Genomic DNA, 68,864 nt, shown 5'->3' with positions numbered 1-68,864 from the left:
ATGCCAAATAGAATTTTACTGGGTAATTTTCATTGTATTACTTCCTTGAAATATATACATATACAATCCTTGTTCTACAAGGAAACATTAATCAATAAAGGACACAGCAATAAATCCTTCCTAATAAAGGACTCCTAGTATTCACAATATATTTACATACTTATTTAAATAACTCACGTTTACAAAATGTACATTTTTTGACCTACAATATTACTAGAAAGAAACAGAGGGAGGTTTTTCTCCCTTGACAGGCAGGTTTTTTTTTGGGTCTGGATGACAGGCAGGGTTTTAGACATTTGGACAAGAACAGGTGTTTAGACATTTGGACAAGAACAAGTGTTTAGACTTCGACGACCAATAGGATAAAAGCAGAGATCCCACTTAGTTAACCCTATTGCTGCTCCTGCTTCCCTCCCTTTGCAAATCTCAACTCCATTCCTACCAATAGGATAAAAGCAGAGATCCCACCTAGTTAATCCTATTGTTTCAAATGTTCTTCTTCCTCAATTCTCTCATGGGTCGGGTACAACGGTGTGCTCAACTTCTACTGCCGTTCCACCATGCAGACATGGAACCCAATGCAAATATCGCTAAAAAAAAAAATATCGTGCTCGTGGCAGTGACCTTGTTCTTCGCCACTCTATATGCGGCCGGGCTTAAACCTCCCGGATTCCAACATTGTAAGTGCCATACCTCTGCTTGGTCCTTCAAGAATTGCGGTTGTGAGATCCTGATTTCCTTGTCAATATTATTTATTTCATTTACGCTGATGATGTCCGGAATCATCCTTGTAATTCTGTTGGGCCGCAACCGTTTTGGATCCTTTGTTTCTATTCTCCTAATGGGATCGATGCTTCCATACTGGTTGACGCTTGCGACATTCCTCCACCCATTGCAATGGTTTGCTTTCATGGGTGTGTGCTGGGTGCCTTCCTGCTATGCTATCTTTCTGTTCCGGAGATATGTTACTGGTGCTGCTGCTGTTCCTACTGCTGCTACTGGTGGAGGAGAGATAGTGGCCGATGGAGGAGAGATCCTGTGAAGACAGACAGAAGGTTAAATAATGACTTTAAAAAAAATGTTTATATTGTCTAAGGTTGTCCTTTCGATTAAATTTCTGGTTCTGCGACTGTTTGTTATTGACTTGAAAAAAGGATGTTTCATTAACCAAAAAAACAGAAATGATATGGAAACTTCTATCAGGCCACAGGTGACAACTGCCACAGTTCCTTTAACATAGTTTTTAGTTTACCCCAACAAGGTTCAACGAGATCGGATATTTACTTGTGTTGAAAGAAGGTTTCTTTTCTTCCTTTGGGTTTCCAAAGTTTCTGTTTTCTGTAACAACGTTAATTGTTCACCATTAATATAAGTATCACATTCGCGTTAATTGTTAAACCATCCTTGATTCATTTCGAAGATGCATAGGGCATTAGAATTCTAAGAGCAAACATTCGCGTTCATTCCCAAATAAACAAAACAGAACAAAATGGCATGGCTTAGGATTTTAAATAAGTTGATTTAATAGATGTTGAAGTGAGTCTCCTAATTAATCAAGGAGATTTATTTCCTTGATTAATTAAGGGATTTACTTTCCTATTTTATAGATTTATTTCCTTGGTTAATTAAGAGATTTACTTTCCTATTTTTATATAGTTGTCAAATCATTGTATAATTAGGAGATACTTTCCTAATCCTTTACTATATCTAATTCCTTGTAAAACACTCATGTAAACTCTTATATATACCTCCTTATGGAGAAGAATAAAAGAAGAACCTAACATATTCAAAACCCATATTCATATTTTAGCATGGTATCAGAGCAATCGATCTTCGGTTGTCTCTAAATTCTCATATCAAATTTTCTCCTCCCCTCCTCTTCAAGGGGGGGAGGGGGAGTGAAAAATGATCTGTTTCTCTTTATCATGGAGATTTTGCCTCTTTCTTGACTCCGACATCCCTTCTCTTTAGGGGGAGAAGAGAATTGAAGAGAAGTTTCTATGTTCTTAAGCCGTGTTCACAGGGTTTCTGTGTCCTTTAGCCGTGTTCACAGGATTTCTGTGTCCTTAGCCGTGTTCATAGGGTTTCTGTGTTCTTTAGCCGTGTTCACAGGGTTTCTGTGTCCTTTAGCCGTGTTCACAGGGTTTCTGTGTCCTTTAACCGAATTCACAGGGTTTCTGTGTTCTTAGCCGTGTTCACAGGGTTTCTGTGTTCTTTAAATTCCTCATATCCTCGTATCGTATCCTCGTATCATAAATCAAATTCCTTGTTCAGATTCAGATCTTCATACCGACGTCCTCATATCCTCTTATCCTGAAACCCTAAACACATCTTTTTTCTTTTATTCTTCAATCATTCCGCTGCCATGGATATCGTTTCCAAATTCTCCCAAATCCAAATCCCTCAAATCTAAAGTCCTCAAATGCCTTATCTCAAATTTCTCATAATCAAATCAAATCAAATCAAATCAAATCACATCAAATCATATCATATCAAATCATATCATATCATATCATACTCAAATCTTATACACATACCTCTCAAATCCAATTCCTACATCAAATTCCTCAAATCAAATTCCTCCAATCAAAATCCCTCACATTCTCATATCACATCTTACTTCCGCTGCGATGTCAGGAATCCGTACGATTCTCCCTCTTATTGCAGACTCAAAATGACCGGTCGCCTGAAGCAAACGACTGGATGCCCGAAGCAAACGACCGGTCGCCCGAAGCAAACTACTGGTCGCCCGAAGCAAACGACCGGTCGCCAAAGACTCTGCCTGAATTGCATGGATTATCGACTTGGGTGCTACGAATTTCATGACTCACTTACCAAGTTGGGCATTTGTGACGTATATGCACCAACTTGAGGAGGAGTGTTGAAGTGAGTCTCCTAATTAATCAAGGAGATTTATTTCCTTGATTAATTATGGGATTTACTTTCCTATTTTATAGATTTATTTTATTGGTTAATTAAGAGATTTACTTTCCTATTTTTATATAGTTGTCAAATCATTGTATAATTAGGAGATACTTTCCTAATCCTTTACTATATCTAATTCCTTGTAAAACACTCATGTAAACTCTTATATATACCTCATTATGGAGAAGAATAAAAGAAGAACCTAACATATTCAAAACCCATATTCATATTTTAGCAATAGACACCAAAAGTAAAATGAAAAACCTCAAGTAACGCATAATTACCTCTGTCCCCAGCCGCTTGTTGACAGCTTCATTCCACATGTTTGCAGCATAAGCAGGCTGCATCCTCGTCCACATAGACATGACAGAAACAACCTGAAAACAGGAGCTTCCATTTAGGATATAGAGAACTTAATTGACCAAAACCAAGCTTGCTCCATCTGGAAAAATATATATAAGTACATACATATATACATGCATGTGTGGGGATGAAACGCAGGATGAAGTACGTGCGTGCCATGCCTGTGAAATAACAATATAAACTAACAACCGAAACAATGATAATCTGCCTCATCTCCATCTATAATGTTTATTGTACTAGGCCAGGCAAAAGTTTCAAGCAGTAAATGCATACCGAGTGAGTATCAAGAGGGGGAGGATAGTTGTCAGCCATGGTGTCAATCCAGCTAAATATCAGATTTCAGCTCATTTGGGTCTCCACTGGATCAAAGGGAAGAGCAAGACAAGCCGAAAGCAGTAGCAGCAGGGCGGAAAAGCCATCATAGGTGCTGCATATTGCACCTCTCCCCAGCCTTGGAGTTGCACAGCAGGTGTTCGACGAAAAGCCTAGAAGAAGTCTGGTTGCGCGCGCTGTCTTTTTTTTTTATATAAAAAAATCCTGGATAAAACGACGTCGTTTTGGCGCAAGCTTAAAAAAATACAAAAACCTTTCATGGGCTTTAATTGGGCTTGCGTAATTCCTTATTTAAGCAGGATTGAGAGTTCTCTTTATCTAATTGGGCTTTAATAGGGCTTACACAATTCCTTATTTAAGTGGAATTTGGAGTTCTATTTATAAATGACCAATTTAACATCATCCAATTTTATCAAGTGTGTGCATCACAAGAATTCTCCTTTTTTTTTTCTTTCTTGAGTACGCCATTCCAAAGTAAGTCGGATGCATATTTTTTTTCTTCTTGAGCAAATACCAATTTTGTTTATTCATTTTTTTCTTGTTTTAATAAGCTTTTTTTTAATTTTTATTTGGCTCTCTCTGTATTGCATCTCTACTAGAAAATTCATGAGTCCGCCTTGTCTTTAATCTTTCATTTTGAGTAGAAAAAAAAAAAGAAAAAGAAATTACCACATTTATAAATTGTCCTTAAACCTTTTTATGACCTTTTACATTTGTTTGTAATTATTATAGTCGGCTGATTTGTTGTGAAACCATGCTTTGATTCATTTTGCTGTTCAAAATTTGAATGGGAATTACAATTAGTTGAGGCCAACAAACCCTCTTTCTTGGGTCTTAACAAAAACAAAAAGCGAAAAAAAGAAGAAAAAGAACAGTGTTTATGGGGGTGAAATATACAGTGTACAATTACAACCACTTCAAATAACAAACTTCGTAAACATAATTCGTTGTTCCATCCACAACTATATACAACATTTTTATTTAGCTCAAGTGAAACAGAGAAAAAAGTGGTATTCTTGTGTGCACAGAACAGATGCTGCTGCAGGTGCGTCTTAGTTTTTAAATATATAATTAGATTGAAGACCAACAAGCTTCAGCTTGATAATCCGTTTGCAGCCCTTCATTAAACTAAAATTAAATTTGGAATTTGGCAACAACATGATATTTAATTCACCAGCACAAATGCATGCAATCCTGAATCCTGATAAGAAAGCACGCGTATTATATAGAAGGGCGGAATCAGTAATTTTTCAACGAGTGGGCTAACTAAAGTTATTAGCTTAAAATTTAATGATTATTTTTTTTGGCACTTACAATTTCTATATTCTTTCTAGAAATAAAAGTAAACATTAAATCATATAAACCACGCTAGTTCATAGCTCCATAAACTAATTTTCAATAAGTTTTAACATAAACCAAATAGGGTTTAACACCATAGTGGATTGAACATCTAAGGCTTTTTACCTAAATTGACCTTAGTTCCTTCATGCATTCATATCATATATGAAAAAAAAAAAAAAATTATGTAAAAATACTAACTAATTATGAAAAATGGGTTTTCAGAATAATCATTTTCTCAATATAATTTTTGGCGGCTTTTATTCCTCACACATCAAAGAAGAAAACTTGATTTTATGGGATTTTAGTATGAAGTATATATTGACTTAATGAGCCATCATTTTTAGCATAAATCGTATTTTGCACTAAAACCGATTTTTCATATTTTGATTTGGTGGGAATTTGATTTTCTAGTCTTTTTATTTGAATCCAAATGGGGGGTACTTCCTTATTTACATTGTAAACTTAAGTAAATAGAGTAATATAAAAATAAATAAAAGTAAAATGACAAAGACATTTACTTAAATGTTGAAAATGGAAATAAGGTAATCTGTACACCGACACTGGTTAGGCTAATATTGAAAATAAGTTAAATATACAAGTTATATATATATTTTTTAATTAAAAAAACCACACTGGACTACAGCCCACTGTAGCCCTTAGTGTGGTTCCGCCCACACCACCAAATGCCTAGCATATGTATATGTACTTGATTAGTGGTGGTAAAAGAAATTAAGGCACCTAATTATTATTATTTTTAGGGTTAATGACCTAAATGGTCCCCAAACTGTTGCCCCAATATCATTTTGGTTGATAGTCTTGAACCGAGAAGCAATGGCTTGGTATATTCGTCGCTCGGGTCTACTAATACCCGGATCATTTTCCAAAAACTTTTGATATACACACTTCCAAAATGTGTCGCTTGCTTGATTGGTGCCAATAGCCCCATCTTCACTGAAGGAAACCCACCATTTGCACAATGCCTAATCTTCAGGCCTCCAATTCACACCTCTTTGAGATTTTGTGGACATCTTCAACAAGAATGAAAGGAGATTGATGAAATTGGCAGAGGTAAAAAAAATTGAGAAATAGAAAAAATAATTTTGGTTGATTATTTGAGAAATGGGCGGGTATTTATAGAGTTTGGAGTGAGTTTTGGAGTTGGATATGATTTAGATTAATTTAAAATATTATTTTGACTATTAGATTTAAATTTCAGCTGTTGGATCTTTTTTTTACTGTTAAAATAGCTTGGATTTAATATGGATCGTTGATTTAAGTTACTATTGAAATTATTTTTAAGAAAAAAGAGAGAGAGAGATGTTTGAATTGTTGTTGCCATTGGATTCCAATGGCAACATCAACAGCTACTGCCACGTGGCGAGACGACAGATATAGCACGACAGCAGCACGGGGCCCATAGAATCTTCCTTGCACATGGGTTCCGTCAGCCTTCAGTGGGCTACACCAAATAATTTTCCAGTCCAGGCATTTGGCCCAAAGTTTAAGTTTTTCTAAATTTTGACCCTTCAATTTTCTTTGGTTGGAAAAGAAAATGGGCTAAAATTTGGGATATTTTAAGTTTGGCCTCATAGATTGAAGATGGCCTTATGATTAGAGATAGTCTAAGCTTATATAAGTTTTAGTCGCTATTAATATGAATTCTCACATCAAATTCCACCACGCATTTGCAAGGGGCAAAAATTTATTGTACTTTTACTTCTGTCTCATGTCCTTATTACATTGATTATTCCTTGCCTTGGTGGCACCTTGATCAATAAACGTTGATGCCTTTGTTGAGACCAAAAGCCTAACCAGTCACAACCACTAGTCTAGACCCACATCTTCTTTTTCCTTTGATTCACAATAATAATAATAATAATAAGATTCAAAAAAAAATTCTACAACTCTACACTACATGTCTCTCCCTGCTATCCACTCTCTCATGTGGGTCCAATGATATTTCCTCAAAGATTGGCCTAATATCACAAAACGTCCATAAGGTTTACGAAACTATCAGATTGCATCCTTAATGTTTTTTTTGTGTCATTCATGGTCCTCAAGGTTAGTATGTGTGATCACAAATGGTCTTTGCCGTTAGGTTCCTTCAAAAACTCCATTAATTTGCTGACGTGACATATATATATATATATATATTACAAAACATCCCTGAGGTTCACGCACCTATCACAAATGGTCCTTGCAAAAATTTTTAATTTAAAATTCATAAAATTTTGGTTTTCTTTTTTAAATTTTATGAATTTTAAATTATTTAAAAATATATTTTTTATTTTAAATACACATGACACTATATTATTGGATATGTGGGCTCCACATATATGCCACATCAACAAAGTAATGAGTTTTTAAAAAATAATTTAAAATTCATAAAACTTAAAAATTAAAAAAATCAAGGGTTTAGGGTTCGTAAATGGTCCTCAAGGTTAAAATCTTCTATAAATGGTTTTTTCATTTTTAAATTTTATGAATTTTAAATTATTTATAAAAAAAACTTCATTAGTTTGTTGATGTGGCATATATGTAGAGTCCGCATCTTCAAAAATATAGTGTCATGTGTATTTAAAATAAAATATATATTATTTAAAAAATTTAAAAAGAAAACCAAAATTTTATGAATTTCAAATTAAAAAATTAAAAAAAATTCACATGGACCATTTGTGATAGGTGCGTGAACCTCAAGAATGTTTTGTGATATATATATATGCCACATCAGCAAACTAACGGAGTTTTTGACAGAACCTAACGGCATAGCCCATTTGTGATCACACATGCTAACCTTGAGAACTATGAATGATACAAAAAAAACATTAAGGATGCAATCTGATAGTTTCGTAAACCTTAGGGACGTTTTGTGATATTAAGCCTCAAAGATTTGCCACACCTACAAGTATCATCAATCTCTTCAATTTTCCAAACCAATTCTAATTTTAAGTTTTATGGACAACGTGAATAAATGTGCATACACATTTTTCTTTTGTCACAAAAAACGTTGCACACATACATCGCTGCCATAATGCGTAGACAAAATTATCTAATATACATCAACGGTCTATCAATTGTTCACTAATTAGAGTTGAAAACATTTACACATGATATGTGGAGCATGAGTGGGTCTCATCTCAACTATGAAGATTTGAGAGGAGAGTATATGATAAGCATACTACCACCCCTAAAGAGACAATGAGACATGAAAAACTAGAGTTGAGGGTGTTGAGGGTGTTGAAGGCAAGGGGAAAAGGTCCCAACCTAACCAAGGTGTCCTAGTCCCTCCCAAAGGGAGCATTTTGGAACATGTCCAATTCACAATCTCATTCCAATATTCTCTCTACCAGACAAGATCTTGCAAGCTTATCTCTCCAACTCAACCAAATCAAATTCAATCCCGATTCAACACTCTGTATGTGTACAGCACGATACAGCTCCTTTTTTTCTCTCTCTTTTTCTTTTTCTTTACTTAATTATAAATTTTATTTGTTTCAAGCGAATCCACTAACCCATTTCAACCCATTTATTTTTCTTATAACATTTAAACATCCTAACCATGGATAATGGTATTTTTACATGATTTTTTGTGAAAAATAATGTGTTATAAGTTTGTATTGCAAATTGTTTGTCAAAAGAAGATTTTAATCATATGCGAATCTTATGAATACTCAAAGTGAATTATAAAGATGCAAACAAAGTCAAAGTCAAAGAACTGGAATTGATTGTTTAATTGAAGATTTTAGAAAAGTAATCAGTTAATCAGTAGTATTAATGTGTAAATCACAGTCATATATAAACAAACAAAAGAAATCAAAGGCAAACAAAAACAAAACGAAAAAAAGAGGAGGTAATTCAACAAAAACCGGTTAAACGGGTAATTGCAGTTTGGCTCCGATGAATACAAAGTGATTGCTTCGGGTTCTGTTGATCTAATCAGTGTTGGTCATTTTGAGCCGTCGGATTGGGGAATCAAGCGACGTCGGCGACGAGGGAGCCGAGAACGACGATGACAGAGGAGGCGACGGAGATTTAGACGGTGACGATGAGGAGGACGAGGGTGACGACGGTAGAATGGACGGGGGTGAGGAAGGCAGATCACAGGGCTCGCGTAGCTTTCTCTTGTTCATCCCACTCTCTTCCAGTCCAGCCTCTCTCGTCATGTAGTCCTTGAGCCTCTTCACGTCCGATAACTTCACCGGTTTCACTATGAAGTCTTCTGCGCCTTCTTCCAAACACCTGGCGAACACCAAAATTCGAGTTTAAAATCAAAAATCAAAATCATGCACAAGAATTGATTAATTTCAATGAAAATAATTGCATTGACGAAGAAATTTACCTGTCTATGCGCGCCAAAACGTTCTCAGATGACATAATCACAACGGGAATCTCTTTGAGAGCTGAAGATTCCTTGATTTTCTTGAGCAATTCGTACCCGGTCATGCCAGGCATACAGTAGTCAGTGATAATCAGATCCACCTTCAAGCCCTATAATTTAATCACAACGAAATTATTATTCGAAATTCGAAATTCAAAGTTTATTGATGAAATTTATTACGAATTTGGATTAAGATTTGTTAATCAAACAAGCTTACATCGAATCCGACGGAGGAGCTCTTGTCGTCGTCCAAGCCAAGGAATTGCAGAGCTCTCCTTCCACTATCCACAGCCGTCACTGCACATTCGAACCAAAAATAAAATTCAAAATCACATAGAGCTAAAAATCGAGGGTGTTTCTCAGAAATGAAGCTCTGTTTTCAGTGCTACCTTTGCAAGAAGAAATTCTAAGCAAACGCTCAATGACCTTGCGGTCGACGAGACTGTCATCGACGGCGAGAACGTGAGCTTCTTCGGAGTTCATCGGCGCCATATCGAAGCCGTCGAGCTTCTCCGACCTCCTCCGCCATGAAACGACGCCGCTCCTGGCCATCTTCCGAGTCAGAGTGAGACAAAACTGGATTGGTTCTTTATTTTCGCTTGGTTGAAGAACAAAGGCTTGCTCTGCGTCTGTGGCCAATGTTTTGTACAGAGGAGAGAAGAAATGAAAATCAGGTAAAATTGTCTGTCTCCGTCACCAGCGTGCTGCGTGTGTGTGTGTTTCTTCTCTCTGTAATATAGTATTGCTATGTATTGGTCTCTTTCGCAAAATCAAATCTTTTCTCTCTCTACCAAATCTCAAAAATCTACTTTTTTTTTTCGTTCATTTTTTTAATTTTAAGCCATAAAACGCTGAGATTCTGAAATCCACTTTGGTGCGATCTTCCAAATCAAACCCCGGTATCTCGGCCATCGCGAGATATTGGTCAATGTCGGGGTCTGTGCAGAGTAACGGGTCGGGGCGTTGACCGGTGGTCAGCGGTGGGCCGCGCCGTCAAATCGTTGGGTGTGGAATTGCGAATTGGGAAGTGACCAGCGCGAGTCCCGAAATGGGGGTATAAAAACGCGGGAAAATTGGTGGGAACCGGATTTTGCCGGTGGCATTGACTGTGGGTTTGGTACATACCTATACCGGGGGAGTTCCCCGAGTGGTGCAGTGTTTTGTTGGTTTGCAATAAAAAGACTTGGCATCAGTATCTCCTCGCGAATCTTGGCTTGCCCCACCACCGCCTCTCCTTCCACGTGCTACCTCGTGCTCCGTACCCCTTTTTCATTTTTCTTTAATGTATCATTCTTATTGTGGTAACCGTTTTTTATTTATTTATAATCTTAACATCAAAATAAAAATTACAATAAGTTCACACTTTGTATTTTTTTTTGGTGAAAACCAAGGTATCCCCCGCGTGATTGCGGGGACTAACCCTCGAGGTACTGTCGGGCGCAAAGCGGGGACCTCTCCCAATAAAGTCTGCTCTATTCGCAAGCGCCTGGGATCGAACCCAGGACCTCTTGTTTAAAGGATCCAAGCCCCTTCCACTTGGACCAACTCCTGTTGGTGTTCACACTTTGTATTTTAAAATTACGAACATCATACAAAATTTTACAAATAATTAAAAAGAAAAATTAGCAAACCAAATTAAAAATTGAGTTTGATCATGACCTAGCATCGCGGAAGCATATGCTACAAAGTTTACTTTCGATACTGTGGTTAAGGCTTTGAGGAACTTAACATTAGGAAAGTGAAAGGTGATTATTGCTTAAAACTCAAAATAAATGAAAAAGAGCATTTAGGTTTTGTTTGGTGTGTAAAGCTTATCCCTATGGCCATGGAATATGGACCATAGTTTATTAAAGAAAAATATTTTCTTTTTGGGTAATTGAAGAAAATAAAAGTTTGGCTAAGGTCCCAACATGGGTTTGTGTACGTGCTAAGACAACGAGACAAAAGATAGAATTGAGGAGATTTGGAAGTCCCAAAATAATCTGGAGTGGGACCAAAGATTGGCCTTTTTCATGGTTGGACTTTTGCTACCAAAATTCAAAATATATTATTCAGACACTGCAGATCAAATCTGGGAGATATCATCGCTCGCATTGTCTTTCCAAGATTGATTTTCCATCCTCCTACTCATATTTACAACCGATTTGATGGTTGTCATCACAATCTCTTTATATGGGGGTTTAATCTGATCTAAAGTGTGACACAATTTGTGCCCAACGTTTGGTACAGTTGTTCATTAGTTTACACCACTTATCAACTTAAAACCGATTGTTTTGTATGTGCGGCGATGCATTATAGAATTGATATTTACGAATGAGGTGAAGGATTATCATCGATAACATTATTTATTTTAATCTAACTTTTTCTTGTAAAGTTTAGGGTACATTCCAAGAACATGCATTTACACCCACCTTATGACTTATGGCTTATGGTATGGTGGCTTAAATTATGGGTTGAAGTCTTGTAATCAACTCCACAACACATTATACAAAGGTTTCAAATATTCGCCTTGAATTTGGAAGAGCTATTAAGAACTGGTTGACTTTGTAATCATGAAAAGCATTCATAAACCAACGCTTTTTTAACAATGAGATCCAATTAAACGTTTCACTTCGGTCAAACATAATCTCAAATTGGGGCATCAATCAGGTCCCACAAATTTATATTGCCCCGACACCTTTGCATGATTATCAAAAGACCATTGATAGTGCGGGGCCAACACTCCCCACTGTCCCCATATACCATCCATCGGCCCAGCTTTACACACATTCTACTTCATTATTTATTGTCAATTTATAAATAATATGGCGCTTCATATAGCCTAATGGGTACACGGCCTATTTCGTAACAAATGCATCTAAATGCATCATTTTTTAATTATGGCATGGCAGGCAGACCATCATAACTAGCTGTGTGGTCCCTCCAATTTATTGATGATCTCGAAATCTCTTTCAACATCAGGAAGAAAAATATTATCACACAAATTCTTTGTTAAATTCAACCTTTTGTTATTCATGCAAAAATTCAAACACGTCATGTTTAGTAAAATTAGTGTCATATTTCTCAACGATATCATCGAGTATATTAAATGTATTTCATTTATCGTACGTATCAATAGTCAAAGTCTAACGAGAAACATAGAGGTAAAAAAGATGGATTAATTTTTGGGACTTTGGAGGTAAAAGAGATGGAATCACCCTCTAATGTGTGTGAATGATCCTTCTTTCTCTTTGAAGATATGGCATCTTGCTTTTTGTAAACAGAGTGTGATTTGGGGCATCTTTTTCTTGTTGTTTCTTGTACTAACAAATTTAATTTATTGGAGTATTGGATCTCTCTTTACCAAACAGGCAATGAGAACACCTTCCATCTTTTCAACACAAAAACACAAGGACATTTTAGGTTTGAAGATATGAGAGAGACGATTGACTAAACTGAAGATGATGGGAAATTATGGGAATATAATATTTGATTGAAAGGAGTCTCATCACTCAGAAAATAATGGCATTCAAGGGAGATAAAAAATATGCTAGGAGGGCTCATGCTAGATGAATGGCGGTAAATTTTATTTTTTATTTTTTATTTTTGTTAAACAAGAGAGATACCATCAAGAATTCAACATTTTAATATATGCTTATAATACAAAGTGTTTTTTTTTTTTTGGGATTGAAAAGTTCGGTGTCCTCTTTGTGCATGCTTAAACTATTAAACTTAAGGAAAATGCTAGAGGCACCAACTTGCTCACCAAATCTCTAATAGAGCGTGGAACCCGTTGTATTGACGAGCTCCACCTCTATTAAAGAGTTGGTGAGCAAGTTGGTGCCCAAAGTTGGTGCCTCTAGCACCACCCTAAACTTAATCACTCAATCAGTTGTTGGGTTTGATTATTGAGAAAATGACAGAAAGCTGTATGGAAAGCACAGAATCTTGCAACAGCCAATCCAACCGACCCCATTTCCATTCATATGGAAAATGCAAGCTGAGAAAAAGGTGGATATGTTTTGCTTTTTTAAAAAAATTTGTTGGTAGTGTGTATTTTGCTTAATGAGTCATCTTCCTAATAAAAGGGAATGAAAATGACTTATATTTTAGCAGGAGCTTGTATAATGAGGGATTATGTTAAGGGGTACAACGAAGGTTTAGTTCAGCAGTCCAATAATAACTGTGTATAAAATCAAATGGTTATTAAGGACCCGACCCGTCTTTTAATGGGCTTCAAACTTCATCACGAGATGGGCTTTGTTGCCAATTTGGGTAGACTTGGAAGGGCCGCAGTCCGTTCGGTATAAACGTGCCCGAGTTCAAACGGAAATTGAGAGGAACTGAGGAAGAGCAAAAGCTTCCGCGAAACGATGGAGTGTGCCGGGAAGAGACAGGGGACTCGGTGCACAGGACCAGCCACGAGAAGATGTGCTCGCTGTGGAGCTGTTGCTTATTGCTCTGTTTCTCACCAGGTGCTTCTAATTTGCATGACTTTTTTTGTCGATTGGCTGTGCTTTGAAAGCAAATCAGAAATTCATAAGAATGCTGTAAAACATGGACAGCTTAGTTTTAAAAATAAAATACAAGTGTGGAAGCCTTATTCTTTATTTTTTTCATGGCTTCTGATATTTAGCTATGTTTTTAGCTTTCATTTAAGAGAGCAACAATTGGGTTAGTCTTAACTTGTGCAGAAATGGCGTGTGTGTGAGGAAGGGAGAAATTGATTAAAAAAGGTCTGTCGACTTGGGTCTAGGTTCTTGGTTTGCACCTTAGAATAGTATCTTCAGTGGTAGCTCATGCTCACTACAAAATAATATTGCAGTTGAGCTAATAAGACTAAAGTACCTCAAAGAACAAAGAAATTACTGATAATAGGTTACCTGATTATTTGGGTGTCAGCATTATAGTCCATGTGAATAGGTTCACCACATGTAGGCATGCGCCTGTATGTTTACATTGGTTGCTAAGTCTTCTCACTATGCTGATTCCCTCACTGCTCGATTTCATTATGGTTGAATGTTGTTTACTCGGTGGGTAACAATCTTTTTCTAACTTCCATTGACAATAAAATTTTATGGTTGTCATGATTTTCCTTGAATTTAAGTTATTGTCCAACTTGATAAATATTGTAGATTGTGCATTGGCCTGATCATAAAGAAGAGTGCGGAAGGTTGGAGCAACATATGAAGCATATGGATATCTTGAATGAGTTTCCTTTCACTTTTACTCAAGAAGCAACTGTTCAGGTAATCAACAATTTCTTTCTCTTTGTAACACAGGGAACCTTGAGTAGTGCTTTTCTATTCTGCCATCTGAGTGTTATCACTGATGTTATTCCGGGTATGATCTTTCAGGTATGTGAAAAGCTGGAGACCAGGTGTTCAGTCTTGAAAAAAAGAGGGGTCCATCAAATGGGAATGTGGTTGTATGAATGTTGTTGTGGGAATTCAGTTATTTCCTTCGATTGTTCAAGGTTTCTTTTGTTTTTAATTGATCTGCCTGGTACATCTAAAATTCTCTGTACTAGTTTGTTTTCCATGTTGATTCTATTTCTGTTCACGTATGTTTTTTTTTTTTTTTTTTCCATTGGCAGGTTAAATAATTCTTGGGATCTTTCAAATACCTTTTGCCCGTGTACTGGTATCATCTTGTTCATCTTGCTAAGATAATTCAATAAAAGTTGATATTTATTAATTTATGATACACACATGCAGAGCCTTTATCTATGATATCAAAGCATTTAACCAGTTGGAAGGAGTACTATGAATGGAGGTCCATCCCACTGCATTCACCTGTTTCTTTGCTACTCCACCGGGTATGATATATATGTCAGTTGAGAGTTGGAATTTGCGTGTAAAATATCAAATTCAAACAATTTGTATTACGTTTTGGCAATTAGTCTATACAAGAGAGTTGGGAGTATGCATGTTAAGGAAAGATACCTAATTGGCTTGAATATATGGGAGCCTAATTAAGTTTTTCTCCTTTCCAAATCCATGAATTCATTTTAATACTGTATATCTGCTGCTCCTTTTTGGATATGTTGATATGTTTCACAAATATTAACACCTGTTTCTTTGTTCTTTTCTTTTTTTCCAGCCTCTTACAATTTACTATGCCACTCAAGTAGCTGGTTTAGGAAGGTGGACTTCTGGAATCAGCCACAAATTGCACATACACTATCTTGGTATGTGTTTCAACTTTCTAACTGTGCTATTTTGCAGTATATAGTATGGAGCGTCTACTGAACTGTTTTTATTTATGGATGTAACTTTGGGAATTTCCTTTCTTGATTTATGAACCTTTTAACCGTCGTCATGTAAGTTATCTGGTTTGCATATCTATGGTTTACTGTCAGTGTCATTTTGAAAATTTAGTTTTGTTACATGAACTGAATTTTGACAGGCCCTGAGAAAGAGCTTCTTCAGCTTTCTGTCTTCTCAGAGTTGCATGCACTTTTTCCTAATGTGCACGTGCATATAGAGCTTGTTGGGCCAGCAATTCCACAACATAGGTCAGTTCTACACTTTGAAATGATGTTCTGCATGGGATTCATCTACATCTGGTGTTTTGAATTCGAATTTACCTCATGAAGATAAAACAAGGGTTGCTTGCTTGTGTTTGGTGTCTCTTGTGGAGAGCGCTTAAAGATTACTTCTCATTTGTAATTAATTCTCCTTTTCCTCTTTGAGATGGATAGAGATGGTGAGATGATCGAGCTATGCAATTATGCCCATTGCCTTGATAGAGATTGCATATGTAAATCCTCAAGTGAGACTGTCAGCTGGGATGCACATACTAGTAAACCTTCAACAGTTACATTGCAACTTAGAAGCGGCTTTTATCATGACCGTTACAAGGATATAGCTCAGGTTGTGTACTTTCTGTCTCTTTCAATGGACATAAACATTCATGCCAAGGATCGTATATTTTTTTTTCTCATTTAAGTCGTATATTCATTCTTTTGCCTTCTCGGTTTTCCTTTTTGCTGTTTCTGATGACTTCTCAGATGTGGGCAGGATTCATCTCCGCACTTAATTGTTGCTCCAAATGCAGGAATTTCTGCTTATTCAAGCTGGCTACCAACTATTGTCCGTTTTTAATATCTAAACATCTCTCTTTTCAGTTCCTCTTTTATTTAAATTTGTTTCTCTTAATTTTGCTGGTTGCCTGGATGTGTGTTTCAGGAGCTAATAAAGGATATGAATATCCCAGCAGTTTTTTCCGATTACTGCAAAGAAGCTTGTCATCTTGGAGCTAGTTGCTTGACTGGTGTAACCGGCTGTCCTCTCAATATCCCTGTGCGTTAAACCTTACTTGACTGTTGTTTTATAGCATGCATTGAACCATAAGCGCTTAATCTGATTTTATCCAAATTCATGCCTCTGTCTTGTAGATTCAATTAAATCCATTCAGGCAACCAATGGTGGTGGAAGACAGCGTTCTCTTGCTTCCTTGCTACTCGAATTGCTTCCTCTATGGGATGTCAAAGTGGTCTGTCTAAAATTATACCTTGTCTCGAAGACTCTCTGTCGGCTTCTTCAAATAAGTCGCTGCGTCTCTCAGATCGAAAGGAGGACAAGTTGTCAAGGTAGACAAGATTTGGTACGTGATAACATTCTCTCCAAATGTTGAAGTTCCAGTTGCAGTTTATATGACATCAAAGTGCCAGAGCAGTTCAAGAGATTTGACCAAATCGACACAATCTCTAACGCTGTTGTGAGATGTAATCAAATGTGATGAAATGCACGTAAATATTATGTAATCTGGCGTTTTAGAACATTTTCAATTATGCTGGGGGTGTTTTTGAATTTCTATTCTTTTTCAAATAACCTTTTTTTTTTTGTTTTTTTTGTTTTTTTTTTGTAGATGCATTGTTTCAATGTAATAACATGTTTACTTACATGGTATGAGAAAAGTCACGAATTAGTAGATCTATCAATAGATCGGATTTTGATCTGAATCCGGTGTAATTAATAGGAGATGAATTGGACTTCTCAATTCGATAATCTAATTACATTCCGAATCCTATAATCCAATTATAAATGGATTCTGATATAGACTATAGTTGATCCGATCCGACTTAGTATGCAATATAATTTAATTTTTCTATGCTTTATATTAATATTTTATATGTGTAAATGAGTAATTTTAGTTTTATATGCACTAAAAATACAATTAAAACTAATTTTTATGATAAAATATCAAAAATTGATCTAAAAAGTAGATAAATACAATAAAAGAACAAAGCTATTAATGAAATTTTGATTTTTTGTCCATCAAAAAATAAATTTGATAATAATTCGATTTGATTCAATTTGAATCCGAGGCGTAAGAGATATGGATTGATAGGTGCAATTCGATAGTCCGAATTCGATAATTCGATTATAAATGGATTTGAATTTAGATTGAGGTATATCTGATCTAAATTTGACCTGTTTACATGTCTACAAATTAGAGATGTTAGAGTGCAAGATCAAATGTTTTTCTTTATCAATATAATTCCTGGTTTTCAGGTATTAAATTACGTTTTAAATTTTAATGTTGGACACCTATAATTTTTTATTAGTTATGTGAAAATAATTTCATAATAAACATGAAATCAATTTCAATAATTTCAATAATAATTTAAGTTTTTATGCCAATATATTGAGGGCTAGTCATGTGGAGTTGAAATAAATTATAATGATCAATCAAACTCAAGTCTGACCCCAAAAAAAAAAAAAAAAAACTCAAGCACCGTTCCGTAACTCCGTTCTGAGAGGGTGGCGTTTCTATATGCGAAACGGGGCAGTGAAGCAGAGGGTGTCGTTTTCTTAAAAATTATCCAACGGACAGAAGCTAGCCAACATTCCCGCGACGTTGAACATAGAAAAGTACGAACGACCCAATCGCAAAGCAATAAGCAAAGTCAAAGAAAGACGAAGAATAATCCAAAATCCGAACATTTCCAACAAGACGAGACGACCATGGATAATCGTCACCTCCTCGCCCTCCTCCATTTTTGACACTCCTCCGTTTCCACGTCCCCAAAATTTAGGGTTCGGGTTTTCCCTCCCTGCAACCCAAATTTCTGATCAATTGGAGTTGCTCCAGGAAAAACTCATCCTATCCATCCATCAATGTCTCTCTTCTCTCGCACTCCATGGCTATTACTGCTGCTGTTGTGCTCTCTAGGGTTAGGATTAGGATTTGGGGACGCTCTCAAGGTCCCCCTCAGGATCAAGGATGTGCTTCCGGTTCTGCCACGTCAGATATCGTGGCCGGTGCTCAACAATTTCCACAGTGCTGTGGATTTGTTGCCTTCTTTTATCGGGTCGGTGACTCCCGACAATACATCAATTGAATGGGAAGGAGCTTGCTTTTCTGGTAACCAGGCTCGGCTCGAGTTCACCGAAGGCGATCGGGACAAACCCAATTTGGGAGGTGGCGTTCTCTATCTCAAGGTTCGGTCTTTATCTCCGTTTGAGCTATTGAATGCTTTTTCTGTGATTTTGATTGGTTTTGTCTTCAATTGAGTAAATTGTATTGGATGCTCAGCTTTAACATGAGCTGAAATTAGTTCATGGTAATCTTGGTTTGGACTTCCGAGTAGTGAATTATTGTAAATTGTGTAGTTTCTGGGGTTGATTTTGTCAAATTGGTTCTTTTACAGACTTCTGAGGCACACAGTTGGGCTTGTATGGATCTGTATGTTTTTGCAACACCCTATCGGATAACATGGGATTACTACTTCTCTGCTCGAGAACATACGTTGAAATTCGACTCGTGGGAAGAGCAGGCAGAGTTGGAATATGTATGTACATTTATCTGTAATCTGTTTGAACATTAAGCTTGACAACCTTAATTGCTTGGAGATGACACTGTGATGACTGTTGAGCAGGTAAAGCAGCATGGGGTCTCTGTGTTTCTCATGCCATCAGGGATGCTGGGGACCATGCTTTCTTTAATAGATGTTTTGCCTCTGTTTTCTAACACTGCTTGGGGTCAAAGTGCAAACATTGATTTTTTGAAGAAGCACATGGGTGCAACATTTGAAAAACGTTCTCAGCCTTGGCAGACAACTATAAATCCAGAAGATGTTCATTCTGGTGATTTTCTAGCAGTTTCAAAGATCCGTGGTCGATGGGGTGGATTCGAGACATTGGAAAAATGGGTAACTGGAGCATTTGCTGGCCATACAGCAGTGTGCTTGAAGGACGAGATGGGCAATCTATGGGTTGGCGAATCAGGACATGAAAATGAGAAGGTATCAAATTAAGGACATTTTATAGTTCATTAAGGTTGAAATATAAATAGTAGTATGAGAAACAATTGCACCTTGTGTGCATGCTTTAAATAGAAGTAACTCACTGATTTCATTGGTTTGGACTTTATGTGGAATATACATTAAGCTTTCTAAATGTTTTGGTTCTTGCAAAGAGTGGAAGTGATAGTTGAATTGGGCTTGAAGTGTCACTTAAACAGATTATGGGCATTTGTGTAGTGAAAAAAATTAAATAGATGACAATGTTGCATAGATTTTTAAGTTTCTTCAGCTTTGGTTAGTACTTTCTCTTTCTGTGGAGTTATTGTGATTGATCTGACTGAGTGTTGGATTGTTTTGACATTTTACATGTATTAATATTGCAGGGTGAAGAAATTATAGCGGTGGTTCCATGGGATGAGTGGTGGGAACTGGCACTCAAGGATAGTTCTAATCCACAAATAGCCTTGCTTCCCTTGCATCCAGAATTGCGTGCAAAATTCAATTCTACGGCAGCATGGGAATATGCTCGGAGTATGTCAGGGAAGCCATATGGTTATCACAATATGATATTTAGCTGGATTGACACTATGGCCGACAACTATCCTCCTCCTCTTGATACTCACTTGGTATGCATTTACTGCTTTAAACTTTTGTGTGTCCTAGTACAATTAAACATTACAGAGATGAGGCAGGATATCATTGTGTCGGTTGTTAGTTTATATTGTTATTTCACTGGCATGCATGCACGAATTTCATCTTGCGTTTCATCTCCCCACATGTGCATGTATATATGTATGTACGTATATGTTTTTTTAGATGGAGCATACTTGGTTTGGGTCAATTAAGTTTTCTATCCTAATTGGAAGCTCCTGTTTTCAGGTTGTTTCTGTCATGTCTATGTGGACCAGGATGCAGCCTGCTTATGCTGCAAATATGTGGAATGAAGCTCTCAACAAGCGGCTGGGGACGGAGGTAATTATGCTTTGCTTGAGGTTTTTCAATTTAGTTTTGGTGTCTATTAAATTAACTTACTTAAAATCCTAAGCCATGCCATTTTGTTCTGTTTTGTTTATTTGGGAATGAACACGTTTGTCTGCTCTTAGAATTCTAAATCCCCTAAGCATCTTCTAATTTTATTTTAGTATATTATCTGCTTGCTCCATATTGAATCTGATGTTAATTCTCACCTGTGTGCTTTTAGGGTTTGGACCTGTACGAGATTCTAACTGAGGTTGAGAATCGTGAAATAGCCTTTGATCATTTGCTTACAATTCCAGAACAAGATGAATGGGTATACAGTGATGGCAAATCTACAACATGTGTTGCTTTTATTCTTGCAATGTATAAAGAAGCTGGGATTTTTGGTCCTATTTCCAACTCTATCCAAGTTACTGAATTCACTGTAAGTCATTTTGCACTCACGTAGTTATCTTTTAACTTTCATAACCGTGACTATATATGACATGGCTTTATTAAATTTGGTCACAGATTCGTGATGCGTACATGCTTAAGATTTTTGAGGATAACCAAACCCGCTTGCCAAGTTGGTGTAATGGCAAGGACGAAAAGCTCCCATTCTGCCAGATCCTTGGTGAATATCGGATGGAACTGCCTGAATATAACACCATAGAGCCATACACTAACATGAATGAGCACTGCCCCTCCCTACCTCCTACTTACGACAGACCTCTACGATGCTAAATTCAAGTTCCACTAGATTTGTACCTCCCACTTAGGCATGTATTACATCATTTATCAAGTCGTAGTTGTCTATTGCAAATTCGTAAGACTTATGGGTAAGCAATCTGTTTCACTTGAGCTTAATAAAATTATTGAATATAGTTGTGGATGGAACAAGGAATTATGTTTACGAAGTTTGTTATTTGAAGTGGTTGTAATTGTACAGTATATATTTCACCCCCATAAACATTGTTATTTTTCTTCTTTTTTTGGCTTTTTGTTTTTGTTTAGACCCAAGAAAGAGAGGGTTTGTTGGCCTCAACTAATCGTAATTCCCATTCGAATTTTGAACAGCAAAATAAATCAAAGCATGGTTTCGAGCCTTCACAATTAATTAACCGACTATAATTACAAATAAATGTAAAAGGTCATAAAAAGAACAATTTATAAATGTGGTAATTTCTCTTTTTCGACTCAGATTAAAGAATGGCAATGGCCGTGCATGTATGTTGTACAAAGATTAAAGATAAGATGCTGCTACTGCTTTCGGCTTGTCTTGCTCTTGCTCTTGATCCAGTGGAGACCCAAATGGGCTGCGATCTTAACCCTATTCACACCATTTGATGCTGCGGCTTTAATTTTGTCAAAGCCTTCTTCCACTTTCCTAGTATAGTTACCCTTGGCACAATCAGCAGAACCAGAGCTCTTCCTGGTCTCAGAAGCAGAAGCAGGGTCTTGGTTGCTGTCATCCCTTTGATCTCCCCGTGGGGTGTCGTACGGCCTATTTGATCCCATTGACAAAACCCTTTTGCACTCGAATATGAAATATGAAGAAAACCAGAGTTTTCTTCAGAGAGAGAGAGAGAGAGAGAGAAATCAAATCACGGTTCTTCCTTGTGTTTTGAAAACTAAACACGATCTGTGATACTTATATTAATGGTGAAATACTTAACGCTGTACAGAAAACAGAAACTTTGACAGAGGAAGAAAAGAACCTTCTTTCAGCATAAGTAAATAACTGATCTCGTTGAACCTTATTTGGGTAAACTAAAAACTATGTCAAAGGAACCGTGGCTGTTGTCACCCATGGCCTGATGGAAGTTTCCATATAATTTCTGTTTTTTTGGTTAATGAAACATCCTTTTTTCAAGTCAACAAGAACGTGCGTAACTACTAACAAAGTCGCAGAACCAGAAATTTAATCGAAAGGACAACCTCATACAATATAAACATTTTTTAAAAGTGATTATACACACAAATTTTCAGTATCTTATTAATAAAACATATATATTCTCTACCTCTTGATCCTCATTTACTGCTTCAAAATTTTTTGAAGTTGTATTGATCTCCATGAAGGAAGCTCTGTTTTGTTTATTGAACCATGGACTCATTTTGGAAACAGAAAAATCAAATCAATATCCAGAATATAATGAATCAGATCAGATCAAATCAAATCCGTATACAAATACGAAATACAATAACAACAACAAAAAGTCATAAAAATTAAAGAATGATAAGATGGTAGCATATACATATATACATATGTAATATGTATAAATGTTCCATATAAGATGATAGAGGCAAAGCTGCATGCAGCTAGCTACTGCTTTCCGGTTGTCTTTTGGTACTTGTCTTTGATCCAGTGGAAACCCGATTGAGCTCCTGACTTCACTTTGTTCATGCCATTTGATGCCACTTCTTTTGTTTTTCCAAGCCCTTCTTCAACTTTCTTGGCATATTTCGCCTTTGCGCCGGAGCTGTTCTTGGTCTCAGAAACAGGCAAGGGATCTGGGTTGGTGTAGTCCCACTGATCAGCCCATGAGTTCTCGTGATTTGAGATACTTGATGCCATTGTTTCAAGCAAATTGAGAAGATGAATGATTTGTTTCTAATTTTTGTAAGTAAACTTTGATGCTTTTGGTTGTGATGGGTTCGGAGGTCTATATATATAACATTAACATGACTATTATATGGATATGATGGCAGTCTGATTTTGAAAGCGCGGGTCTTCCATGACATTTTTAAAAGCAAACACGTTTCATTGACGCACTTGATTACAACTTAAGGTTCCTTCTTGCAGCAGCAAAGACTGAAAGCCGCCAAAGAAACGAACCTTCTCTCTCTCTCCACGCAATTGATTAAATAAACTCAGCTCTCGTTGAACCTTCTGGGAATTGACAAATAAAATATCTGTCAATTAATTAAAAGGAACCCTGGTAGATGTTGTCACATGTGGGCCGTGGCTGTGGAAGGTTCCATTTTCAACCTGGTTAGCTAACTATCTCATTAAGCTAATGCATGATGTCAATTCTAGAAATGATGCGTGCGTTTTTCTTATAATATGTAAATCATTAGTAGAAAAAGAATTTTATGCATGAATGATACAAAAGACTATTGACATTTCTTCACATCATAATCAAAGGCAGTGGAACATATATGGGAGAGATCTTATTCCTTGGCGTGTTAGTGTTTCATATTGTTTTATCTGTTTTCTTAATGCTATTTTATGCATGTTCGGCGGCTGCGTTGCACTTAATCTGATTCTATAACCAAATATTTTCATTATGTTTCTTTAATTAAACTGGTGCTAATCCAATTAGATTAGAGATTATTTGGATATGTTACCTTGTTTCCTTAATTATGTGGTCTAGCTTGACTTATTCAACTTGGATGTAGCATGGCTTCTGATAGAGTGCTGCTATTTCCACCCACCTGTCCTATTTTCCCACCCACCTTATTTTTAAAATTTTAAAGACAAATTTATCCTTTTGTAAAATGACTTCTAAGGACTTAAGAAAAAAAAGGATATTTTAGAAATAATTAAAGGGTAGGGTATTTTAATTTTTTTTATTATCTCTTAATCACAAACAATTACCCATATTTTTTTTTCTATGTCCGACTTCTAATCCTGAACCCTGAACCCTCCATCTTCCTCCTCCTCCCCTCATCATCCTGTTCTCCTTGGAGATTCCATTATATATGCTATTCTCACTGGTGCCGCAAATCACATCAATACAGTCATCATTCTCTCTCTACATCAATTCAAGTACTGCTGGATAATTCAAAGGGCTAATCCTATAGAACCTTATATCCTCTTGAGACCATCTAAAAAATTCAACTAAACTCTTCCTACAAATATGAAGAAAAAAAAATCTTTTCTTTCATCGCCACAACAAATATCTCAATAACTTTCCTAGTTGAAGTCTTCAAACAAATCGGTTCATGATAGGTTTTACAATTATTAGTTATTGTATCCCAAACACCCAGAACAATGTAATCATCTAAACCAATTATCTTCATATATAGATCTAGAAAATATAAAAGTCGAGAGAGGCATTAATAATGATGCAACGGCAGTGAGAAATCCGATACAATTGCCATGGTGAAGAGAGGGAACTATCATGGGAGAATGAGTGAGCGAGATAGGTTTAGCGGCGCCGATGAGAAATCTGGCGATAATGGAAATTTTGTGGGAAGAGGGTGGGGGAGAAGAAGAAAGAGGCAGATGGAAAGACTTTTTTGGTAATTATTGCTTTAATTTGGATATAGTAATTATAAAAAAAAGAAAAAAAGAAATAGCTGTATTAGATGAGTTGGCATGCCACATAAGATGGTTTATAAAGGGTATTTTATGAATAATGGTGGGTGGAAAGATAGGATTGTGTTTTTTCAAATTTACATGGTGGGTGGGAAGATAAGGTAGGTGGGGAAATAGGACAAGTGAGTGGAAATAGCAGCACTCCTTCTAATACGGTGATACGACTGACATTGAATAAGGATATACAACACCCAATGGCAATGGCCCCAGTTATACATGTAGTTCAACTAACCAAAATACAAATAGCCACTTTACATATGCTTGAAGGTCTAAAATATTGATGGTTTTGGAAATATTAGTGGTTTAAAAATACGAAAACTTCAATGGAAATATTGGAAAATTGTCGATATTGATAAAAATTGAATAAAAATCAAGGAAATTGTAAGAAAAAATTGGAAATTTTTCATGAAACTTTGGAGGATGTTTATTTAGTCTATTATCCATTACTTTATCATAAAAAAAAATTGGAAGGAAATGTAATGCATGATGAGTTTAACTGATTTAAGTTAATTATATAGCGAGTTAACAAACACTGCGAGTGTAGAAACGATGTACTAATTAATGAAAGAAGATTAAACATACCATAATCATTTATGTATAATGATTTAGTACAACATTTTACACTTTATACATTGCATGTCAAGATACATAAATGACTTAGTACCACATGGAGTTCCTATAAGGTTCAAATTTGAGTTATTTACACTAACACTCCCTGAGGTTTTTGGCTTTTTCACAAAACTCCTTGAGGTTTTAGAAATTACATGACCACCCCATGAGGTTTTAAATTGTTTTCAAAAAACTCCTTTTCATTGATTTTTCATCCAAAGATTGATGTTTTTTACAAAAAATTCTCCAAATGACAAAGTTGGCCTTTGAGTACTTCATTGAGGTTAATTTTGTCATTTGCATAAATTTTTTTTTCAATGAAATCATCAATTTTTGGACAAACAATCAATGAAAATAGGTTTTGTGAAAACAAACTGAAACCTAAGGGGGTGTTTGTGTAATTTTTGAGACTTGAGGAGGTTTTGTGAAAACACAAGAAACCTCAGGGGGTGTTAGTGTAAATAACTCTTCAAATTTTTCAATGTCTTCGTCATCTCGATATTATCGATATTTTGGCCAAATGTTGTTGAAGTGTGAGATAAATTATTAACATCGATATTTTCCAATATTATCGATACTTATACGATATGTGTATGGATGTGTTCCAAAATATCATAGACCCAAAAAAACGATAATATCCTCGATATTTTGTCAATATTATCGATATTTTAATCCTTGGTTATAATATATCTAACTTGCATCCTTATATATATATAGTCCCCTTTTATTGAGGGATCCCTCAAATAATTTTATTTGAGGGACACCCTTTAAGGTTCCTTATGATTTTTTTTTTCAACGATCCAAACGATCTATTTTTTTAAGTCTACATTCATAGATTATCCTCTCAAAAAATTAGACAAATCGGAAATCGTTTCGACATCCAATTGTGTCCTACAAAATTAGTAAATATGGTGCTTCAAGAAAGTACTAAAATTTCAATAATTCAATTGAGTAGTCAAATGATATCGGATTCAAGTGATTTTTTTTAAAGACGATATTTGAATGAATATCTACAAAAGAGATAGATTGAATTAGTGAAATACAATACAGAGTGAGCCCTACAAGGATATTATCAAATAAATTTATTTAAAGAATCCCTTAACTGAAGCTCTCTATATATATATACATATAAAGTTTGCGAGGAAGAATTCTTATGTTAACATGGTATTAAGAACCAGGTTTGTGAAGAAGAAAATGCTGATGGAAAAATCCTCAATTTCAAATGATAAAGTCATTTGCAATAAAATTTAAGATTTTGGCATCCTAATAATTTGATTATTATTGATGTTATTAATAATTTGATATACTATTCAACCGCACTAGAACGGAATCCCTTTGCCTGTATAGAATAGCAAAAGGAACATGTATTTGAGTATAATAATACGTAGGACAAGTCCTAAGATACACCTTGGTGCCCTTATGTTATGTGTTGCCAAGTCAATTGACAATTATTGGCCTTACACAAACTCAACATATACAAATACACCAAATACGTAAATATATAAGATGCACATCACAAAGTAAGTGAAATTACCTATAGGATGACTAAAAATGTCTAGAGGGGGTCGAAAAGGCCAATTTAAGATTATAATCAATAAACAAAAAATGAACTTCGGTAGCAGGATTGATATTATCAATCCTGAAACGTGCTATGTATAAAATAAAAGAACACACAGAGAATTATTTTACATGGTAAAACCCCACCTCTGGGGAAAATCCACGGGACTCCTCAATCCAACACAAATCCAGGGGCGGAACTAGGTAGAGGGCTACCATGGGCTTTAGCCTAGGTAGCCTTTTTATAAAATTAAAATATATTACATGTATTTTAATGTTATTCATCTCATAAAAACTTAGTAGTCCACTCATATGTAGCCTTGTAACTTATTGTCCACTCAATTTTGTAGGCCTATAATCATCTTATATTTAATTTGTTTGCTCAATTAGGAAACATAATCTCTTAATAAACACTCATGATTTTAACTCTCAACCTTTTACTATTTTATCCCAATGTATACTTTTATTTCTAGAAAAACTAGAGAAACAGTAAGTACCCAAACAAAACTTGGTCCTTAGATTTTAAGCTAATAACTTTAGCTAGCCCACCCATTGAAAAATTTCTGGTTCCGCCCTTGCACAAATCCACTATAGAACGATGATTACAAGAAGTACTCACACACTTATCCTAGACATATTCTAGATAATGTTTACCAACTTCTTCGTAACTCAATTTCTGTCATGTGATGATCTTCGATACTCCTTATGTTGAACGCAATACTGGTTACGATTACTTCAAGCTCGCTGGAGGAAAACCGCCACCATGGTCTTGGTGCCCTCAATCGTATGAGTCACCGACATGCATATGAATGCAATATGAATTATTAAAGTGTTTGATGCACGCCTTGGCTTTATACAATCATGTTGTTATCTTGCAAGAGACAATTCATAAAACCAAGGTATCACAAACGTGCCTAATCAGATTTAATTGAATCAAAGTCCTATTCTATTTCGTCATCTTATTCCCTGTTCAAGATTACCTTCCAATTCTATCATATTATACAAGCCCACAATATTACTCAATGAAACCAGTTTGGGTATTAAAAGAACCATACTCTCCAAGTCAAAGATAATGAAAAAATAATATTTTAACTCAAAACAAAATAGAGTCCAACTAGGAAAGTAATCTCAAGAGATAAAATCTAATCCTATTTTAAAAAAAAGGGTTAATATAAAAATTCTTAATTGAAAATAGCTCCAACTAGGAATCCTATAATGAATGCATGATTATATCATGATTTACCTGAAATTAAGTTCCTCGTATCGATCAAGTCATACTTTGAAAATCCGAGATTGAATATGTTGCGCCAAAACTTCCAGTAAACAATATTCACACACTAATTCTCAACATATGCTAGAATCTAGGAAATGACAACACAATTTTCATACTAACAGTAAGTAATCTACTATGGGAGAGAAACTCTCATATAACAAGAATAACACTTTTTACTATCTCCAACCAATAACACAATAATAATGAGATAACTTTTCCATGTATCAGTGTTATTGGCTAGAGATCCCGTTACAAGACAATCGGGGGGGTTAGGGTCAACGAGAGATAAGATTTATAAGCAGTTATTTTGTTCCACGTGGACGCTTATAACTGGGCTCAGAAACATGCAATGCAGTTCAACCCCCAAATTTGACCGCATCTCTCCTTGGTGCTGCATATATGAATCATCCTAAAAGAAAAGTCAAAACATCTTCCATTTGTTTCTTTCTTCTGTCTATTTGGTCATCATAGACATACAATACAACTAGAAGAAGAAAGAAACTAGAAAGAAACTTCTGCTATCTCTCTACATCTTCTTGCATTATTTGTGAAAACCACACCACACACGCATCAAAATTCAAAGCATACAAACTTTCAGTTCAAATCAAACCCACCTAAATAACAGGTTTTTGTAAAAACAAAATCAAACACGCAAATTCAAATTCATTAATAAAATTGACAAAGACCTCCAATGCCAAAGACTAATTCCTCTGATGCACTAGTGTTTGCCGGCTCCAAACCTTTCTTGTTTTCATCTCCACTTTCCCCCTTAAAATAAAACCATTCAGTCTCCTTCCAAACTCCACAGCAAAAACCAAATTAACTAAAACGACCATGAGGCTGCCGTTTCACCTTTTTCCCTTTGCCATTGCTCTCTGTCTCTCATTCTCACTTACACACACCTCAGCCCGCTTCTTCCCCAACATCTCACCCATCCCTCCATCGCTCGTCCCCAACGTCACCGCTTCGGTCTCCGCCGCCTGGGACGCTTTCCAGAAGTTCGGTGACTGCCACGCCGGCGATAAAGTCGAAGGCCTCGCCAAGCTCAAGAAATACTTCAATTACTTCGGTTACATTCCCAATTTGCCCTCCAATTTCACCGACGACTTCGACGACGACCTCCAATCAGCTCTCAGAACCTACCAGAAGAACTTCAATCTCAACATCACCGGCGAGCTAGACCAGCCCACCATCCAGCACCTCGTCAAGCCTCGATGCGGCAATCCCGATATAGTCAATGGCACCACGACCATGAATTCCGGCAAACCGACGTCGTCTAACACCTCCAATCTCCACACGGTTGCTCACTACTCTACTTTCCCGGGGACGCCGGTCTGGCCGCCGAGCCGGCTCGACTTGACCTACGCATTCTCGCCGGAGAACAATCTTTCCGACGAGACCAAGGCAGTGTTTTTACGGGCTTTCCAGCGGTGGTCGGCGGCGACGCCGTTGAATTTCTCCGAGACGACGTCGTTCTACACGGCGGATATCAAGATTGGGTTCTTCAGAGGCGATCACGGGGACGGAGAGCCGTTCGATGGGGTTTTGGGGACGCTGGCGCACGCGTTCTCGCCGCCGAGCGGGAGGTTCCACTTGGACGCTGACGAGAACTGGGTGATCACGGGTGACATTAGCACGTCGTCCGTGACGTCAGCGGTCGACCTGGAGTCGGTGGCGGTTCACGAGATTGGGCATCTGCTGGGGTTGGGCCACTCGTCGGTTGAGGAGGCGATTATGTTCCCGACGATCTCGTCGCGGACGAAGAAAGTGGAACTGGCGAGCGACGACGTTTTGGGGATTCAGTCGCTGTACGGCGCCAATCCCAGTTACGACGGTCCGAGTGGTTCGTCTACGCCGTCCACTCAAGCACGGGAAACGTCCGCTGCTGGGGACCACCTCACTTCCGCTCCAAGGTTGTGGGGCCTCAGTGCCTTGCTGGCCGTTGGATTTTTGTTATTGTCGTTTTAGTTTTTTGTCATATTTTTTGGTTTTATTGATTAAAGTTAGATTAGCTTATATTGTTTTATTATTTATAATTTTTTGGGGTAATTATTGGGGATTTGGCACTCTACTGACAGGCCGTATCTTACAGTTACTTACTTACTTGTATGATTCTGCCAGTAGGGTCTTATTTTTATTTTTGGTATTCAGATACAGTTAAATACAGTTAGGACGCCACTTTGTACATATATATACATTTTTATTTATTAAATTTTAAAATACACACATTTTATTAGCTTCAACCAAAGTCTAAAATATCTGCAGGTTGATGCAATAATTGGTCTGACTTCAACAAAAACAAGTTTAAATTTGCTACCATTCATTCTCTGTTCTGGTTGGGATACATTCAGAAGCCCAATTCCGGCTTATAATCTTGTTGTGGAAGTGAAAATGGGCCACCCGTTTTGTTATACTGGTTCATCTTTGATTGACAAGCCCAATTACTAGTCAATGCTTATTGATTACAAGCGTCAAACACACGGAACGGATGGTGTTTTTAATTACTCGAACTACAAGTCTCTTGCTATTAGTATAAGCCTATTGAATGAAAAATGTTGAACGATGCTTCTAGGTCAAGGGCAAATTCTGATGAGTACGTATAAATGTTGAACCATGAAGATGAAACCTTAACTGAATCATACGCAAGAGTTATTAATTACTTAATTGAATAACACGTGAAAAAAATGTATATATATATACCATTAATCAGTCGAAAAAGATTATAAAAAAAAAAAGTATGAACCATTGCATTAATTCTCAGTATGAAAGAGGACAAGGGTTGGCATCTTCGCAAGTGAATGGAACCTTCCTATAATTTCAGTCCTTTCTTGGTCCAATTTTTACTCACCACAATTATGGTCCAATGTTTTGACCAACTTTTTATATAGTCCCTTGCATTTGGTCCGCCATGCCAAACTTTGCTGGCTAATAGCGAGTGCGGAAAAACTAGTGGCTAGTCTTTACAAAAAGCAATGTGAATGATAAAGATCTTTATCATTCCACAATCTGAAAGCGGAAAATCCCTCGCAGAGAACTGGACCCATGCCAACCCAGATTATATATTTCCAACCCTTTTTTTAAGTCAGTTATATGATTAATTAAATTCAAAATTCTGATCCAAAAAAGTAAAGATTCAAGCACTGCATCAAGAGCGGTGGTTAGCTATAGCATCATGAATTGCTCTAACCTAATTATACACATCGGCAAAATGACCTAAGGGCCCATACTTTTCTACTCTCAAGAGATATTTGTAGAGCAACAAAGGCAGAAAGTGGAAAAGCATTATCCTTCAAATGGCAAATCCACAAAAGCTTTTAACTAATTATTAGGCCAATTGATACCAATATCTCTTTTGCCAACCCAAGAGCTAACCAACCAAGCCATGCCATTTGAAAAGAAAAGGTCGAGAGGCTAATATATTTAACTTGCATCCTACACCAGCAGCAGTACTAGAGTCTGCAGCTGGTTTTGGTGGAAGAATCTGGCCTTCTCTTTATCTGATCGCCATTAGTTTATTGTCAAGAAAAGTTAGAAAATGAATGTTCCAGCTGGTCATCGCGGCCACCTTTTTCAAACTTCATATAAACTCCTTCTAACAAACCATACAGAAGATATAGTTGCGTTTTTATCTTTCTTTTTTTAAACCAAAGCTTTCTTTAATGGGACTTGTTCCATGTCCCTTGCCATGTCACACAAGCACAGAAGAATCTCATGAAGATCACTCCATTATTTCCAATCACCTCCTCCAATCAGAAGCATCAACCTCTTCCTCCTCCTCTCTATCTTCCCAACCAAGTTTACCATCTGTCCCTTCTCTCACTACCTCAATCTCCAACCAACTTCAATTCGTTCTAGAAGCCCCAACCACCCACCACCTCTGCATAGCCACCCTCAAAACCCAAACCTCCTCCTCCTCCTCCTACGTATGCTCCCTAGCCCTCTCCGGAAACTTCCTATACAGCGGCTTATCCAACGGTCAGATCATAGCATGGAGCCGATTACACCCTTCATCACCCAACAAGGTGGTAGCCGCCACCAGCAGCACCGTTAAGTCTCTAGCGGTCGTTGGGGAGCTACTATTCAGCGCTCACCAAGACCACAAAATCCGAGTCTGGAAAATCGACATCAATCTCATCACAAACCCACACGATCATCAAAAACACTTCAAATGCCTCGCCACCCTCCCCACCCTAAAAGACCGGGTCCCGCGATTCTTCTCCCCCAAGGACTATGTCCAAATCCGGCGACACAAGAAGTGCACCTGGGTGCACCATGTCGACACAGTCTCCGCCCTAGCCATATCCAACGAAGGGTCGTTTCTCTACTCCGCCTCGTGGGACCGCACGTTCAAAATCTGGCGGACGTCGGATTTCAGATGCTTGGAGTCGGTGAGCAACGCCCACGACGACGCCATCAACGCTATAGCGTCGTCACGTGACGGGGAGTTCGTCTACACCGGCTCTGCAGACAGGAAAATAAAGGTGTGGAAGAAAGTTAATAAGTCGGTCGTGCTTGATGCTACGCTGGAGAGGCACAAGTCGGCTGTGAATGCTTTGGCTTTTAGCTCCGATGGCTCTGTACTCTACTCCGGTGCGTGCGATCGGTCAATTTTAGTGTGGGAAAGAGATCGTGATCGTGATCGTGGTGTTGAAGGCGGTGGCATGGTGGTGGTGGGTGCGCTGAGGGGACACAACAAGGCCATATTGTGCTTGGCTGTGGTGGCGGATTTGGTGTTTAGTGGGTCGGCGGATTGTAGTGTTAGGGTTTGGAGGAGATCAGGAAGGCTAGTTGATGATGATCATAATAGGAGCATCGGCTATTCTTGTTTGGCTGTGTTGGAAGGTCACAGGAAGCCCGTTAAGTGTTTGACTGCAGCTTGTAACAATAGAATTGAGGATTCTGATGATTCTGGTGATTCTTTTCTTGTTTACAGTGGTAGTTTGGATTGTGATATTAAGGTCTGGCAAATAAATGTTCCCTTTTTTTAACGTTATTTATTTATTTATTTTTTCATTTGGATGCTAAGAATGTTTTTTTGTTTATTGAGCTTGGGGTTTCGTCGGTTGATAAAAACAAATGTGGTACAAAAATGTAAATTTCTAACATTGTTGTGAGATTTGAGGTGTTGATTTTGACATTTTAAAGTGTAGGCTTTAGATTAGGGTATTTTGGACCTTACCTTATCATTTTGGGGTTTGTTGTTGGAATTTTCTCATTTTGGAGTTGATTATAATTTACGACAATGACGAAAGAAAAAGGAAATATCCCTTTGCACTGAGTGACCAGATTACCAACCCTTTAGATAAGACAATAGGTAAGGACTATCCAAACTTTGACAAGTTTGTGTTCATTATTGGTTTAAAAATTCTCCATATATATAAAGTTAATTTCACATTGGATTTATGTTCCCACTTTCCAAGTGCTGCTTCAACCTAATAGACAAAAAGCAATGCATGATCTGTCAAATATCTATAAACCAAAGAAAACCTCGGGCAACAAAATAAATTGATACGAAAATATCTGTTTGCCAACGCAAAAGCCATTTCGTAAAAGGTTGTGAGAATAATCTAAAATATTGATAATATCACGTTTTTTCGAGTTAAGGATATTTTGGAACGTATTCATACATATATCGTATAAATATCGATAATATCAACGTCAATAATTTCTCTCACACGTCAATAATATTTGGTCCAAATATCGCTATAATATCGATTATATCAATAATATCGAGATGATGAAGACAATGAAAATTTGGAAGAGTTACTTACACTAACACCCCCTGAGGTTTCTTGTGTTTTCACAAAACCCCATCAGGTCTCAAAAGTTACACGAACACCCCTTGAGGTTTCAATTTGTTTTCACAACCCTTTTTCGGTGATGGTTTGTCCAAAACTTAATAATTTCGTTGAAAAAAAACTTATGCAAATGACAAAATTTACCTCAATAAAGTATATGCAATCTAATCTCAAAGGCCAACTTTGTCATTAGGAGAATTTTTTGGTATAAAATCATCAATGTTTGGATGAAAAATCAATGAAAATGAGTTTTATGAAAACAATTTAAAATCTCAGGGGGTGTTCTTGTAATTTCTAAAACCTCAAGGAGTTTTGTGAAGAAGACGAAAACCTCATGAGGTGTTAGTATAAATAACTCAAATTTAAATCTTATAGGAACTCTATGTGGTACTAAGTAGGGGTGGTATTTTAGACCGAAAAACCGCAAAAATCAACCGACAATTTACCACAATGGAACCGCAATCGCGGGAAACCGAACCGCATTTGCGGTATGAAGAACCAAACCGCATTTGTGGTTGCGGTTACGGTATTTGATTTTCAAAACTTGCGGTTACCGCAAACTGTGACTATATTTTAAATAAAAAAATTGCATTTGATTTTTCCTTTGGGTTGTAACTTTAAGGGTATACTGCTGAAATACCCCCTGAACTTGTACCTAATAATCAATTTACCCCTTGACTTTTTTTTTTTGGCGAATTAAGGGCTCAAATTAAATTTTATTATCAATTCCCCCCTACCGTCTAAATCAACATGTCATCCAATAATCTATTAGATCATTAAAAAAATATTTTTTTTTTTGAAAAAATTAAAGAAAAAAAACAAAAATGAAAAAAATAAATCTGTCAAGTCATTTGGCCCTAATGATCAAATTTGGTTCTGGATTATGTGCCTTGTGCCGATATTGCTAGAACCCATGTTTCAATTTCTTATTTGTAGCATTCAATCACAAAAACGCAAGTTTTGTTTGTTGAAAATTTTATGTTGTTTGAGAAAGTTTGAAACTTTAAAGTGGTTCTGGTTTTCAATGGAACAGAAATGATTTGAGCATGAATGTCAAGGATGCTGCAGTGGGTACACTAAATGGGTCGGTGCTTGGAGAACTTGACAGTGTAGATTCTCGATTTTCTTTGGCTTCTTTGGATTTTGAAGTCAAACAAAAGAGGAGGGAAAGTGTTTACAGAGAAATTTTGCTGACACCCAAAGCAAGAATCAAAACCAGATCTGAGTCTGGGACAAAAAGCAACTCTCAATTCACAAAACAATAGTTGCTTTGCTGCTGTTAGCTTGTTTGTAATCTCATGAGCCTCCTCCTATTCCTCAATCACAGACAGATCACAGTCGCCCCTCCTTGTGGTCTTCTTCTCCACCCCATTCCCCCATGACCACCAACCCTTCACTCCAGACCAATCCCCCCACTTCCCTTCAATTTTTTTTTACCCTGAGACTATTCACCCTTTCCCATCCCAACCCGATTCCCCCATGACTACCACCCCTCAACGAACCCAGAACCCACAGACCCACCCCCATCCCCCATCACAGACCCACCCCAAAACAACCAAGAACCCACAGACAAACCCCCCACCACACGAACCCATAATTCCCAGAACCCACACCAGTGGCTTTGTGCCAATCAGAAACATTGAACATAGAGTAGAGAAAAAAAAGCACAAAATCAAAAAATGGCAAACCTCATTAAATTCAGCCATGGAAGAATGAGGGATTTGCATAAAAGAAAACCCTATCCCTACCCACAAACCCTAACCCATTCGCGCCCTTTCCCCTATGATTTTTTCCCCATAGCCTTAGAGGTCCAGACCTCTTCACCTCACAAGTTCATTGTTCCTTCACCTAAAATCTCAACCCTAAATCACACAACTCATCAATGGATTCAAGATCTGAATAAAATGGGGCTATTTGGAGGGTGGGGGCTGATGGGTTTGGTCGCATAGAGAGAGAGAGAGAGAGAGAGAGAGAGAGAGAGAGAGAGGGTAGAGAGATCGATAGAAAGGGCAGAGAGAGAGAGAGAGGGGCAGAGTCACAGAGAGAGGGAATCATAGGGAGAGAGGGAAGAAAGGGTTTGGTTGTAGAGAGACAGAGGTAATAGTCGTATAGAGAGAGAGAGAGAAGAAAGGGTGGGTGGTTCCCACCCCTCTGTTTATTAAAATGATTTTTTTTTCAATTTTATATGTCATACTATTTTATTTTACAATTTTTAATTATTTTTAACATATGAAATGACCAATTTGCCCTTATATTTAACGGCAAATTGGATGAAATGTTGATGATTTAGACGGCAGGGGAACATTGATAATAAAATTTAATTCGAGCCCTTAATTCGCTAAAAAAAAAGGTCATGGGGTAAATTGATAGTTATGTACAAGTTCAAGAGGCAATTCAGCAGTTTACCCTAACTTTAATTCATTTTGCATTGTATTCTCCTTTTGGTTTGTAACTTTAAAGGATTTGGAATTGGAATGCTTGAGAAGTTGAGGTTGTGAATGCTTGAGAAGTTTAACTTTAATTGGAATGCTTGGAATTGAACTTTAATTTTCTTTAGGTTGTGAATGCTTGAGAAGTTGAGGAGGTTGTGAATTTATATATGCTTGAGAAGTTGAGGTTGTGAATTTATTTCTTTATGTTGTAATTTATATTTTTTGGTTAAAGTATGCTTGAACTCAAAATGCTTCAAAAGAAGCATCAAAATTAGGCCTAAAATGTGGAAGATTGGATTTTTATGACACAAAAAGAACTTGCGGTTTTAAACCGCTAATTCACGGTAACCGACCGCTTTTTGCGGTTTACCGCAAAAAGCGGTCGGTTTGCGGTTTCAAAAATCACCATACCGCAAATAGTCGGTCGGTTTGCAGTTTGGGCAAAAATTCGTGGTTACCGAACCGCAACCACCCCTAGTACTAAGTCACTCATGTATCTTACCATGCAACATATAAAGTGTAAAATATTATAGTAAATCATTATAAATAAATGATTATGGTGTGTTTGATATCCTATTAGGATAAGCAAGGTTAATAGCAACATACTTGCCAAACCTAGTACCTTTCAAAGAACTTCATGAGATGTAGTTGTAATGAAAGACGAATCTTAATGTTACGATTTAAGGTTGTCAAAGATATCAAAGGGGTTGATATGTATAAGCTTAGAGCTAAACTTATTGAGTTTAGATTTGTGGAATGTCTAAAAGGAAACCTTGGGACATTAGTTCTATCAACCGACAAGCAATAGTTGTTTCTCGAATTGCATGCTATATTCCTTAAAAGAGGACTGGCCTAAGATAGGGAACCACAAATCTACACTCAAGAGACAACTTAGTTCCGAGAAAAGCTCCACGTAGTTCGAATTGGATTTGAGAACCATCTTAGAAGAATGGGAAGATCGTTCTAACTACCGTGAGGAAATGTATGACATCTACTCATATTAAATGGCACTAGACTATAAAATCCGAATTGGATTCTATGCATGCCAAGCAAGTCAGGACTCTAGTTGACTCGTCACAAGGTATCATACCTATTGGCTACAAATGGTCTTTAAGAGGAAGATGGGCTTGAAGGGCAAGATAAAAAACTATGAAGCTAAGGTAGCATCATAAGGATTACAATAATGTGAAGGGCTTGACTATGAGGAAACCTTCCCACTTGTAACTATTTGGATATTGCTTGCAATAGCTACATACTTGAATTGTGAGTTTTGAACAAAAGGAAACACAAAACGGCTTTTATGAAATAGCCCAAGGTTTAAATCACAAAGAGTATAAGCTATAGTTGTCCATTAATGAACTTAAGCAAGCTAGTGGGAGCTAGAAACATTCACTTTGACAACAAAGTCAAAAGGGTTTGAGTCTTTTCAAAGATATGAATGAATCTCATGTATTACAAGACAATTAGTGGGAGTTGATTCATATTCCTAATATTGTATGTAGATGACATACCAATCTTGAAAACAACACTATATTACCTCTTCATAAAGTAATGACTAAAACATTCTTTAGGAATAATTTGGGATAAAAGTATAATGGAAAATGATTTATCATGATAAATATAAAATATAAATTGAGCTAATTAGATTATCTCAAACCATGTGCTAAGATGTACCGAGATAGGAACGTCTAATAGAAAGGTTACCCTCCTATGGGGGATATGGAAGTCAACTTTCAGAAGGTGCATATCATTATCCCAAAAGAGGACAACAAATGAATATATATTTCACATTGTGCAAATAGCTATGATATCAATTATGATGGGAGCATCATAGTAGATATCAATTAAGCCAAGGATCATAACCGTGGCAACTGTCAAGTGCATCTTTTAGTATTTAAGAAAAATTGAGAATATGTTCCAAGATAAAGGAAAGAATATCAAAGTAGAAAACAGAAGCGTGAAATAACTCATATTTGGAATCTAAAGTTAACACCAGAAAATCCTTTTGGATATAGTTAGTTGATAATGATATAAGTAAAGTACTATGTCAGGCTCAACAGCAAAAGCAAACAATATCACCGCTTTACAAGTCAACACAAAGGTGCTTGGACAAGAATAGTTCATATGTGAACTATTGAATGGTTCTAACCATAAAGTACCCACACTATAATAATAATGGGGTGATAGCTCAAGCCAAGGAACCAAGGTCACATAAGGAGTCCAAAACAAACTGAGAGACTTAACCAAATGAATAGGGAATCATGAGTAGGGATAAAAGTCAGAAATCTCAAGTTGCTTTTGTGGATAACGTATTAGATCCACTGCCTGAGCCTACAACACCTAGAAGATTAGTCGTATTAGATACACATCTTATTGGCTTTAGTGCAAGTGGGAGATTGTTAGTAGTATGCCCTTAAATCCAACTAATTATGTGATAATTAATGTTAAGGACATCTTATGTAATGACTTATTAAGTTATTCATGGACAAAACTAGTTGTTTTCAACTATGATATTTGGTATATTATCATAATAGTAAAATAACTATAGTCCTAGGAATATATAACTGGACATGAGAACTATGTAATGAGATTGCATACATCGAGACTTATCATAAGAACTATGTAATGAGATTGCATACAACGCCTATGTAATCCTAAATATGTTCATGGTCATAGGAGTATCAATTGGGCGTTGATATTCCACCAAGACCAGTACACACAGTATCTTCTCTATATGTAGAGATTGACGAGGTCTCAAGTCATTGAGTGTAGTGACACCAAGATATGTGTAAGTGCTTGCAGGATGTTGGCACTAAAACTGAACAGATAGAGATGAGTGCAACTTACAAGTGATGTGGACGATCTTAGAGATCGATTGAGTGTTAGATGCTGATTCTTCCTGTCCTTGGATGCTGATCCTGAATAGGAGGAAGCCGAGACTCGTAAGGTCTAGGGAACCGGTGTGGAACTAGCCTAAGACCCTCCGATGCCAAAGTAAGTTTATTTTCTGAGAGCTTTTGCTGTTAACAAGATATTAGTATAATAGTCAAGCTGAAAAGTCTTACCCTTGTATTGTAGTGAAGGGCCTATTTATAGAGGGCGTTTTGTATGCTCTTAGTACTTAATTTCGATGTGGGACTCGTGGGAGGGCCCTATGAGGTTGACACGAGTCCTTAGATATTTCGGGCGTGTGCTTCGAGGTTGATTCCGCAGAATCGGTAGGGAATACCGATTGTAGACTATGCTGGGCCTGTAGCGACCTTTTGCTGCTTTGAGACAACACTTGGGAGTTTAAGTGATCCACGTGTCAATGGATGAGTGGAGGATCAGGTATGGTACAAACACAGGAGAACAAGTACACTGAACGTGATCAAATACATGAGTTCTAGAATGAAAGTCTTTACTCACATGTCAATACTAGAACTCATAGATTGCAATGGTGCAAACTAATCTTTAGACCTAAGACATATAGATATCTTGTGGCTATGTTGTTCGACTTTAAGGGCACTATACAGTTATGTTGTAGAAGACATAACCTAAAAATGTTTATGAGTACTCTCAATAAAGTCATGAAGGCAAATGAATATACAATAAGGGATCTCTACTCTTAGTAAAGAGAGAGAATACTCCAAGGATATGATTGATTAAATCTCTGCGAACAGTAGTGGATAAGATTTGAAAGAAGAAGTCTTCAAATCTTACCGGGATAATCATATAAAGGAATTCACATTAAGATATTTGATATTAGGTTTCATTATCTAATAATGTGAATAAGGATAATTGTATAAGAGAAAGATTCAATTGCACAACCATTCCAATTTGAATAGGTTCTTCCCTACACCCTATTTAGCGCGGATAACCATAACATGTTGCTAGGCGTCAACCATGGTTTGTGGAAGTCCTGAAAGGTTCAATCAAAATTGACCTTCGCTAATAGGAAGAATTAAATAGCTAGATTTAATTAACAGTCAACTCAGAGAAGTTGAGTCAACCCACTACCTTGCTAAAAGGAACCTACATATCGCATAGTGAGAAATGAGATTAGAGGAACAAATGAAGAGAAAAGAAACTATGAGTCAAAAGTCAAAGGTCAAAGTCAACGGTCAAGTGAAAGTCAACATGTTTGACCGGAGTAATTAACCGAGTCAAATTAGTAAGACTATAATAGTGATTTAAAAGTTAAATCAAAAATCATAATTAAGAGTTAATTATGGAATTACTTTGACATAAGGAATTGGATTGGGTTTTAAATATGATTTAAAGAAAAAGGCAAAATACCCAAAAGCCAAATAGGCCCAAGGATAAGTGTTGTATGACAACACAAATCCAAGGACCCAAGAGAAGTCCATCTTCTAGGCTTGGCCAGCCATAGAGAGAGACTCTCTCTCTCTCTCTCTCTCTCTCTCTCTCATTTGTGTGCTTTTTCCTATAAAAGCTAAACTTAACTCAAAACCTAGTTAGGGTTTTTGGCATTCCATTTTTGTGTTTTGATGTGTAGGTGAGAGATCATCCCCATCTCATCTTCCTTAGCCAAAAATGGGTCCAACCTAGAAGAAGTCTAGCATCTAAGTTCTCTAGGTTGATTTTTCTTCATCTCTAGTCCATTTTGGGGTGGTGAGGTAGATGACTTCACTCTTGGAGTCTTGGTTGAGGAGCTTGTGAGAAGAGGAAGTAAATAATGTTTTTTTCCTATAGAGGTGATCATTTTTGGCTTATTCAAGAAATAGTTATCAAGGGTAAAATTTTATGTCTTTCTCTCTTTTCTATTTTGTGCTCAAAGAGATTAGATCATAAGATACTTGGGTTAAAATGAGAAAGACTTAGCTCAACTAAAATAAGTAAAATTAATCAGCCATTATGAATGTTTTTGCATTATATGTTGTGCCTAAATTCATTTCCAATAAACATAAATCATACTTATATATTCTGAATATCATACATGTATCAGCATAACTCTCTTTTGGGATATATTATGACAATACCAATAATTAACAATTATGATGCATATATTTTACATTATTGGTAAATGTATATTCCTAGTTAGAAAAGCTTTGTTACTTTTGGAGATCCAAAAAAAAATCTAAATAAGACATATACAAGTTACCTCATTTATATCACCAATTATATGAATAGTGGATCCACCTTTGGGTGATCCATATCTCTTATGAATATGATGAAAATCAATATACTCACGACGTTGAAACCTGGGAAACATTATAAGGTTAAACTTCATTTATATGCATCCGTAAATCACAATAATTGATCAATTATCATTTAATTCGATCTTCATAGAACGTTCTAGCTTGGCCATTTTGATGATTAACAAACCATTCATAATATGAATGTTAAATGAAATTGATAAGAATTGTAATAATTAATCGATTACATAAGATTAAATGATACACTTTGTTGAGACCCAAAAAATCCAAGGCTAGATCCAAATATATTCCCAACCCAGTGCGATATCTTACTGAGAAGAAACCTGACTTGGGCACGTGAAATTTCGTCGTACACGCTCGCACGAGTTATGATCCACGTGCCACACCAAGCAAATATGTAACTCGTCACGCCAAGAGTCGTAGCAAGCCCGTAAAATGTACCGACTCTATGAACCCATTCTTATTATCCCATCAGACGTCATTTTGACTCAACCATAGCCCTTTACAATACGATAAGATTCGAGCACGAGCACCCCAAACAACATGCAATGCCAAGCACAAAATCCTTATTTTGCACCTAGCCACGCTACAAGCTTAAGTGGGCCCAAGCCACGTAAATGCCCGGGGCTTGCTAAGTGGGTTGTGGAATGGATGGTTACGAGCATTCACGAGGCCTATTGATGAGCCAAGAAGTGGAAGTTTTGGGCTGCTTGGGAGCCCCAAAACTCGAGCCCATTTCTTGAGCCCAAATATGTGGGTAAGCATGAAAGAGAGAAGAAATAGTCCATTACCTTAAAAATTTGGCCCACCCCCTTAGTACATTAGCCCATCACCTTAGAGAGTGGCCAAAGCAACTTAGAAAAATATCTGAAAGTCTCCAGTACATGGCTAGAGACAAAACCACGACAGACCATTTGAAAAACCAAAGGATACTCGCGTGTGCAGGCTGTTGGGAGCAAAACACCCTTCAGACCAACATCATTACCCACTTTTTTCCTTCACCAGCTCTTGCCATAAAATAAGGGAGGAAAAAAAGGAGAGAGTGTTGCCAAAGATAAGAGATTGCCACAGGGACAGCTGCGGGAAGAGTCTAGAGCTCCCAAAAATCTAGTCTCTGTGTGTTTGGATTAGGGGGATTTCACAAAATAGGGATGAATCAAAGGAAGAGAAGAGGGGAGTGAGAGACTTGGCAGATTTGGGAAGAACCAACTAGGGTTTCTTGGGAAGAATGAGCTTCCAGGGCCTATAAAAGGAGGCATCTCCTACCCATCATCTCAACCACATCCAGAGAGAGCAAGCATCCCCTCTCGCTACTGGAACTCTTCAATTTCGAGCTCCATTCTTTCCCCTTTTCTCTTTTGGCAAACCACCCAAGAGCCTGACGAAAGCTTCGTCAGGCTGCCGGAAATTTGCTCAAACCACCCATTCTTCCACCCTCATCTTCTCCTCTCTTCACTCAACAAATCCTCTCAAAATTCCTTATCCCCTTACTTTGAACCCTTGTTTCTGATAGGAAATCCAAGCCCTCTCTCTCTCTAATGCTAAACTCATGAATGCTCAGCTTCCATGCCACAAGCTTCTCAAGCTAAGCCAAAATATTCATCTGCAAGCAACTGTTGGTTTTGCTGGTGAAGGAAACCAAAGTGTTTCCTAAGGCTCCACCAACCTTTCGAAGCACCCTTGGGGCCTGATTCTTGAACTCATACATAGGGGCAACTCTGCCCATTGGCTCTTTATAGCAGCCCAGGCCCATCTGTAGCTTCTGGAACAAAAAGGCCCCTACACACTTTAATGATTAATTAATTATTAGATTAACTTATATAAATATATGATCTCTATAAAACAGTAATGGGCAATAAAACTTTAGATTGTCTCCCTTCATAAGACAAAGTACAGTGACAATGAAATAAAATACGCTTACAATTTTTTTTATATAACTTTAATTCACTGTACATGTCTACACCAGGATCATATGATGAGTTCATAAATAGTCATACATTTAACATATATTAGTTTATTAAGATTTCTACATAATAATTTAAATTGACAGTAAAATTGATGCTATTCTTTACTATATTTACTCTCAGCACCCTAATTAATTCATAAGTCAGCCAATCAAATGAATATTGATAACTTTATACCATAAATTTAATAATTTTCCAATTAAATGACAAATTCATTAATTTGAATTGGCAATAGTCATTAGAGCATCCGTAATGGGCTTCCTAAACCACCTCCTTAGTTAAAATTTAGGGAGGAATTTAAAAAACCCACCTCCAATCATGCTCCCTATCCAGTTCCTAAAATAGGGAGACCTCTAAAGAGCTCCTAAATCTAAGGAGAGAGAAATGGCTCCTAATGACTCCCTATAATTAAATGCTATTATATTGCAAACTCAATCAGTCAACAAAAAAAAAAGAATTAAATTTAAAAAGAAGTGCAGTATTTATGACAACAAGAAGTAAAACATTTATGACTCTCCAAATTATGGAGTATGGTTGGAGTTGAAATTTTTTATAGAGCTTCTAAAATAACTTTTTTGTGTTTTTAGCTAAATTTTAGCTAAGAAATAGGGAGCATGATTATGGATGCTCTTAGCACTCCAATTCATATTAGCAAATGAATTTTGCAAACCCGAAATTATCATTTCATGTGCATACACACCTAGAAATCGAGAAGGAAAAATTTATCCTCCGCATTCATCTGTATGTGCACTTTAATATAGAAATAAAACAATTTCTATTTCATTCATTATACACATACAAATTAATTCATATTTTTATATGACTTCATTAATGAAAAAAGAATACAAAATTTTCGACATAGCCATATATATAGCGTTGTGCCTACTGTGTGCAAATATTTCACTTGTAATAGCCACGTGATGTCATTCAAAGCAATGAATATTATAGTTTCTATGAGTCGACAATTGCTAGTTACAGTGCAAATGAACTCATACCATCATGGTTGAAATAAAATAAACCCATAATATCATCACGATTGAAAGCAGTAACAAATTCCTTGATCACTATTAGTCATAAAAGTAACTCATTCGTTGAGGAAGTCAAATAATATCATATATTAAACATTCACCCAACGTCAAAACATGCACCAATTATTTGATCAAAGAAATTTAATCGAAATCATAACATATCATGAAAAAAATGTTACGGTTCAATTAAATTAAAAGATTAAACCATCCATGACGGAAAATCATGAGAGTTCTTAACCATATTCTAATACTACATGTAAACTTAATATTGGGTAAAATTATAAGACCCAATTCATGATCCAAGATCTTGAACTTCATGATTTTCACAAAAGCATTAGGTAGAAATTCAATTAGACTTAAATTACATAGATACCTTGAATGATTAGTCTTCTACCATATCAAGATATTTGTTTGAGCGAATCCGTTGGCCATAGAGAATTTATAAAAAATAGCCAAAACTTGACCCCTAATTTCAAAAATGACAGTTTTTGTAAAATATTTCAAATATAGGAAGAAAAAAAACTCACCTAAATAGACACAAATGCCCTCAAATTTAAAACCCACATAAACCTAAAAAAGAAAACCTTATTAGATTGGGAATCTTTGTACGTACGTTTGCAGACGTATTGTTGCCCTAGTCAAATGGTGAGTGTAGTTCTTCCTTGATTCTTCATTCAATTTCTTCTTCGTTTATTCTTCATGCTATATTATATTATATATATAGGGCAAACATCCAAAAATCATTGAAAAACAACATTTTTTTGTTGGTGAATTAAACAGAAATTTATATACCGTGAATCTGAATTGTGAAGCATAAGAAACATTAGCCAAACTTTTTCCATTCACATCAAGATATAAGTTTTCTTCTACCTGCAGATTGCTGCACTTTAAACTTCCTTGCCTAACTTCTATGGTTTTTACTCTCCTTTTATATTTAATTTGCATTTTAGTATGTAATTTGCTAGGAGCAGCATTCTGGAACTTATCATGGGATTCCTACTTTATTAATCTACTTTAATTTTGTTTGGTGGTTAAAAAAAATGCAAGATACTTGATAATATTGTTGGCAGTGGCAGAGTTGTTTCTTACTTGCTCCACTGTTCGTTTTTACTTTAGCATTCTAATCTCTTTGTAATTCCAAATTTATCCAAGTTTTTTAATATGGTGTAGAAGGCTAGATTTTGTATGTTGCAGATTATTAAGTATTAGCTATTTTACTGATGTTGTGCTGGATTGATACTTTTAGTTTACTTGGGTTACTTTTGATGTGAGTGTGTTCTCTTGTACACACTTTACGTAATCTATGGCATCACCCTTTGAGAACAAATTTATTCATTTATAAATGAATAGGATGATATTTTTCAACTTCTGTTCTTCTATACAAACGTGGGTTAAAATATTCCAAAGTTTTATTTAATAAATTTTCTTTTTTAGGTTTATGTGAGTTTTAAATTTGAGGGCATTTGTGTCTATTTAGGTGAGTTTTTTGCTATATTTGAAATATTTTACAAAAACTGACATTTTTGAAATTAAGGGTTAAGTTTTGTCTATTTTTGATAAATTCACTTGGCCGTAAGTGTAGAGGAAATATGTTTCTCTCTCTAGACTTTTGTACGTTAGAAAACCTTAATACATGTTTTCATCAGTGTATACATAAGATGAGTATGTGCACTAGGCATAGAGGACATGTAGGCGGAACCAAGGCAAGAGCTGCCCTTGGCTGTAGCCTAGGGATAGTTTGGGAAAAAACAAATTAAATGTACATATAGTCTAATATTTTGACTATAAATAATATATATATATATATAATTTCAACACCAATATGCATAGTAAGAGGTCTTCCACATTTGTATTTGGTGTTAAAGTTTGTCCCAACAACAATTTAAAAAAATTTCTATTAATTTGTCTCCAAAAGTGAAGTATTTTTCTAAATAAAATTCACCTTTTCGTGAATAATATGGCTCTAATATTTGTTTTTCCTTGTGTTTACAATTAGCATGATTTATATGATTTAATGTATACTTTTATTTCTAAAAAAACTATAGAAAATGTAAGTACCAAAAAAAAAATATATCATTAGATTTTAAGCTAATAACTTTAGCTAGCCCACCCATTGAAAAATTTCTGGTTCCGCCCTTGGTTTCCTAGTGAAGCCCATAATCAATTACCGCTCATCACCACGGTAATAAAATAGGAAACTACTTCTCTTCATTTGACCAATATAATTATTCGAAATAATATTTATTGAAATAATTAAACAATTTATTTACCACATAGGTCACTTCATATGGGCCACACACACCGACTTCCCAACTTGCAAATCGCCACAGTTGTCTGCTTTAGGAGAAAGACTTCTATGAAACGGGGATATTACTATTTTGTTATTTCTGGAGAATAACACTGTGATACACATGATAACACTTCTACGTGGCATAGTTATTGGACGCAAAAAAGCAGAGCAATGATATCCCCATTGTAACTAAGTTTTTCTTATATTTTAACAATATCGAACGACGGGTCGTTTCTCTTTATGCTTCAAAGGACCGCATGTTCAAAATCTAGCCGACCTCAGATTTTAATGTTTGGAGTTGGTGAGCAACAAACCTTCCTGCACAAATAGCTCTCCAAATTAATTTGGTAACAAAAGGAAAAAATACCTCTCAAAATTAAACAAGTAAAACATGCATGACATATAGATGCTTCATTAGTTAGGTCTGAAGTCATCATTTGGAAATATAGGAGATGGAAGTTTGGGAGACAATATTTCAATTTCAATCGATAATATTTGTCTTAAACGCTTTCGTAATCCATACCACAGCCAATGAAATGCTTTCGCAAGACAATATTTCTCTTTGATTCAAGGCTTTGCCATATATATTATTAAATACTTTAATACACTTAAAGTTGAGAAAGTCACAAGATGAAAATAATTAATATCGTAATGGTGTTTTGAAAGATGCACAATTTGTCAACTCTGCCTGTTGAAAAGAATAATGTGACTTTATCCAATCGTTTACCTAACACAAATGTTTCAAATCAAATTATTATTATTATTTTCAGTTGAACAAATCAAATTAATAAAGTTTAAAGGATGCTTTTTGTATGTCATGTCTAGTTCTTTAAACCTTGACCATTTGTATATTATCTGGTACGCACCTCTTCTAATAATTCTTTGTTTATATATGATGTAATTGAAGTTAGTGGGTGAGTTATCCGCTAAGATTACAAATGATCATGCACGCAGACAAATTTCCATGGTTCAGATAGTAACATTTATAATTTAATGATCATATTATCAATTTTATTTTATTTTACATCATTAAATACATAAAGTATATGTTGACACCATGTTGACATCACCTCCCTCTTAAGCAAATCCCACAAATCAAGGGATAACCTTTGCTTGTCATACCTCACATCCCACCAACCAAGGAGTAGCCATGCCACCTCCTATGCATTCTCAATGCCCAAGACCCCAAATCAAAGGGAGCCATGCAAAAGCCTTCTCAATGCCCAAGATCTCAAATTAAGGAAAGCCATGCAAAAGGGAACTCACCACCTCCAAGCAAGGGAGAATCGGCTGCTACTTCTTCACTTCTCCAAGAGCTGTCCAAAGCTCTCCCAAGCTCTCTATTTCTCTTCTACTAGAGCTCTGAAGCCTCTCCCCTCATATCTCTCTCATGTACAATGTAATCTCTATATTCAAATACAAATACAAAGTTATAAACTATAGTGGATGTAGCCCCATTATGAGTGTACCACTCAAGATGTGTGATTATGTCTTAATCCGTTATATACAAATTCGTCCATTAACAGTATTGATAATGAGGAATTATGTTTATACCCGTTTGTAATATATGAATGAACCAATCATCATCTTTGATAATTTCCAGGAGAGAAATTTAAGGGGTTGTTTGAAATCCTATTCGGATCCCTTTTTTCAAACTAAAAAACAATTTTTTAGTCCAATGCCCATAATTTGTGTTTGGTGAAGCTCATTTTTCAATGGCCCAACTAAAAAACAACTTAAACAAAACGCAATTTTAAAAACAAAAAAGTGAGGTTTTACATATATATATATATATATATATATATATATATATATATATATATATATATATATATATATATATATATATATATGGGAGCTTCTCCAATGCGAACTCCAAGATGCGAACTCCAGTGCGAACTTGTGTTTTAACCGTTGGATGACTTGTGTGCTTTATTTTCTTTCTTTTCGCTCTTCATCCAACAGTTAAAACACAAGTTCGCATTGGAGTTCGCATCTTGGAGTTCGCATTGGAGAAGCTCCCATATATATATATATATATATATCTCTCTCTCTCTCCCCCAAAGCCCGACCCTACTTGGACCTGCTCCTAGATCTCGTCGTCAAGACCTACTAGTTTCACACCTTGGTCTCCTAGATCTCTCTGTCCTCCCTCTCTCCTCTTAAAATCAGTGTTTAAAAACTCATGTTTGTAAAAATAAATCATGATTTTTGAGTTCATTTGTATTAGAAGGATACCAAACGGGCCCCAAGATTTTTTACATTTTTGCACATTTTATTTGGGTTTGTTGATTTGGAAACCTGGGCCGCGCTCAGTAGATTGGTGGGTCAAGTTCATTACGGCCCAAACATTGGGCTTTTAGGTTTCGGACTTATTTGAGAAGACTTTTGGACATTCTAGAAAGCCGACACAAAAGAAAGAAAGAAAAGGCAATGTGTAGGAAAGTCAACAAGTAGTTTGACTTTAGGTTTTGGTTCCTAGCGAGCTGCTTCCTAGTCCCACGTCCTACGTTATCCTCTCTCTCTCTCTGTAGGACGCAACACTACAATCATTTTCCAACTTTACCCCAACATTCTTATTGCACCGCAAATTCCTCTCTTTATCCTAGAATGAAGAAAGATTGAGACCCACCTCCAAATCTACCAAGAAAATTTACATGATAAGTAACAAAAAAGAAAAATAAAAAAAGAAAGAGTTCCTGTGCTGCCGTAATCTTACGTAAGAGGTAGGGTAATATTATAGCTTATAAGCAGTAAAACAGTAAATGTCACACAGAAAGTTACAGACAATATACTTTTCTCCAATTGATTGAGGGAGGTGATGATGACATGTGGCACGTGGCTAAATCTTGTTGGCTGTTCTTATTGAGAAGTCAAAATTATTTTTTTGGGGTCAACAATGGAGAAGTCAAATTGAGAGTGAAAATGTAGCCTTTTGGTTTTGACTCGTTTTGGAGTTGAAGAAAGAAAGAAAGAAAGAAAGAAAGGGTTGGGTTTGGAGTAAATTTGTTGTGGAGCCCAACTTGGTGGGTGTTGGCACAGTGCTCTCCATGGCTCCCCCAGATTTATGAAAAGAATTAACTTTGATTCCAAAAAAGTACGACTTTTTGGGTTGCCCCAGAAAATGGAATCATAATCATGACCATTGGCAAAGTAAATGGATTGACATGATGATATCTCCTTCTAGCTATGAAAGATTTTAAAAACTGACCAAAACTCATGTGCTATATCTATGATCCATGAAGAACTGATCATATGCTCCCTCTGCATTATTGTTCGTGAATCGTGACGTTTATTAACCTCTAAACTTCAGTCAAATACGGTGACAACGTAGAAGCTAACCTTATTCCAATGTTTTGCTCAAGTTCAAACTTAGTAGGAGCTATACCTAGCAAGCAAAAAGAAAAATGATTGTGTTTGTTTTTTTATCGATATGGAACTTATCAGTGATGAAATTATGCGTCTCGTAATTGGCCATTGCACTAACCCTCATTTCATATATAGGCGGCTTTTTCAAACGTTAGGTGAAAGCAGTTAAAAAGAATTGAAATCGAAAAAATTGAGTAAAATAAAAGAAGTGACTTTACTCAAAACGGGTCAAACGTAAATTAAATTAGAGATTGTTATCATGAGGACAAAATATAGTGACTCATTTTTATTGCTACACTAAATAATTGATCTGCTTGATTGCTATACAGTTTCATTTTTCCATAACTGGCTTCTGCAAACTTGCAAAGTGAGTCGTGCAAGTTAACATGATGAAAGGCGAAGTTAATTTGTCGGATGGCACCAGAGATATGGCTAGTTTGTCACATGAAAGGAAAAGGCAAAGTTAATTTGTTAATGCATGCATCAATTTCGTAAGACATCATAATCATAAATCATCAACTTGAGCTATAGCCTCTCTCTTTTCCATTGCCAAATACTTATTTTCAGCTTCCTAAGGTCCTAACTACAATCATTAAATTTTGTAATTAGTGTCGCCGCCATCAACATCTCATGATTGGGGCAAAGACAAACTATAGGTTGATCACTATGATCTGTATTCTTTATATACGTATCTTCTTTGAATCAGTACCTCCCATTTCTGTAATTAAATGTACTCTCATTTTCGTGCATGCAGTGGCGGATTCAGGAATTTGTTTTTTGAGAGTCAACATGTAAAAGGTTAAAAAAAATTCTATACAAAATAGACCCATCGGAATGAAACGATAATATTCTAATTCATAGTTAATAGATAAAACCATACAAAATACTCATGTTCATTATCAAAGAGAATTGCATCAACTTCAAAAAATAGACACACACTGCAATAAATCAGAAACATCTCTAAGAATGTGATAATAAACCAAAAAATTAGCACAATCCTCTTCGCCTCCCAAGGCATCTCGTCCTATTCGACGTAAGAGCTCGCATATATTAACACAATCCTACTCATTTTAGGGCATTTATGTCATTTTTAAGGTCCGTCATCGTTTTTATTTTGGGCTCTAGCTCTCAAACTTTGGACCCTTATGAGTACTGTCTTAGGGGGAGCTTATTCAAGCAAATATTTCTTCAATACGTAAGAGTTAGGTTATTCTTGTAAAATTCTTTGTGGATTGAACATCTAAGGCTTTTTACCTAGATTGAACGTAGGTCCCTTCATGCATTCATATCATACATGAAAAATTGTTTTATATAAAAATATTGGCTAAGTATGAAAATTGGTTTTTCGGAATAATAATTTTCTCTAGATAATTTTTGGCAGCTTTTATTCCTTACACATTAAATAAGAAAACTTGATTTTATGGGATTTTAGTGTGAAGTATATATTGACTTAATGAGCCATCATTTTTAGCCTAAATCGTATTTTGCACTAAAACTGATTTTTCATATTTTGATCTAGTGGGAATTTGATTTTCTAGTATTTTTATTTGAATCCTTATTTACATTGTAAACTTAAGTAAATGAAGTAATATAAAAATAAATGAAAGTAAAAGAACAAATATATTTACTTAAATGTTGAAAATGAAAATAAGGTAATCTGTACAACGTCGTCGTTTTGACGTCAGGAAAACAAAAACAAGGGAAGCGCTGCAAGCAAGCAGCTCGGGCGCCTACCTACTGTGCTGCGTCCTCTGGAGCATTTCATCAAGCATTTTGTGGGCATTTTGTAGGGGTTAACATCTTCGCCTCCAATAGTGGATTCCGGACTTGTAGTGGTCAATTGACCCCTCTTGCCCCTATGTGGATCTACCCTAGGCCTGCATGCATGTAAAAGAATGGATAGCACTTCCGTGGGTATATAGTAGCCCTTTATAAACAAACCTACTCTATAAATGTTTTTTCTTTGCAAGTAAATAAACAATCTCCAACCATATATTTTTACAAATTAACTATTAGCTAGGCCAGTGAAATTTCTATTTCCAAAGTTGAAAGAGGTCTTGAGTTTAAATTCCACATCTCTTTTAATAAAAATAATATATATGGAGAGATATTTTTTTTTAAGGGGAAAAATGAAAAAAAGAAGAAAGTATAGATAATATTTCTCTGGTGCCCTACTCTCTCTTTGTGCACAGTCAAATTCCACCGCCTCGCTTTTAGGTGGTAGAAGTACAAAGGCTTATTAGGTTAGGACTTTCTGGGGCTTTGGGGAGAGAGAAAAGAGAGAAAGACAGAATGATGGTATAGCTTTGTGATAATTATCTCCATGTGGAAGAAGCAATATTAGCCATCAAATCCAGTTCTCTTGAAACTGTATAGAAATCTCTTCTTCACTCCCTTCAAAGCACCGAAAAAAAAAAAACAATAACCAGCTAGCTGCACAGCGGTTTTAATCATCATGTCTTCTCCCCTCTTCCTCTCATCATTAGCCCCTCACTCTGCTCATCATCGCCATCACCACTGCTACTCCTACTCCTTCGGAAGCCACCTGCCAACCCCACCAAAACCACCCTCCACCTCCAAGATCAAACCAAGAAGAAAGCGAAAGAAGACTAAAGAGCAAGCTAGGCCGTTAGATTTAGACTAGAGAAGATGGGTTCACTCAAGAAGAAGAAACCCTACCTACCATCCGTTTCCAGTAATCTATTCTGAATACTGATCGAAGCGTTAGCTGGGGTCAAGATCTTCTTCTTGGATCTCGATATATGCTAGCAGCAGATTTTGATGTTAGTTTCTTCTCTCTTCTTCATCTATCTCTTGGGGAATTGAAGCGTTGTGGTCCGATTGTTTGCTGCATCAAGCAAATCTACACAAGTTTGAGTGCTTTCGTACGTCTGTTTGTACAATGATTTGCTTTTTTTAATTTTGTTGGTATATCGATCTTAATTGAATTCGTGAGAGTCTCGGGACTCATATATACCTAGTAAGTATGTTTGGGCTTTGGTTTAGTTGATTGAATAATAGGATCCTATCATTTGTGTTTGTGTTCTTTGTGTTCTTCGTGTTGTGTGCTTGTGCTGTAAAAGAAGAAAAAGAAGAACATTCAATATACATATCATGTACGTTTCAATTCATCTCTCTCTCTCTCTCTCTCTCTCTCTCTCTGTGTGTTGAGTTAATATCAAAGACGTCTGTGGTTGTTGATCCTGACTGTATATACTAACGGTGCATTTCTTTAAAGGCAACAACAGGTAGAGATCTGAAATTCCATTTGCATGTAATACAATGAACATATATTAATGTCGTTTTGTATCATATATGAGTAGCTCAATTGATCCAGAAGCTCATTTAGTTTTGTATACCTTTGGATGCTATAATGCCTAATGAATTCAATTTCGACCTATGATATGTGTGAAGATTTGAGTAGCGTAATTAAGTCCTCTCAATCAAAACATATCTGTGTTTTCAAATTTTCTATATATAAATTTTATGTTACAAAGTCTCGGTGGTTAATTTGGATTCTTTATAATTTCTCCTTCTGCTGGGCAACTATCTTGGATACTTGCACACGATCATGAGCATATATATAACAGCCCATATCCATTTGATTTTTTCGCTCAATCTTCACATCTAGGATGGATTGTAAGTAGGGCTGGCTGGAATAAATTATTTACTTGTCTGAAATAATATCAATTAATTTTTATCTCACACAATATTCGGTTGGTAGACGTATGGATTTGTGCGTTTTTCAAATTTTGAACAATTCAAAATCAATAGGTTATAGGTATTGGAGAGGTTTATAGTATTATATAATTGTCAGGAAAGAACACAATTCGTCGAGAAAGATCTATCCCCACGAAAAGAATTCTCAACAATTTCATATGTTTTTTTTTGTATAATTAAGAAAACAGAATAATTTATGAAGTAACCATAAGCTTTTAACTCAAATGAAGGTAGAGAGACACGTCACACAGCCAAATCAGACTTCCTGCAATTAATTATTTGATGAAGGCTTGAAGCCAAGTTTTCATTTCTTAGCGCAAAGAAAGCTCTGAACCTCCAACGTTGGGCTGCTCCTGCTGATGACTCTTTTGACTTGATTTTGACTTTGACTTTGTTATTTGGGCCTTGTATTATCATTGGTGGGCTTTAGGAGACCTCGGCCCTTATCTTTTTATGGTGCAATTTTTGTTTTTCTTTTCATAAATAATTTTATTATGTCTCTTGCAAATTAGTGATAAAATGCAATTATTATTTATTTATTTACGGAAGAAAACACCGTCCTTTCCTTTCCTTACATTTTCATTCCTTTTTCTTTTTAATTATTTAATTTAGTTTTTGGTCTTTCGTTTGAAAAGAGGGTCAAAAGACTGGAGACTTTGAGAGTGTCCAGTAATCAGACGTCTCATATTGGTCCGATCAAATAAAATTCGGGGGCCGACCATCTTCCCAAGTTCGCCATTGTCATTTCATTTCATTTCGACCCAAAAACACACCAAACTCTCTCTCTCTCTATCTCTCTCTCTCTAACCCTAATTGCTCGCCATAAGTTGCACACAAACAGACGGTTGTCAATCTTCTTGAGTTTCGCTTTGGCCGGCATCTTCAATGAGATTAGGGTTTCTGCAGCGGTGATGCCTCGTTTACCAGTCGTCATAGTCGTGGTACAGGCCTGATTAGCTGATTGATAACCTAGGGTTTCAGATTCGAAAATATGTCAGGGACTTCGAGGGGCCAAGTTACCATTACGCTTGGGCGTGGTGGCCAGGTATCTAATCCACTATACCTCATTAAGCTTGCAATATGATCTTTCATTGCTTCCTTATTCAACTTATCCAATTTCTCATTTTCTGTTTTATATGTATGTGTATGTACAGCTTTTTCTTTGGGATTCATAAAACTGAATAAGTCTACATTTTTAGTTAGTGAAAAGAAAGAAACTAAAGCAACATGAATTAAAGGAATTGAATTTTCAATATTTACTAGTATTTACTCAATTATATTAGCAACTGCTAGGAAGGTTAGGTTTTTCCCTGGTTTTGGTGTCCATGAAAATGCAATGACTTGTATCACCATTTGACAGGTAGTGAAGAGGGCAGTTTCCGGGTCTGATGGTTCTTTATCTGATTCTCTGCCTGCAGCTGGGACCAAGCGGTCTGTTAGAGATAGGTTAGGAGGTAATGTAGATGGTGCTTTCTCGCATGGAAGCCTACACAACAGCAACAAACGGTATGCCCTTCATTACTTTTCAAGTTCTATTATTATTGTTTTTAGAAAGATACTGTTCCTTTGAATGTTGCCATGTCTGACTCAGAGCTTCTCTTGGTGCCTTTTATAATTCCTCGTAAATTATACTATTGATACAAAATTAAATAACATGGGTATTGAGTTATATTGAAATATTGGTATAAGTCGCAGGCAATATGTATGACTGTCGGCAATGGAGCTAGAATGTTTTGATGTCTATATGGTTTTTACATCCTATGAGCATAAAAGTCCCCAGCCAAAGTCAAATTTATGGTCTTATTTTACCTTGCAGCCAGCGAGGAGATTATGGTGTGTCAAGTTTGAACTCCAATGGTTTTGATGGTAATAAGCTTACTCCGGAGCAATTGCAATATCGCTGCATTACTGCATTACTGCATTACTGTATTTCTGAATTAATTTCCAATTTCTAACCTCTCTGCCTTTAAATCACCAAGATGCGCGAATTGGTAAAGGTGACCTCCGATTTAAACTCATGCAAAAGAATGCGTTTAGACGAGCTCAGAGTGATGATGATCAGAGGCATGGGGACCTTCGTGAGAAGCTTTCAAAGGCAGTTCAGCGACCTTCTACTGGCCTTGACCCACGGCAGAGCTTGCCCGAACTAAAGGAGACTGGTGCCATGGCTCGAATCCCTTCTACGAGAAGTGCAGATGATTTGCCGCATGTGGACTCGTTGAGAAATTCTTATTCCCCTTGGACACTGGACCATTTAAGACGAAGATCCCCAGATAGAGTTATAGTCACTTCTAGGGGCCTCTCCCCACAGAGGAATCCTGAAGAATTGCAGAGAAGGCCATTAAACAGGGCATTTGATGATGTCAGATCGGTTCCATATATGAGCAAAGATGTTCTAGATGCTACAAGGCCTGCAAATGCTGCTCCTTTCATGCCTAATCCTCCATTGCCTCCTGGATCTGTGAAGCCTGTGGCCCCACCTCCACCCCATTTGAGCCAACTTCCTCCACTGAGCAGCATTGTACAGAAAAGTTCATACGTGGTACATGCTACTTGACTTTTGCTATTGGCTTTTATCTTTTGGTGTATGAGTTAAAACTCAAGTGCAGCTTATTTTGTGGATAGCTAATTGGTGGTTACTGCTGTATATTTTGTTGATGGGATTTGCTTCTATTATATATCCAGATAAGCTTTGTGCTTGTAGCTGTATGTCCATGAAGAAACTCATTAAATTTGTTTATGCTTATAGGTCCAATTTATGTTTTCATGTATGCTAATCTTACTAGCTGAGCTGACTAGGCATTCTTGAAAGTTTGAAAATTGAAGTAGGATGGCACTTGAGTTTTACGTAGATTGTCTGCATCAAGCTTTTCCCCCACATCCTACAATTAGAACAATCTCTAACTTTCATGTTGGAACTGTGCACTGTCTGCATGATGAAGAAAACAGTAGGCCTGTGTCTTGTAGATACAAGGAAATTAAGTACTTTACTATGGTTGTATCTTGAAGTTTTTATCAAATTACGTATTCTTGTCTCTCTACCTCAAAATGGTTTTCTGCCATAGAACATGTATAATTTGACATGGTTCACCGTTGGATAGCCATCCCAGTTGTGGGTCCTATTACTAACTTTTGTGCTAGTCATTTGTTTGTTTCAACTTTCATTTATTAATATTAGCTAGTTTTAACCATAATGAAGTGGTGGAATAATAAGTTCCCAACTTTTCTTTTTAAAATTTTAGTAATTTACTTCAATCTGCTGATTTTTTTCTTTTGATTTTTCTCCCCTTTTCTGTGTATTTATTGTTTGTAGGGTGATGAACAACAGACTGTAGATGGCTTGCTACAGACGCTGGGGTTGGGAAAATATGCCATCATTTTTAAAGCAGAGGAAGTATGTTGCTTGTTATCTTTGTTTTTACTATTTTAATGTCCTTGGTAATTCATTAGGGTACATTAAGTGATAAAAGGAAGAACAAATTGTGATAGTGCTACAAGTTGCGATACTGGCGTATAACCACACTACTTAGTGGAGGCATTGTTTTATAACTATGTAAGAGGTCATTTGGTTGTAAGAATCCAACATTAGGAATGTGAGCATTATATCTAAGTCTATTAGTGAAAAATCATGTGCTTATCGAATAATATGTGAAACCGTTTAGCTTTTATCAGACACACTCATTTAGCTAACTTTGGAGTTTTGGTGGGCTTATAAGCTTGCTGTGGACAAGTAATTGATTTACTACCTTTTCTCTGATTCAGCTTATAATTGATATATCTGATCTTACACAGATTGATATGACTGCATTGAAGCAGATGGGAGAAAATGATCTCAAAGAGCTGGGAATACCTATGGTATTTACATTTCTCCCCTTTTTCTGTTCTTTTCCTTTTAGTTTGCTTTATCAATGCGGTCCAACTTGGTGTTTTATGGTTGTGTAGCTTGATCCTGCATAATTAGTCATGAAGTTTTGCATGTTACTGGTGGTGAATGTACTATAAGTTGTCATATTTTGTCCTTATGGAGATTGATTTTGTTGCAGGGACCAAGGAAGAAGATTCTTCTTGCTCTCTTGCCCCGTTCCAAGCGGCCACCGGCGATACGTTGAAAGTCAAGATATCTTAGGGACCATCAGTTACTTTTCTATGATTGAAAGCTCATATTAGAAAGCCCCTTTTTTATTTTTTCATGAAATGATTCCGATGTACTTGCTCTCAATTAGGGTTATAAAGCGGCCCTTCAACCAGTTGTCACATTTTAAATCTAGGATGAGAACGTTGTTGGTTTTACGGTAATTGATGGCACCAGAAAATTTTGAGATGTAGAATACCCTATTCTTTCCTTTTTCTTTTCCCCCTTTTGAACTGGAAAATGTTAATTGCCTTTCATATATGAGCACGAAGAACATTTATGCTTAAAATTTTGTAAAAGCAAAATGGTCATACTGTAGGGTTTTAATCCTTAATGTCCACCCTACCCCTTCGGCTGAGTGCTGAAGGTGAGATATGATATGAGAAAAGGAAGATAAAAGAAAAGGCTTTCAAATTTTAGTTTCCTCCAAAGTCACATTATTAAATTAAGTAGACTTTCTTTCTGCCGAGAAAGTAAGCGAAGTAGTTGTTACACTTACAAAATAATGTGTCCTATTTTTGGGCACAGTCGCCTCATCCACCAAGAAGCTTCTTGGGGAAGAATAAGGGCCCGTCCGGTAATGTTTTGGAAGAATGTTTTCAGAGAATAAAAACAAAAAAACAAAGTTTGGTAGATTAATTAGAAAATATCTTTAGAAAATAAAAACAGTGAAAAAGTGTCTGGTAGGACAATTGTTTTTGAGGTGTATTTTTGATAATTTCAATTCTAATTTTTTATTTATTAATTCTGATATTTTTAGAGGCTAAAATTATTATAAACAATGAAGAAAAAAAAATTAAAGCCCAAAAACTATCTTATCTACTTTCTTTTTTCTTTCTTTTTTTCTTCTTTTTCTCCTTTTCTCTCTTTCCTCCTCTTTTCTTCTTCTTTTCCTTCACATGGCTGTTTCTTTTTTCTCTTTTTCTTCCTCATTTCTTCTTCCTTTCCTTCCCAAGGCCCCTTTTTTTTTTCTTCTCCTTTTCTTCCTCTTTTCTTCTTCCTTTCCTTCCCCACCCACTCCTCCTTCCTTCCATGGCATGAATCCCATACACCCACCCATCACTCTCTCTCTCTCTCTCTCTCTCTCTAGTTTCACTAATTAATGGTTGTGCTGCTTTGATTGGGTGATGATGGTGATTGTGCTGGGTAAGTGGTGGTTCTTCTTCCTCTCTATTTTTATTTTATTTTCTTCTTCCTTTGTATTTTTTTTTCTTAATTTGCAGATTTGTGTTATTTTGGGTTGGAGAAGATGAGAGGTCAAGAAAGGGGGAGAGAAGAGAAGGGTGAGCGAGGAGAGAAGAATTTTGGTTTTTCATATGAGAGGAAGAGAAGATTGAGTGAGAGATGTGTTTTGAGCGTTTGTTTTCTGGGAGAACAAAAACATCTTTTTTCTGTTTTGTAGAAGTAAACGTGAAGTTGGTCTCATTTTATGAAAATATTTTCAATGTTTTTTGTTTTTGCCCACCGAACACGTTTTTGCTTTGTTTTTATTTTTGGAAAATGAAAATGGGCCTTTAAAATTAAACGAATGGGCCTAATGTTTTCAAGAGACTTGAAAGCATTAATTATTGAAATCTCAACAATTTGCTAAGGTTTTTAGCTCTCTTTCCATAAACATTAGATGTCGATTCTTAGCATTCCACCCGACATACACATTAAATTTGAATTAGGTGGCTTATGTGACAATTTGACATATAATAGAGTTTTACATTCCATTTGACATGTCAAATTAAAATATTATTTTATTTGTTATTACATAATATGTTTATTGATTTATTACTTTCTAGGCCCATTAATTGAAAATAAATAAATAAATAACGAAATAACATCACAAAGTCAAATAGGCAAAAGTACCAACATGAGAGAGAAATGTTATTCCATGTAGGATTTAACATTTTGGTCGGAATGAGGCCCAGTTTGGGATTGCTGTCACTTTTAAAAAAAGTTGCTTCTGCTGTGCTTTGAAAATAATTAGCTGTAAAGTAAAGCAGCTCCATGTTTGGTAAACATATTTTTAAAGTGCCGTTAGTACAAAAAGCAGTGTCAAAATTGTTTGGTAAATTTTAATATAAAATTGTTGTAACTGTGAATAATGACTAAAATAGATATGATGTTGAAAGTGTTATGTACTAATCATGTGGTGGTAGTGGTGGTGATGGAGTGGTGGTGGTGGTGGTGATGAAGGTGGAGTCGGTGGTTGTGGTAGTGGTGGTGGTGGGGATGGCAATTGTGGAGGTGGTGGTGGTGGTGGCAGTGGTAGCATGGTGGTGGTGGTGATGTTGGTTGTGGAGGTGGTGGTGGATGTGGAGGTTTTGGAGGAGGTGGTGGTGGCTGAGGAGGAGGAGGATGTGGTGGTGGTGGTGGTGATGGTGGTGGCGGTAGCGGTGGTTATGGAGGTAGTGAATGTGATGGTGCAAGTGGTGGAGTTGGATGTGAAAGTGGAGGTGGTGTCATTTTTTAAAATGAATGATGGTATTTTGGGAATTAAAAAAATTCATTAAAGGTTCATCTTTGCTTCTTTTGAAAGCAGCTCTGAAAAGCATCATAGAGCTTGCTTTTATAAGCTGCTGTCAAAAGGCCACTGCTTTTAAAATAACCGGGATATTTTATTTTTACCAAACACCTTAAAATACTTAACTTTAAAGTGAAGCGGGTTTTTGGCGGAAAAAAGCAATCCCAAACGGGGCTTGAGTCTTAGCTATTTTTTCTACATGTTAAAAGTGCCACGTTGGAGTTAACTTCTCCCTTGGAGATGCTCTTAGTTGTTTTAAAAAGGCATACACTCTCTCTTTAGCCTCTTGCACTTCATTTAGAGCATCTCCAAGGGAGATGTCAAATGCAAAATGTTAAATTTGAATTTGATGTCTTATGTGGCAATTTGACACTTCGGAAAAAATTTAACTTCACCCGAAATGCCAAATGCCATATTATTTTATTAATTTAAAAAGTAAATGGAGCCCATATGACGCATAAAGTTTTAAAAGAGAGTAAACAATAGTGGGGTCCATGACTAAAAAAATATTAAAAACATATTTGACATCAAGCTTTTTGATATGTTATTTTTGACATATCTCTTCTAGCCTTCAAATTCATATAGGATTTGACTACTTGGTTGCAGCAACTTTAACCTTCAATTTTTGCCATTTCATGTCCATGTGGCAATTTGACATATCAGTTGGAGATGCTCTTATAAGTTCATAAAAAGTTATCAAATATTCAATTTGAAGAGCATATGGCTAAAACAGGAGTTTCAAACTCAACCATTTGACCCATCTTCTCACCCTGCCGCTTAAGGTAAACTGATTCTCTGGTTGGATTTCCGTTCTAAACATCCCGAATCTACATGAACTTCAATGTGTCTTCAAAGTTCTATTTTGCTTCTATTATCGATCCTAGATATAATAAACTTTTCCCCTAAATATAAATATTGTAACTACACACTAGGTCAAGTGATAAATATATTTATTTGGTTTTGTTCTCTCCCCTCTCTGTGTACAAAATTCAATCAACCTCTTTTTTTTTTCTTTTTTTTTTTTCTCTCATCTCCATCACCATCGCTCAACCTTCATTTCATACTTGACTCAGTCAAGCCATGACCACATTTATGGCCACTTTTGCATTAGAGGTGAATCCTCCGGCTGATTATTGTGAGTGCTTTAAAGAAAAACGCAAGCTTTGCAACTATATGATAGTAATTTGCATGTGGGAGCTAATTATATTGGTAACGCTTATAACATGTTTGCTTGTCATCAAATTTCTCGTGAGCATGTATCAAGTGAGACAATTTGTTTACCTTATCCTTTTTTTGTCTTGTGATTGGGTTTTAGTGTGTACTCAACACATTCCTTCCCTTATATGTCTCGGCTATAATTGTTGATATGTGTTGTATACCTATCATTATTGCCTTCTTGATAAGGAAGAAGATTGACAGAGATAGAGAGGAAACTGGAGTGGTTGTTGAAGTTTAACGTGAAGGAAATGTTGCAGTTCAAGTTGCACTTGAAGAGATTGTCCTATAATAACTTATCCGGCGAGATTCACTTGAAGGTCAACCATTTGAACAATCTTCTCACCCTCTGGCTTGAGGTAAACCAGTTCTCTGCTTGGATTTTCATTCTGAACCTCTCGAATATGTAGGAACTTCATTGTGTCTTCAATGTTCTGTTTTGCTTCTATATGGATCCTAGATATAATAACTTTTCCCCTTATATAAACATTGTAACAAAAAGATATAAAATAAAAAAGGCTTGATCGGGCCTATAGGCCCGGCGCATTGGATGTGTCTGGTCCATGACCTATGATATTCATGAAGCATTTAATTACACAAATACATCATTTATAACTTTTACAAGTCCAATGTCTCACTCACTCCCCACTGAGTGTCCCTTCATTTCTCACCCTTACTCTCCCAAAATGGCTTGTTCAAGCTTGTAACCTCGCCGGCTCAGCTCTGAGTTCTCAATATCAAGCTAAACTGCCTCTCAGGCCTCATTCCCTACCTCTCTAACCTCATCACTCTCCAACTCCTCTTCCTCTCTTACAACGACTTACACGACAACTTTCCCTTCTCCGTAACCTTGATTTTCCTCCTTTACCTTCTTAATATGTCCTACAACAACTTATCCGGCGAGATTCCCTCGACAGTCAACCATTTGAACAACCCTCTCATTCTCTGGCTTGAGGTAAACAGGTTCTCTGGTTGGATACTGTTATGAACCTCTTGATTCTGCAGGAACTTCAATGTATCTTCAATGTTCTGCTTTTCTTATACTATGGATCCTAGGTATTAATAAAAAATTTCCCCTGAATATTAAGTTTGATTATCATTAGTGTTAGTAATCATATGTCGCCCTTATTTATTTCAGATGTGGCGTCCAAAATGAAATAGAAAAAGAAGCCCATGGCACATATCGATCAATCTATCTCAATCATATAAACCTTAAAACCCTCGACTTTTCTCCATACACAATGGCAATACTCGACTTCTCTCCCTCAACAATGGCACTATTATTGCTCTTAACTCTTGTTCATGCATCTCTTCATCATCAAACCTAGATTTGGAAACTTTACTTGCATTCAAATAAAGGGCAGACACATCCAAGAGTCTCACTAATTGGAATAAGAGTACCAAATTTTGAAGTTAGTTCAGAGTTTTGTAAAAACCGAAACCACTGAGTCCGAAGCCTCAATTGGGAAAATCTCAGTCTACACAACTCTTTTGAGTCTCTAATGTTGGTGGATAACTTTTAGGTTCTCAATCTTGAGGGGAACCACTTATTAGGGCCAATTCCCAACCCTTTTAACCTCACAAGACTCCAAATCATTTTCTTCTCCGACAAGTAGTTATTCGGCGACTTTCCTTTCATCATAACAAAACTTTTCAATCCTCACCGACTCGATTTATCCTATAAAAAGTTCTCGGGCGAGATTCCTTGGATACTTAATCATTTAACCAATTTGCTCACTCTTTAGCTCAACGTTAACCGTTTCTTTGGTTCCATTTCCTTCCCAAAGCATCCTAATATAAAGGTGTTCAATGTCTCATCTAACCTATTGACCGGAAAAGTACCAAATTCTTCACAATCTGAAGAAATTGTAAATACTTACCAAACTTTTATGACTCAACAGACATATAAGTTTTTTTGTTCTTATGATTATTAGAACTTATGCAGAGGAAAGTAATTGTAAATCTTTATGAAAATTTTATGACTCAATAGTCATATCAAGCATTTTAGTTCTTATGGTTATTAGAACTTATGTGGAGAAAAGAAATTATCTTACTAGTTTTCCTGAAAGGTTAAAATAAAATTAGCATTTATTAGCTAAAAACCAAAACCATATTTGTAACAAAAGATAAAACAAAAATTAGGGAAAAAAAAGTCACAACCACGATCGGGCTCGGCAAGCCCATATAGGCTTGGTAAAAGAACTTTGATATTCATGAAGCATTTAATTTGATTAATGCCCACACCAATACCTCAATTACAAGTTTTACAAGCTCAATGCATCACTCACTCATCTATGAGTGACCCTTCACTTTTCTCCCTTACTTTTCCAACATGGGTCGTTCGAGGTCATAACCTCGCTGGCTCATCTCCGAGTTCTCAGTCTCTAGCAGAACCACTTCTCATGCCCCACTATTGACCTCTCCAACCTCACTGCTATCTCAATCACATAAATCCTAAAACTCTAGACTTTTCTCCCTTAACAATGGCAATACTCGACTTCTCTCCCTCAACAACGGCAATACCCACTCTATTATTGCTCTTAATTCATGTTCATGCCTCTCCTCATCATCAAACTCAGATTTGGAGCCTTTACTTGCATTCAAATCAAGGACAAATATATCCAAGAGGCTCACCAATTGGAATAGGAACACCCACTTTTGCAACTAGTTGTAAGTTTTGTAAAACCGAAACCATCGGGTCCAGAGCCTCAATTGGGAAGATCTCAGTCTACACGACTCTTTTGAACCTCTAACATTGCTGGATAACTTTTGGGTTCTCAATCTTAAGGGGAACCATTTTTTAGGGCCAATTTCCAACCCTTCTAACCTCACAAGACTCCAAATCATTTCCCTCACCCATAACTAGTTATTCGACGACTTTCCCTTCACCATAACAAAACTTTTCAATCTTCACCGACTCGATATGTCCTACAACAAGTTCTTGGGCGAGATTTCGTGAAGACTCAATCATTTGACAAATCGGCTCACTCTTCAGCTAGACGTTAACCGTTTCTCTGGTTCCATTTACTTCCCGAGGCTTCCCAATCTGAAGGTGATCAATGTCTCATCTAACCTATAGAGCGGCAAAGTACCCAATTCGTTTTCGGGTTTTCCAGAATCGTGCTTCACTCAAAACAACAGTCTGTTAAAGAATTGAGATTCAAGCATTGGACATGCCCTTAACAACTGGGAAAGAGAGTTGTTATGGTTCTTTGTTTCCCAAAACCTCGCTGGCTCATTTTCAATTTCTGTCTCTAGCGGAACCACTTCTCATGCCCCACTATTGACCTCTCCAACCTCACTGCTATCTCAATAACATAAATCCTAAAACTCTAAACTTTTCTCCCTCAACAATGGCAATACCCACTCTATTATTGCTTTTAACTCATGTTCATGCCTCTCCTCATCATCAAACTCAGATTTGGAGCCTTTACTTGCATTCAAATAAAGGACAAACACATCTAAGAGGCTCACCAATTGGAATAGGAACACCCACTGTTGCAGCTAGTTCGGAGTTTTATAAGACCGAAACCACCGGGTCCGGAGCCTCAATTGGGAAGATCTCAGTCTACACGACTCTTTTGAGCCTCTAACGTTGCTGGATAACATTTAGGTTCTCAATCTTAAGGGGAACCACTTTTTAGCGCCAATTTCCAATCCTTCTAACCTCACAAGACTCCAAATCATTTTCCTCTCCCATAACTGGTTATTCGGCGACTTTCCATTAACCATAACAAAACTTTTCAATCTTCACCGACTCGATATGTCCTACAACAAATTCTCGGGCGAGATTTCGTGAAGGCTCAATCATTTGACAAATCGGCTCACTCTTCAGCTAGACGTTAACCGTTTCTCTAGTTCCATTTACTTCCCGAGGCTTCTTAATCTAAAGGTGATCAATGTCTCGTCTAAACTATCGAGCGGGAAAGTACCCAATTCATTTTCGGGTTTTCCAAAATCGTGTTTCACTCAAAACAACTGTTTGTTGAAGAATTGAGATTCAAGCATTGGACATGCCCTCAACAATCGGGAAAGAGAGGAGTCTGCCATGTCTATTGTCTTCAACCTCATTAGAGTTGTTATCATTTTTTTTTGTTAGTATTATACAATTACATATTCATGAATATACGCACCAAATTGCATTAGGTAACATCAAGAACAAATTAGTGACATCTTTTGGTAGTTTAATCATTAGAAAAAAAAAATTAATTGATGTCATGGTTATTACAACTTATGTGGAGGAAAAAAATTATAAATACTTACCAAACTTTTATGACTAAATAGACACATAAGTTTTTTGTTTCTTATAATTATTAGAACTTATCGGAGAAAAGTAATTCAACATTTTAATGAACATTTTATGACTCAATAGACATATTAAGTATTTTAGTTCTTACGGTTATTAGAACTTATGTGGAGGAAAGTAATTAGGAAAAAAAAAGTCCCGATCATGACTAGTTATTCGGCAACTCTCCCACAACTAGTAATTAGGAAAAATGTTAAAATAAATTTATCACTTATTAGCTGAAAACCAAAAACATATTTGTAACCAAAAGTAGGAAAAAAAAAAAAAATCCCGACTATGACCGGGCCTAGCAAGCCCATAAAGACCTGGTAAATGACCTTTGATATTCATAAAGCATTTAATTTGATTAATATCCACACTAATACCTATTTTATAAGCTTTACAAGCTCAATGCCTCATTCACTCACCTTTGAGTGACCCTTCACTTCTCTCTCTCAATCTCCCCACATGGGTCGTTCGAGGTCATAACCTCGCTGGCTCATCTCCGAGTTCTCAGTCTCTAGCAGAACCACCTCTCACACACAATTATTGACATTTCCAACCTCATTGTTATCTCAATCATATAAACCCTAAAACTCCCGAATTTTCTCTCTCAACAATGGAAATGCTCAACTTCTCTCCCTCAACAATGGCAATACCCACTGTATTATTGCTATTAACTCTTGTTCATGCCTCTCCTCACCATCAAACCCATATTTAGAGTTTTTATTTGCATTTAAATCAAAGGCAAACAAATCCAAGAGGCTCACCAATTGGAATAGGAACACCCACTTTTGCAGCTAGTTCGGAGTTTTGTAAAACCGAAACCACCGGGTTCGGAGCCTCAATTGGGAAGATCTCAGTCTACACGACTCTTTTGAGCCTCTAACGTTGCTGGATAACCTTTAGGTTCTCAATCTTAAGGGGAACCACTTTTTAGCGCCAATTTCCAATCCTTCTAACCTCACAAGACTCCAAATCATTTTCCTCTCCCATAACTAGTTATTCGGCGACTTTCCATTAACCATAACAAAACTTTTCAATCTTCACCGACTCGATATGTCCTACAACAAATTCTCGGGCGAGATTTCGTGAAGGCTCAATCATTTGACAAATCGGCTCACTCTTCAGCTAGACGTTAACCGTTTCTCTGGTTCCATTTACTTCCCGAGGATTCTTAATCTAAAGGTGATCAATGTCTCGTCTAAACTATCGAGCGGGAAAGTACCCAATTCATTTTCGGGTTTTCCAAAATCGTGCTTCACTCAAAACAACTGTTTGTTGAAGAATTGAGATTCAAGCATTGGACATGCCCTCAACAATCGGGAAAGAGAGGAGTCTGCCATGTCTATTGTCTTCAACCTCATTAGAGTCGTTATCATTTTTTTTTTGTTAGTATTATACAATTACATATTCAGGAATATACGCACCAAATTGCATTAGGCAACATCAAGAACAAATTAGTGACATCTTTTGGTAGTTTAATCATTAGAAGAAAAAAAAATTAATTGATGTCATGGTTATTACAACTTATGTGGAGGAAAAAAATTATAAATACTTACCAAACTTTTATGACTCAATAGACACATAAGTTTTTTGTTTCTTATAATTATTAGAACTTATCGGAGAAAAGTAATTCAACATTTTAATGAACATTTTATGACTCAATAGACATATTAAGTATTTTAGTTCTTACGGTTATTAGAACTTATGTGGAGGAAAGTAATTAGGAAAAAAAAGTCCCGATCATGACTAGTTATTCGGCAACTCTCCCACAACTAGTAATTAGGAAAAATGTTAAAATAAATTTATCACTTATTAGCTGAAAACCAAAAACATATTTGTAACCAAAAGTAGGAAAAAATAAAAAAAAATTCCCGACTATGACCAGGCCTAGCAAGCCCATAAAGACCTGGTAAATGACCTTTGATATTCATAAAGCGTTTAATTTGATTAATATCCACACTAATACCTAATTTATAAGCTTTACAAGCTCAATGCCTCATTCACTCACCTTTGAGTGACCCTTCACTTTTCTCTCTCCACAATGGAAATGCTCAACTTATCTCCCTCAACAATGGCAATACCCACTCTATTATTGCTATTAACTCTTATTCATGCCTCTCCTCACCATCAAACCCATATTTAGAGTTTTTATTTGCATTTAAATCAAAGGCAAACAAATCCAAGAGGCTCACCAATTGGAATAGGAACACCCACTTTTGCAGCTAGTTCGGAGTTTTGTAAAACCGAAACCACCGGGTTCGGAGCCTCAATTGGGAAGATCTCAGTCTACACGACTCTTTTAAGCCTTTAACATTGCTGGATAACCTTTGGGTTCTCAATCTTAAGGGGAACCACTTTTCAGGGCCAATTTCTAACCATTCTAACCTCACAAGACTCCAAATCATTTTCCTCTCCAACAACTAGTTATTCAGTGACTTTCCCTTCACCATAACAAAACTTTTCAATCTTCACCGACTCGATATGTTCTACAACAAGTTCTCGAGGAGATTCCACGGAGACTCAATCGTTTGACCAATCTGCTCACTCTTCAGCTCGACGTTAACCTTTTCTCTGGTTGCATTTCCTTCCCGAGGCTTCCTAATTTGAAGGTGTTCAATGTCTCATCTAACGTATTGAGTGGCAAAGCACCCAATTCTTTGTCGGGT

At 36.5% G+C, this 68,864-nt stretch overlaps 7 protein-coding genes across 8 annotated transcripts; 5 read left to right on the top strand and 2 right to left on the bottom strand.

Annotated features, from left to right (window-relative positions):
• Window positions 1-8,702: 8,702 nt before the first annotated feature.
• LOC110760867 (two-component response regulator ARR5-like) lies at window positions 8,703-10,173 on the bottom strand. Its single transcript, XM_021963217.2, has 4 exons — window positions 9,730-10,173; window positions 9,558-9,637; window positions 9,302-9,450; window positions 8,703-9,201 (listed from the first exon to the last, which is right to left on the bottom strand). Exons 1-4 carry the CDS (start codon window positions 9,890-9,892, stop codon window positions 8,895-8,897), a joined length of 699 nt encoding a protein of 232 aa, XP_021818909.1. The 5' UTR covers window positions 9,893-10,173; the 3' UTR covers window positions 8,703-8,894.
• A 3,325-nt stretch (window positions 10,174-13,498) lies between these two features.
• Window positions 13,499-17,285, top strand: LOC110760857 (zinc ion binding protein). Of its 2 annotated transcripts, none has more exons than XR_002527307.2 (11): window positions 13,499-13,794; window positions 14,455-14,568; window positions 14,677-14,795; window positions 14,916-14,962; window positions 15,037-15,137; window positions 15,422-15,509; window positions 15,728-15,836; window positions 16,023-16,194; window positions 16,332-16,413; window positions 16,510-16,623; window positions 16,719-16,745. XR_002527307.2 is itself a non-coding variant. In XM_021963206.2 (11 exons), exons 1-11 carry the CDS (start codon window positions 13,693-13,695, stop codon window positions 16,824-16,826), a joined length of 1,146 nt encoding a protein of 381 aa, XP_021818898.2. In that variant the 5' UTR covers window positions 13,501-13,692; the 3' UTR covers window positions 16,827-17,285. The 2 variants fall into 2 exon arrangements, 1 of the variants encoding a protein (XP_021818898.2); XM_021963206.2 differs by having other exon boundaries at window positions 13,501-13,794; window positions 16,342-16,413; window positions 16,719-17,285.
• An 811-nt stretch (window positions 17,286-18,096) lies between these two features.
• Window positions 18,097-21,516, top strand: LOC110760802 (zinc finger MYND domain protein). The gene is made up of 7 exons (XM_021963129.2): window positions 18,097-18,768; window positions 18,978-19,118; window positions 19,206-19,571; window positions 19,955-20,197; window positions 20,451-20,543; window positions 20,773-20,973; window positions 21,060-21,516. The coding sequence occupies exons 1-7, from the start codon at window positions 18,445-18,447 to the stop codon at window positions 21,270-21,272; spliced, it is 1,581 nt and encodes a 526-aa protein (XP_021818821.1). The 5' UTR covers window positions 18,097-18,444; the 3' UTR covers window positions 21,273-21,516.
• A 1,125-nt stretch (window positions 21,517-22,641) lies between these two features.
• LOC110760729 (uncharacterized) lies at window positions 22,642-23,194 on the bottom strand. The gene has a single exon (XM_021963042.2). It carries the CDS (start codon window positions 23,101-23,103, stop codon window positions 22,852-22,854), a length of 252 nt encoding a protein of 83 aa, XP_021818734.1. The 5' UTR covers window positions 23,104-23,194; the 3' UTR covers window positions 22,642-22,851.
• Window positions 23,195-28,907: 5,713 nt separating this feature from the next.
• MMP (matrix metalloproteinase) lies at window positions 28,908-30,536 on the top strand. Its single transcript, XM_021963336.2, has one exon. It carries the CDS (start codon window positions 29,123-29,125, stop codon window positions 30,254-30,256), a length of 1,134 nt encoding a protein of 377 aa, XP_021819028.2. The 5' UTR covers window positions 28,908-29,122; the 3' UTR covers window positions 30,257-30,536.
• Window positions 30,537-31,627: 1,091 nt separating this feature from the next.
• LOC110760699 (protein JINGUBANG-like) lies at window positions 31,628-33,281 on the top strand. The gene has a single exon (XM_021963007.2). It carries the CDS (start codon window positions 31,948-31,950, stop codon window positions 33,274-33,276), a length of 1,329 nt encoding a protein of 442 aa, XP_021818699.2. The 5' UTR covers window positions 31,628-31,947; the 3' UTR covers window positions 33,277-33,281.
• Window positions 33,282-54,672: 21,391 nt separating this feature from the next.
• On the top strand, window positions 54,673-58,376 carry LOC110760888 (Sterile alpha motif (SAM) domain-containing protein). Its single transcript, XM_021963239.2, has 7 exons — window positions 54,673-55,093; window positions 55,409-55,554; window positions 55,865-55,914; window positions 56,028-56,590; window positions 57,362-57,442; window positions 57,841-57,903; window positions 58,092-58,376. The coding sequence occupies exons 1-7, from the start codon at window positions 55,040-55,042 to the stop codon at window positions 58,155-58,157; spliced, it is 1,023 nt and encodes a 340-aa protein (XP_021818931.2). The 5' UTR covers window positions 54,673-55,039; the 3' UTR covers window positions 58,158-58,376.
• The last annotated feature ends 10,488 nt before the right edge of the window (window positions 58,377-68,864 follow it).

This window comes from Prunus avium, chromosome 1, assembly GCF_965620075.1.
Source record: "Prunus avium chromosome 1, drPruAviu1.hap1.1, whole genome shotgun sequence".
Lineage (NCBI taxonomy): Eukaryota > Viridiplantae > Streptophyta > Magnoliopsida > Rosales > Rosaceae > Prunus > Prunus avium.
This window is presented reverse-complemented; position numbering and strand designations above follow the sequence as displayed.

Coding starts and splice junctions, on each gene's coding strand:
- LOC110760867 (XM_021963217.2), bottom strand. CDS start 9,892: ATGGCCAGGAGCGGCGTCGTTTCATGGCGGAGGAGGTCGGAGAAGCTC. Junction 9,451..9,557: donor GCTCCTCCGTCGGATTCGAT/GTAAGCTTGTTT, acceptor ATTAAATTATAG/GGCTTGAAGGTGGATCTGAT. Junction 9,202..9,301: donor GTTTTGGCGCGCATAGACAG/GTAAATTTCTTC, acceptor GGTGTTCGCCAG/GTGTTTGGAAGAAGGCGCAG.
- LOC110760857 (XM_021963206.2), top strand. CDS start 13,693: ATGGAGTGTGCCGGGAAGAGACAGGGGACTCGGTGCACAGGACCAGCC. Junction 14,569..14,676: donor CTCAAGAAGCAACTGTTCAG/GTAATCAACAAT, acceptor ATGATCTTTCAG/GTATGTGAAAAGCTGGAGAC. Junction 15,837..16,022: donor CCAGCAATTCCACAACATAG/GTCAGTTCTACA, acceptor TGAGATGGATAG/AGATGGTGAGATGATCGAGC.
- LOC110760802 (XM_021963129.2), top strand. CDS start 18,445: ATGTCTCTCTTCTCTCGCACTCCATGGCTATTACTGCTGCTGTTGTGC. Junction 19,119..19,205: donor AGCAGGCAGAGTTGGAATAT/GTATGTACATTT, acceptor ACTGTTGAGCAG/GTAAAGCAGCATGGGGTCTC. Junction 20,974..21,059: donor TCCAAGTTACTGAATTCACT/GTAAGTCATTTT, acceptor ATTTGGTCACAG/ATTCGTGATGCGTACATGCT.
- LOC110760729 (XM_021963042.2), bottom strand. CDS start 23,103: ATGGCATCAAGTATCTCAAATCACGAGAACTCATGGGCTGATCAGTGG.
- MMP (XM_021963336.2), top strand. CDS start 29,123: ATGAGGCTGCCGTTTCACCTTTTTCCCTTTGCCATTGCTCTCTGTCTC.
- LOC110760699 (XM_021963007.2), top strand. CDS start 31,948: ATGGGACTTGTTCCATGTCCCTTGCCATGTCACACAAGCACAGAAGAA.
- LOC110760888 (XM_021963239.2), top strand. CDS start 55,040: ATGTCAGGGACTTCGAGGGGCCAAGTTACCATTACGCTTGGGCGTGGT. Junction 55,915..56,027: donor GAACTCCAATGGTTTTGATG/GTAATAAGCTTA, acceptor TAAATCACCAAG/ATGCGCGAATTGGTAAAGGT. Junction 56,591..57,361: donor TACAGAAAAGTTCATACGTG/GTACATGCTACT, acceptor TATTGTTTGTAG/GGTGATGAACAACAGACTGT.